At 47.0% G+C, this 72089-nt stretch overlaps 1 protein-coding gene and 2 long non-coding RNA genes across 3 annotated transcripts; all 3 read left to right on the forward strand.

The window, feature by feature from the left end:
* Positions 1-22960: 22960 nt before the first annotated feature.
* On the forward strand, positions 22961-24438 carry LOC119394443 (uncharacterized). The gene is made up of 3 exons (XR_005184134.2): positions 22961-23035; positions 23512-23642; positions 23771-24438. It is a non-coding gene; the product is annotated as an uncharacterized LOC119394443 (long non-coding RNA).
* A 15842-nt stretch (positions 24439-40280) lies between these two features.
* LOC119393022 (uncharacterized) lies at positions 40281-41630 on the forward strand. The gene is made up of 5 exons (XR_007416228.1): positions 40281-40359; positions 40707-40763; positions 40836-40895; positions 41165-41229; positions 41385-41630. It is a non-coding gene; the product is annotated as an uncharacterized LOC119393022 (long non-coding RNA).
* Positions 41631-41790: 160 nt separating this feature from the next.
* On the forward strand, positions 41791-45262 carry LOC119395100 (uncharacterized). The gene is made up of 7 exons (XM_037662393.2): positions 41791-41887; positions 42002-42064; positions 42179-42241; positions 42356-42418; positions 42533-42595; positions 42699-42773; positions 44280-45262. The coding sequence occupies exons 1-7, from the start codon at positions 41791-41793 to the stop codon at positions 45260-45262; spliced, it is 1407 nt and encodes a 468-aa protein (XP_037518321.1).
* Positions 45263-72089: the final 26827 nt, after the last annotated feature.

Raw genomic sequence — 72089 nt, forward strand, 5'->3', positions numbered from 1 at the left:
CGAGAGCTCCGGAACGACAGCCACAGATAAGTGTATTTGCATGATTTGAGCGTGCCTCTGTCTGTAGCTTTCTATAAGGCGTTAGCGTAAAGCCTGATTGGGTTTATTAGTTTGTATATATTCCTTTCATTACTTTGTATAATTTTTGTGTATTACTTTCTACTGTGGTTTTTTTTCTGCCACCACGTGGCTGAGGTCCGCGCGTAGACTGAGCACGTGCACGCACAAGTGTCTTGAAGTGTAGCGTGTTCATTGATTTCGTGGTTCCTTTTGACTTAGGGTAGTGTATTTAGTACGCCGTGATTATTTGTGACAGTTTTCTAATACGTGGGTATCAGTGAACAGATCTAGCGATGGTCAAAAAGACCGTAAAATGTTCAGGGTGCGGGGTGGGTTGGAAGATGGAAGTTTGTGCGGACGAGAAGGCAGAAGAAGCTGACGCCAAGTGCAGACAATGCGAATTCGAGGAGAAAATGGAGAACATGATGGCTGTCCAGAGTGGGCTCATGACGAGAATCTCGGAGCTAGAGAATGCGTTGGCGACAGAGCGAGAAAAGACGAAGGCCATGGGAGAAAGGCTCCGGTCAGCCGAGGAGGGCCTATCGAAGGTCGTCAAAGGGAACAAAGAAGACGCAGGTGACGGTGGAAGGATTAGGGCGACGACCCCCCGTGCGGGAGAAGCGAAGGGAACAGCAGGCATGGCAAATGCAGGTGCAGTGGTCACAGGGCCCACCTTCCGAGAAGTAGTTTTGAGGGAGGGAGGGAACAAAGCCGCAGCCGTGACTCACGCTAGTCACCCCGACAGCAGCCAGATGCAGGATACAGAAGGAATGTCTGAGCGGGTCATTATTGCCGGTGACTCAAATTTAGCCCGATGCGCAGAGGCAATCAAAGAAAGGGTGAAAGGAGATAAGAGAGTCTCGATAGGGACATTCCCAGGACACAGGCTGGGGACAGTCATGAGGCAAGCGAGTGAAGAACTCGCAGCTAAAGCTAACAGACGTAACCTCGTGGTAATTGCAGCAGGGCTAAATGACGTGTTGAATGAAGAATCGTCAGGACTAGCGACGACCTTGGTGAAAGGGGTCGATAAAATGCGCACCGTGTCCCCCCAGGCGCAAATTGTAGTATGCACAATACCAGAAGTACCAGTGCGCAATATCAACTTGCAAAGAGCGGTTGTCGACGCAAACAAAGAGGTATGGCGAATTAGTCGAGAGAAGGGTTTCGAGGTAGTGGATATAAAGAGGGAGGTGCACAGGTGGGGCGGTTTCCAAAGAGACAGAATTCACTTCGATAAGAGGCTTGGTCATGAGGTGGGCTGGCGGCTGGCAGGACGCGCAGTAGCTTTTTTGGGGGGCACGCGGGCCCTTCAGAGTCCGGGGTAGCTAGTAACAGGGAAAACAACCAGGACTCTTTGACAGGTAGTACTGGGAAAAGCCAGAAAAAATGTAAAATAAAAAGGGATAAGGCGCGTGTTGCAATTAGTTACATAAACATGCAGGGTGGCAGAAAAAAGGCAAAATGGTTAGAGATTGAGGAGCAGTTAAACAAAGAACAGATAGGCGTTTATGCGGTTACAGAAACACACCTTAGAGACATGGAAGAGCCACCACATATTGAAAATTATGTTTGGGAAGGGTGCAACAGGATCATATCAGAAAGGAAAGGTGGGGGTGTAGGAATGCTAATTCACCGCGGCGCCAAATGGGTTAGAGTGAAACAGACGTGTTCAGAGCACCTCTGGGTTTTGGGCACAGTAGGTGGAAAGAAAACGTGGCTAGGGGTTGCCTACTTGTGACGGGAAATAACTGCAGAGAAAAGAATCAGGAGATAGTGGATTGCATGAGTGAGGATATTAAGGAATTTGGTAATGGGGCCGAAATCATCCTTCTAGGGGACATGAATGCCCACATACACGACCTTGACGGATATTCAGACACCAATGGGAAGTTATTACTAGATCTCTGCGAGCAACATAGTCTGGAGATAGTTAACACGGGGCCTAAATGTGACGGCCAGATCACGTGGGAAGTCGGAAACAAACAGTCAAGTATTGATTATTGTCTCATGTCTGAAGGAATTTATCACAAACTGAGAGAAATGAGAATAGACGAGGAAGGGATTAAAAGCTTGGGTAGTGATCATAAACGAATAACATTACAAATGGGATATAAAACTGGAAATGAGAGCATAGAATCAAAGTCTGGCACCTCGTATTTAAATGACAAACAAATAATAAATATAGCCATAAGAGTCGAGGAAGAAGTAGGCAAAATACCAGGCAAGGACTGGGAGTACAGTGAGCTATTAGATCTAATGACGAAAGAGATAGGGAGAGAGAAGAAAACTATTTGCTGGAAAGGAAAGAGGAAGCCAAAAAGTTGGTGGAACAAGGAAATCCGGGAAGCGATCGAGAAGCGGCGTGAAGCATCACGGAATCATAGAAGGGCAAAAAAGGACAAGCGACCGCAGGACGAAGTCAACGAAATATGGGAAATATATCTAGAGAAAAAGTCCATTGCACAGAAATTGGTCGAGGCAAAAATTAAAGGCGAAAGTGAACGCTGGGTGACAGAGATTCACGAAAAAAAGGAGGCCGCACCTAGGATATTTTGGAGCCACATAAAGGCGCTAGGTAGGAAGTCTGTCACAACGCAACAACATATTCTCGATGAAGGAGGAAATCAATTGGAAGGGTACGAAGCGCTAGGTTACATTCGAAAGGTAACAGCCGATTCGTTTAAAAAGAGCGTCCAGGGGATTTCCCCGGTGAGTAACAGTGTGGCGGAGAGAGCAACCGAGGAAGAGCTAGTGCTGGAGAATTTCAATTGGAAAAAGGCTGAAGGAAAAATTCCAAAGCGCACTGCCGCGGGTTTAGATGGGATTCCTGTTAGCCTCATTAACGAACTAGGAAATAGCACTAAAGAAGCACTGCTGAAAGCTGTAGAAAAATGCTTAAAGGACAGGCAAATACCGGATAGTTGGCGAAAAGGTAGAATGAACTTAATCTATAAAGGCAAGGGAGAAAAAGATAACATTCGCTCGTATAGACCACTAACCATTACATCGGTACTATACAGGTTGGCGATGCAAGCAGTAAAAATGAAAATAGAAAAGTGGGCAGAACACAACGATATTTTGGGACAACTCCAGAATGGATTTCGAGTCGACAGGCGGTTAGACGATAACCTGTTTGTTCTCACTCAGTGTATAGAAATATCTAAAATAGAAAATAGGCCCTTGTACATGGCTTTTCTAGACATCACTGGGGCGTACGACAACGTTAATCAGGAAATTTTGTGGGGTATATTGAAAGGAATGGGCATAGGCGACGACTGTATACAGCTTTTGAGGGAGATATACCGAGAAAATACAGTTTGCATAGAATGGGAAGGAATGAGTAGCAAAGAGAACGTTGAGATTAGCAAGGGGCTGAGACAGGGATGTCCTTTATCCCCGCTGTTATTCATGCTGTACATGGTGAATATGGAAAAAGCGCTAGAAGGTAGCAACTTTGGTTTTAATCTGTCATACAAACAGGGCGGCGTGATGATTGAGCAGAAGCTTCCAGGATTATTTTGTGCTGACGATATTGTCTTATTTGCTGACAGTCGAGAGGATATACAGCAGCTGGCGAATATATGCGGAAGGGAAGGGGAAGCTCTAGGACTAGGATTTAGTGTAAAAAATGTGGATTGATGGTATTCAATGACCCTTGTGATCAGGCGGTGTCAATACAGGGCCAAGAAATACCGAGGGTGAGCGAATACAAGTACCTCGGAGTATGGATAAATGAGGGTGACAGGTACATGGAGGTACAGGAAAAAGCCTCAGCAGCAAAAGGAAAGAGGAATGCTGCAATAATGAAGCACAGAGCATTGTGGGGATACAATAGGTACGAGGTGCTTCGAGGTCTGTGGAAAGGTGTAATGGTTCCGGGGCTTACTTTTGGGAACTCAGTGGTCTGCATGAGGGCAGAGGTGCAATCGGGAATGGATATAAATCAAAGGACTGTGGGACGCCTCGCGTTGGGTGCTCACGGGAAGACGACAAATGAGGCTGTAAAGGGCGATATGGGATGGGCAGGTTTTGAGGCGAGGGAGGCTCAGAGCAAAATAAGGTACGAAGAAAGGCTAAGGAATATGAAGGAGAGTAGATGGGCAGAGAAGGTGTTCCGTTACTTGTATAGGAAGAGCGTGGACACACAGTGGAGAAAAAGAACTAGGAGGCTCACTAGTAAATATACGGCTGGTAGTGTAAGCAGTATGTCAACAAAGAGCGTTAAGCGAAAAGTCAGAGAGGCGGAGAGGATTTACTGGATGGCAGCTATGGAGAAAAAACCGGCTTTGAGTAACTACCGAAAGGGCAAAAATGAAATAAGGAGGGAGGCATTTTACGACAATTCAATGGGAAGCGCTTTACTGTTTGAAGCGAGATCGGGTTGCCTTAGAACGGGTAGTTATAAAGCGAGATTCAGTAAAGAAGAAGAACAATGCACGTGCTGTGGGGAAGATCAGGAAACGGCGGAGCATGTTCTGATTGAATGTGGATATATCCGCCCAGGTGTACGTTTGGGCACGAGCCTACATGACGCCTTGGGTTTTAGAGACAATGGAAAGCTGAACACACCCGCGATTGAAATAAGTAAGAGACGGTTAGAGTATTGGTGGCAGAAAACTAGAGAGAAAGGACAAAAATAAGTAATGGGAAAAAATAAGGACATTCTGCCGTAAAGGGCACAGAACGGAGCTGAAAACTTAACGTTTTTTTTTTCTTCTGGAGTAAAACAGTTTTAATTGAAGTAAAGACACTAGGCCAACGCTAAAAAAAAGGAAAAAAAAAGAGTAAAGGTTTTTTTTTTTTTTCGAGCCTGGTGGCACATTTGTCACCGCCCCGTTATAAAGGGGACGCTCATAGCATCCATCCATCCATCCATGTTTACCTTCACAGAAGGAGATGCGCTTTTCGTAGGAACCCAAAGCCGACACGTGCGGTCCGCACAGACGGATAACTTCTCCAGCGGCAATGCACAAGGAAAGCATCTGGCATCAATAAAGGAGCTGCTACGGGGTGAAAGACGAAAAAAAAAAAAAGACTCGAAGGAACGCGAGGGTGAAGTGCAAAGCTGTACAAATAGGGCAGGTGCGAGTGTGGGGGAGGGAGCGCTGAGGTGTTCTGGTAAAAGGGTAGGTTTGAAGAAAGGAAGAAGAGGGAAGCAATGCCAGGAAAGTTGCAGTGTAACTTTGGCAGTGTGCGCGTTATAAGGTACACCTTCAATGCACCGCAAGGCATTTTTTTGTAACACGGGCCTGATTCCGCTGAAACCAATGGAATGCGCTCCGCGGACGCATTTTAACTAGTAAACCGGAGTAAAACACACAGACAGAAACCTAATCTGTGGGTCGGCAGTAGCCATTCCAAGGGAAATTCCAAAATTTCACAAAACAATTACAGTTGAACGAAACAGCGCTAGCTTACGTGACATAGCCCGAACGGCACCGCAAACCGTTGCATCGCCGCCGATTTTGAATTTAACAAACAAAATAACACGTCACGTAAGATAATGATGTCAATAGGCTGTTCGCAACCACAAGACAAGTGGAAGGAAAAACATTAAGAAAGAAATTAGTGACGCAGTACCTGGCAAGACCACTCAATACAAAGCGCAATTTGTTTTACTTAAGTGTAACAGCATGCAAAATTCTAAATATCTGTTATGTCAAGAATATTTACAATTAAAATTTGGCCCCGACGAGGGCGCCCCTACACAAAAGTGCAATAGAGCGAATGGCGGCTCCCATGCGACCCTAACGCAAAGGTTAGTAGATCCCTCCCGGTGTTCGAAGCCGGAACACGCCGCGGTTGATTTTTTCGCCCTCTGCGGCGGTTTCTGGAACTTGCGACTTTCCGGGTCGTGGTCGGGTGTGATGCACGTTCGATGGATTCTAAAAGCGCGCTGTAGGGAACGCTGCGTAACTACGCGGTATATTCATCGCTTGACGTGCGCCACAGTTAGCTAGAAAGAAATATATGTGATGACGCCAATGACGCCGCAGTAAAGGTTACCAAAAAGTGCCCACTACTGGCGTTACCATCGAATCATTTCGGAACTATGCCAAGTACGCGGCACAGCGGACGGACGACTCAGGCGGCTTTCAGCGATGCTTGCGCGTACGTTTCTACGGCGATCTGTTACCGAGCGTCCCTTGTTAGTTGTGTGCAGCGCGTCGCCTGCTAAGCTCACCCAGTTAAGGTGGCGGTCCCACTCCATTGGCAAGCACTCGACATTTTAGTCGTTGTTTACTGGCTCACTGTGCTTTCTCTGCTCAATGGATGAATGTGAGTTGTATTGCATTAGAAAGCTTACGTTCTCCGCTTTCTAATGATAGCTAGTATTGTCGCCTAGTCTGGAGCGTTAGTTCATGCAAATGATAACAGTGTGAGCAAAAAACAGCGTTTTTGCTGTACAAGCCTCCGTTGTACTGCCAGTGCAGCAAAACTATTCAACATAATGCAATGAAATTCGCTGAGCCTTTTAACGAAGCCCTATGCAAGGTTTCTATGAAGAGATATTGCCAGTAAACCAATTATAAATTGATTCACGCTCCAATAAAAAGGCGCAAAATATTGAAAGTTATTGAGTAAATAACTTTTTTTCTGTTCTGTGCAGAACAACAATATTAAATGGGTTTTCAGGCTACAATGTACTTTATGTCTACGCGAAGTTGTTTTGTGTTCTGATGAACAGTTCTTGAATTATTACTACTTCAATTCAGCAATTTATGCCTCTACTTGGTCAGGCATTACTGACGAAGGGACAAAACTATCCAAGCTGAAACTCCGAAATCTTCAATATTCAAGCAGGAAGCCTTTCTCTAGGTTTCTATTAAGAGAAAATTGTCGTAAGTTTATTAGAAAATTTGTAGGACAGCAGTGAATTCAGCTCATTTTTCTGCTTGCCAAGTTCGCGCAAATTTACATTTTGTTTTCTTTTGTAGGCTAAATCACAACAAGTATTGCACATTAGAAGGACCATGTAGTGTCTTGTAATCACCAGTGCTCACTAACTTTACGAAGCGGTGCTAGAAACAAAAGATTTTCAAGAAATAATAAATCTACCAAACATTTTTTTGGTGGTGGCGCCATCTGTGAAAAAAACATCAAGTTGTTTCGAGTCAGTTCGGACGTTCGTCAAAAGTGGCACCTCTAAACATTATTAAGCCGCCAAAACACGGATGGGTTATTTCTCCAGACTTCAGAGGCTTAAATCTAGTCGCCACGTCTTCAACGCACAATGTAACCCCATGAGGCTGCTGAAAAAGAAAGAAAGAAAGAGAGGGAAAGAGAAAGAAAGAAAGCGTGTTGCACTGTACATCATGAATGCATAGCCAGCAGGTTAGGCTATTGTGCCGAGGACTCCAGGAATTTCTTGGTTGCTCGCCTTTGTACTCAGGTGACTGTAGAAGCGTTATTGAAGTACACAAAGAACTTGACCTTGCCTCCTCATATTTTTGAGGCTCGTATGACAATACCTGGAAGCCTGCTTTCCCCTCGCGGGGAGGTGACGATTGTTTGGCAGTGTGTGTTTGACTATCTCACGTGGCGCGGGTTGAACGATAGGATACCAATGGACTTTTTTTCTGGAGACTAGCCTGCGCATGCGAAGTGGTGGTGGCTTGACGCGCGGCATGTTTTTGGGGGGTCACAGGGCCAAGCAGGTTCTATAAACGTTGCACGGGGCGGCGACAGGTGTGAACTGAGAGGCAGGTGCGAACTGAGGGGCACCTGGCGTCGTTTGCAAATTATGCCCAAAAATATCAGACCCACGAGATTTTTTTACCGGTGCGTAGGGGATAACTTCGGAGGCCGCGAAGCCCCAGTTTCGATTTCGGTGATCTCCACTGGAGGCGCTGTTCGGACCTGAAAAATAGAGTTACTGTATATGCTACCTTTAGGTAGCATATACAGTAACTCTACTGAAAAAGGCCCATTGACACTTTGCAAATAGTGAGCGACCCCTGGCAAACACCCTTTAGACTAGCTGAGGCCTCACTTGACGTCATCACACTACGATGAGAATGGAGGACGCGTTCTCAGAAATGCCCATTGCTATGCGCTCGTTGTGTACTCAACAGCGCGCTGCGAATCCATTCGTTCATGCTGTCTCCCGTTTTCTGAAAGTGCTGACAAAGCAACTCCGTCGTAGAGGGTGTTGCATCTGGCGCCCACTTTGCAAGCATCTCTAAAACTTCTCCTTCCCTGACTGTTTTTCTTGCTCAAAGCGTGTTCGCCCCTTCACATTCATACGAAGGTGCAGTATCAGCACGAAGGCTTCTCAAAACGTACTTCAGGAATGTCACGCCTCATTGTAAGTTTTCTCATCCACTGAGAGAAACGGGGAAAACGAAAGAAAGGAAAGACAGGGATTAGTGGTAAATGGGAAAAAAAAATATTCGTCTGCTAGTCTGTGGTTGAGGCTTTCGTGTGGAAAACAAGCTTGCTGGCATATGCGCAGTAACTATTTTGCAAGCCGTCAGTTAGCGAGCCATATTTCCCCGACTGCAGCGAAAAGTGCCGATGGCTGCGTGTACTCTAGCGTTCCCAGCCGCGCGCAGCCAAACGAACGGGACGCGTCCCAACGCCTACTGAAGTTTGGAAACACAGGAATAAAGCTTGGACTGCGTGAAATAGACAACACGCGCGCAATTTATGCTATATGAACTAACAACCACTAGCGAAACTAAATTTAGCAGATAATCCTTTTGCTCACGTAGATCATGTGACGTCTTATTTTCTAGGCACCCTTCACAGGCCAGAGCGCGCGACGTAGCTCATTTACCGTCTCAGTATCGCCGGCATCGGCCGCCATAGACACCTAGCAAATGAGGCTTTCGCAGAAAACGTAGACGCGCTCAAGCGTGCCCCTCCGATGGACCTTTTCAACGAGAGCTCACTGGGTGCAGCCATAATCCCCTGAGTTAGGCATATGTGTGAGCTGCCTATCCCTCCGCCCTCCAAATAACAAATGCGGTGCCGGGACCGATTTTGCAGCTTCCACTCGCTAAGCCAGGGGTCTCAACCAGCTAGCGTGCTGCAATCACGAAATTTAGTCCCACAAGTGCCGAGACACCGAAGATGGTAAAAACATAGAGGGGGGGGGGGGGGGAGGTAGCACACGTAACGTTGTCATTGAAAGAACGCCTTTCCAATATCCTATATATGGGTCATTTATGAAAGGGGTTTGACGTCAGGTTTCGAAAAAAACACATCGATACTGATTTCCACAATGACTAAAATCTGGACGCCGATTCTGAAATACAGAATTTTCGTTCTACGGTGAAGTTTCAATTCAAAGTGACCACATAGGGTGCCTCAAGGAAAAAAAAATGATGCTTGAGACCAGTCTAGTCTCGGTACTATTTAGCAAAGTAACAAAAAATTATTCTATGCGAAGCCGCGGGCGCCTTTTTTGAAACTCTTGCGCTTAGTTGCGTGCTCTGGGGCTTCTGTCGTATCTCAAAAATGTCTGGCGGCAAAACGTGAAGAAAAAAAATCTGTTCGTGAGTTTTCGTTATGGTCATCCCATATGCTGGCGCTATGAGTGTTCGCATCGGTGAGCGCATCGGTGAGCATCGGTGAGCGCACATGGTGAGCGTACCATGTGCGCGAACTGATCAGGTTCTGACAGGTGCGCCGTCGCATTCGCGAAAGCCCGGCAAGTGCGCAGGGGGTGTGCGAAATATCTATCCAAATTAAACTCTCAAGGTCCCTTATGCATTTGACTAACAGGATTCGAACGCCAAAGCCGCCTTTCTTTTCTTCTCAGTCGACTTTCTCCCCCACCCCCACCGAAAGCTTTCCGCACCTCACGCGGTTTGTCAGTTCCTCGGGGATCTGCCCACCTTTGACCAAGCAGCGATGTCATGTAATCACGTCACGATGACAAAAATTTTGGTGATCTGTGACGTCACAAGGTGACGTGAACCAATGATTTTTTTTTTTCGTAGCACTCGTGTAGACAGCGACGGGCACTTTTCGCGCTTGATGAGGGCTCTAAACTTTCCCAACCATGTGTACTGTGCTAAGACGGGGAAAAAGGATGCGGCGACATCCACCACCTCTAGCAGAAGCAAGGCAGCCAGCAAAAAAAAAAAAAAAAAAAAGAAGTCCTCGTCAGGATCAACCTTCTTGACGCTTCGGTGGAGATTTCGCACTGAATGCGTTCTTCGTTCAACTGCCGTCTCTCTTTGTGTTCGGTTTTATTTATTTCTTACTTTACATTGTTGCTACGTAGACAACTGATAATAATGCACATTGGGAAATTTTGGTCGGCACTGAAAGTACAAGCAATGCATAGATCGAGGTCTGTACTATAGCTGCACACTTGGTTGCTTCGCATAAGTTTGCCCAACTTTGCCAATAGCAGCCAACCTGCGGGAAGAAATGACAATTTTAGTACAAAAACAATTGCTTCCGTGAGCCTTATTGGAGAGCCTCTTCTAAAAGCTGAGATAGGTTGGGTTTCACCGAGAAAGAGCCCTTACACATTTTATTATTCAATACTCCCAAAAGGACGCAATTCGCATCTGTGTTAAGACTTGTGCTCTTCGCTGCGGTGCTAGGAGGACTCGTTTTATAGCTGAAAAAAATACCTCTCATACGTTTGGCTAAAGCTGTGCAGTGCGTTCGTGTATGTTTGTCAGTGCGCCCTCCAAGTATGTATGTCTCGTTGCTTGACCTCCTCTTTCGCTCTCTGCCTGCTCGCCACGCTTGCACCACAACATGGCCGATGTCACCCTAATCCCCATTCACATTCTTGAAGATTTCAAATAGCTATGTAACAGAGGAAAAGGAAGCGGTACCCCATACACCTGTTTAGGGATGCATGAGGCTCATGGTGTTTTAGCAGCAAGACGGCGAGTTGGGCTAGTTGGTGAACATTCATGTTGAAGCACAAGGCTTATAAGCGCACATAAAACGGGGACTGAAGATATAAGAACTTGACAGGATATCTTCAGTCCCCGTTTTATGTGCGCTTATAAGCCTTGTGCTTCAACATGAATGGTGTTTTAGCTGGCAAAAAGGCAAAGCCCTTCCTTCGTTCATGCATATAATATCACCATTTTTGGCTCATTGCAGGGCACGAAAAGGGGGCTTTGTGTAATGATAGCCAGGAACTAGTGGAAAGGAGCTTTCTGGGTATAGCTTCTGAATGTAGCGACATAAGTATCAAGCGGACCATGCGCGACACCCACACTACATTCACAGTCGAACCAAAGCTGGTGACAGTGGAGAAATCTATAATTACTATGCACGTGCACAAGGTCGGCGTTGTTCCACGCGACCCAAGACTGCCGGTTTTCAGGGCCACTGAAGAACTTCCTCGAGAACTACTCTTTTTCTTTCTCCTCTTTTTTAGCGAGGGAGAGAAAGAGTCGGACAGAAACCAAACCATTATTTCCAACAACCCTTGCGGCAGCGCGGCTCAGCGCCTAACCGTTCTATTGTAAATAGTTATACGTTACCAGGGGAGAGAGAGGCACCTCTTTTCTGGACAGTTGCACGGGAGTACAAAGGCTCTCGGGTCCGTGCCTTTTTTTTTGTTGCTGTTGTTGTTGTTGGGGAGCGGGGGGGGGGGAGGGCGTCACGCACATTTGAAACATCTTCCAAGGTGCGCTTAGTGAACACAAACAGCACAAACGAAAAAAGTACAGGACATAAGGCAACGAGCGCAAACTACCAACTGGTTTATTGTCTGAAAAAACGTAACCCCAAGAAAGGGGTGTGTCAAACGAGCATGCGCAGATACTCATAAAAACGCAAACGGGGCAGGGCGATAATGCGGGGGGGGGGGGGGTAAGAAGAAAGGAAAAGGTGAAAAAGGAGGGTAAGGAGGGAACGCTAAGATTCCTCGGACCGTTTTATCTTCGGAGCGGGCTACTACAGCTGTTCTTTCGAAGAAGGCTTTACATGAACATTTCTTGCAATGTGCCGCTAAGTTACTAGCGGCTGCTAGCTGCTGGCAAGCGTACCGATGCTCTCTTAGCCTTAGGTTAAGGCATCGTCCCGTCTGTCCGACGTACGACCTACCACACGATAACGGTATCTTATACACCACCCCTTTCGTGCACTCTACGAACCTGTCTCTGTGCTTAACATCGCAAATTGGCTTTTGGGTCATTTGACCTGCATTGACCTTTTTGCACAAGCCTTTCAGCTTTTGCGGAGCTGAAAAGATTACGTTAATATCGTGTCGCGCAGCGATTTTCCTCATTCTATGTGAAAGGCTGTGTACGTATGGCAACACGACAGGCCTCTTGCTTTTATCTATAGGTATTTTAGCTATGCTAGGGTCGCGTTTTAGTTCTCCTATCTGCTTTTCACAAATTTGTGTGATCATTCCTTTAGGATAGCCACTGCTCTGAAGTCGCTTAATTTGGGTTGCTACGCTTTCTTCTACCCTGTGGTGGCATGATTTCGCAAGGGCTTGCTTCAGGCACGTGGTTGCGATTCCTCTTTTAATTATTTTTGAATGCCCCGAATCGAAAGGAAGAAACCCTTTCTCCCCGCGCACATTGTACGACCAACAGGTATGTTGATCCCCCATCTCGATTTCTAAGTCAAGGAACTGTAATTTACCTTCCACTGGGAGTTCAAATGTGAATTCCAACCCTTTATGTGCCCTTTCAAATGACTTGACAACACTCTGCGGAGTAAATGTGTCTTTCATGTTTCTTTTGGTGCAAATTAAATAGTCGTCGACGTATCGGAAACATGCGATAATGCCAATTTCGCGTAGACTATCCGACATCTCACGGTTACCCACTGCCAAAAACAAATCTGATAAAACCGGTGCAACGCAAGAACCGATTGGGACACCCTCTTTTTGGACGTGTAAAAGCCCTTCATGTTCTATCACAGTTGAGTGCAGAAAATAGTCCAAAAGGTCGAGGAAACCCGCGACACTGCACTTGCATAAGTCCTGGAACTTGGAAATCCCGAACAGGTCAATGGCGTCCTCATCTGCCCTGACAGTCTCTTTCCTCGAGATATTGTAGAAAAGGTCTTTGACGTCTATTGAGAAACAGTTCACCGGTGGGCTGTCTCGTATGTATTCAATCACTTTGAGGGCGTTGGGGTCGCTAAAGGGGTCGTTGACTGGGAGAGAAGAAAGACAACCTTGGAGGAAGCCCGCTAGACAGCGTTGCCATGTACCTTTGTCTTCAACTATCGTCCTGAACGGGTTGCCCGGTTTGTGCGTTTTCACTGAGAAAAACGGCTTCAGGGTCATTTCCTTGCTTTCTTTAATTCTTTTCCCCAGATTTGTAAGGCCCAGTCTTTCGCATGTTTTCACTGCTTCTTTTTTCTTGCAATCCAGCTTTTTACTGTCAGTCTTATTTCTTTTAAACACCTTCAGCATAGATTGCAAGGACAAGTTTGAATACTCGTCCGAACTGATGAGCACAAACGCGTTAGTCTTGTCTGACAGCAGGAGCTTCAAGTCTTTTTCTTTGATTGTTCTCGCCACTCTCGCCAGAGATTGCTCATTCGGCTTCTTAATTACATCAGGGGTAGCGCCTTTGATGCCTTCCTTTATGAGCACTGTTTTTTCTTCTTCCGGTATCCTGTCTGCGATTTTGCGTATCCATGACATCAGCTCGAGTGGCTGAACCTTAGGCTGAATTGCAAACTTAGGTCCTTTCTGCAGCACTTGACATGCGGATGGTGGCAGTTGTTCAGTCGACAGGTTTATAACATTAGTACCTTCTTTTTTACAAGCTTTCTCTTTCCTAGGTAGCGTCTTAAATGATGCTTTCCACAAGGAATTCGCCCTATTTTCGGCAAGGTGAAAGAAATACCTGGTCATATCCCTTGAGGCTTGTCCGTCGAGCTCGCTCTCGCATATTGCAGTGATGTGGTTTCTGAAGAATCGAATTTGTCGCCAGGTTTCCGTCCTGATGATTTTGCTTAGACGTCTCGATGCCTTGTCTGCCGGTGCCAACCTTCCAAACAAGCTTGTCAATATTGGGTTAGTCAAACGGTTTGCGAGAGCGTAGGTGAGCGTCCGAGTTCTCAGTCTTGCTTCCACGATGTTGTCCACGAAGTATTGCACACGTACGAGAGGTGGGGAATTAGGAATGAAAAGGCCCGATGTACTCGAAATGACATTGAGAAGAGCTATAAGGTGGGCTAGTTGGTGTTGATTCATCTTCCAAGGTGCGCTGAGTGAACACAAACAGCACAAACGAAAAAAGTACAGGACATAAGGCAACGAGCGCAAACTACCAACTGGTTTATTGTCTGAAAAAAACGTAACCCCAACAAAGGGGTGTGTCAAACGAGCATGCGCAGATACTCATAAAAACGCAAACTAAGTTACTAGCAGCCGCTAGTAACTTAGCGGCACATTGCAAGAAATGTTCATGTAAAGCCTTCTTCGAAAGAACAGCTGTAGTAGCCCGCTCCGAAGATAAAACGGTCCGAGAAATCTTAGAGACATTGAAAATTATGGAAGAAGGCGAGGAAGCTTGTGTTAGTGCCCCTTCTATCGTCCTTACAGCGGCTGAGGTAGATTTCGCGAAAATTACAAGCTAATTTTGATTAGATCTTGCTTCTTCTGATCGCGTTCCCTCCTTACCCTCCTTTTTCACCTTTTCCTTTCTTCTTACCCCCCCCCCCCCGCATTATCGCCCTGCCCCGTTTGCGTTTTTATGAGTATCTGCGCATGCTCGTTTGACACACCCCTTTCTTGGGGTCACGTTTTTTCAGACAATAAACCAGTTGGTAGTTTGCGCTCGTTGCCTTATGTCCTGTACTTTTTTCGTTTGTGCTGTTTGTGTTCACTAAGCGCACCTTGGAAGATGAATCAACACCAACTAGCCCACCTTATAGCTCTTCTCAATGACATTTGAAACGTTTCAAGGGAGATTATGGAAGCAGCGGCGCCCCCGAAAAGAATGGATTAGTTGCAGCAGGAACAGGCTCTTCGCCGCCGCATGCCAGGACGGCGGAGAGTGCATTTTCCTCCCTTTTTTTCCAAACGTGACTTAGTGGCGTCTTCTGGAGGCTCAAGCAGAAACTACTCGCAAGATGGCGACGGTGGTACCGTCACCTTAAGTGCCGGGACGTTCGCTGCAACGTACGCGTACGTTTGTCAGTGCGCAGCGTGATTTCTCCGCGCTCGGAAAGCATCGGACCAAGCAAAAGTGTGACGTGCAGTACGTTTTCAGGCCAATGCGGCGACGGCCAGCTGCTTTCATTTCTGCAAGCGACACGCACTTAATTGAAGCGCTCCCGCACAATGGCGCGGCAGCGAACGGCGTGTTTGGGTTGTCACCTGTTCTTAAAAGCGTGCAGTACACTTACACGAGCGTCAACAGCGTTAAGCCACGCGCACTGAGGAGCCGGCAGTTCATGATCGTTGATAGGTTTGTTGGGTTCTTCGCGGAGAAGTGCCACGGCGCGTTCGTCGGTAGCCGTCGTCACGCCCCCGTGAATTTCCGATGCTTATCCATGTGGGCATCACCGCACTCGCGCCGAAGTCGTAGTAATCACTGGTCGACCGTTCATGCGCTTACCGTAAAGGCGCAAAATTGGAAGTTCTTTTCAGTATAATATATACGACCCAATATTCGAAAGCATCGAATATGCGAGTCCCTTCGAATATTCGAAACTTCTCGAATACACGGTTTTCGAATCGAATACGAATATTGCAAATGTAATATTCGTCTGATATTCGAAATTTTCGAATATTCGCACACCTCTAACAGGAAGTTTTCGGCTCTTCTTCATTTTTAAACTTTTGTGACAGTTCACAATGCAGCAGGACTGCATGGGGGCGATCGGAGATCTCTGTTCTGCGCCATTCGTTCGCGTTCGTTCCGATGAGCGTACGCGATTGGCTGAAGCCGGAGAACTCACGCCACTCTAAGGGGCGTGGCCATTTCTTTTTTTTTCCTTGATGTTTTCTTTTTTGGTGACGTCATGCCGCGTCATAACGAGCATGTCGTCTGCTACAAACGAACGGAGAGCGAGACCGTTCGCGCGCGTTCTCTCGAGCGAACAACGCCGTCGCACGGCATGTATTTGGAGTGATGCGGTGGTTGCGGCTGCCTCAACAGCTGATTTTGAGAAAATGGCGCCTGCAATAGTGCTTCCTTGCTGTTGGCGTTTCTCGAAGCAGATACAGAATGGTAGGAGGTGCGAAATGCGTTTGAAGAGATGAACGAGTGTGAATTCCAGCGTCGCTTTCGTTTCTCGAAACGTGCTGTACGTTGGTTGTGCGACGAACTCGACCCCGTCATCGGGTGCCAACGAACCAGTGGGATTTAAACAGAGCGGGAGGTGTTGTGCGCGCTGAGATTTTTTTGCGATCGGATGCTTCCAGCGAGCTGTCGGCAGCGAGGAATTCATCGGCCTGTCGCAGTCGTCCGTCAGGAACACGCCATTACTATCGTTCGCGGGCAAAAACGATGGGTGGGCTTTTCCGGAGACCACAGACTCGAAGAGCGAACAAAGGCGGCGTTCGCGCGGCTCGGGTGGATTCCCGTTGTGGTCGGGTGCGTGGATGGTACGCTCATCGCCATCCAGAAGTCCCATGGCCTGAGCTCCGCGGACACGACGCATTACATGTCGCGGAAGGGAGTCTACACATTCAACACCACGATCGTCAGTATTATTCATGCATTGTATGCGTAGCGAATTGTTTCATTTATATCGCTTAAACTTTTCGCTTTACGGAGGCTGTTGCAACTGAGTATCGTGGGAGCGGCATTTTCGATCTATCCAGAACGGGAATTGGTTCGTTTCAGGGCGCTTCGCTTAGCGATGAAATCATGCGACGCGGAGTATACTTTGGTTCAGCTGCCTGCACAGTGCATAATATTACCGTTGCTCGTTCGCCATGTGTACCCGAAGCTTGATTCTCGATTTGTATTTGTTGAGATTAACGCTGCCAGAATGTGCCGTAGTATGTCCTTATTGTTCGTTGTCGTGATGGACGTTACATAGATCAATATATGGATGGATGAATAAACTTTATTTCGGTCCCTCGGAACGTGCCCTAGCATGTACAGTGCCGTCCACTCTTAGGGTGAACACGGCTCAGCGTGGCCGCGCTTTGCGGAGCGCCAGTGCATCCAGCCAACGCCGGTGCTGGCACGCCCGTGATCGCTTCCCTGTAGTACAGCAAGAGGAGCACGTTCCCAAGCGTCTGCGCCGTTTCGTTTCGATGCGCAGAGCGCGGCCATGCTGATCCGTGTTCACCCTAAGAGTGGACGACACTGTACATACATTAAATACGCATTGTTTCATAACCCTTTTTTTCAGTCGCAAGTTTTTCGTGTTGTAGTTATTTTGTGATACATTGCCTTAAACATATAGCAGTAATTTGGTTAAAAGGCTTTGGTGGCTGGAAGATGGGTTGTTCCAAGCAGTAAACACGCAGACTACCCTAGAACTTATGGTACAAGTCCTACCTTGTCGATCATTTGTTCATAGCTATGTTTCAACAGTCAGTAACAGTGCAGACAGATGTAGTTACATTAACATAATACCCAACATTGTACCTAATGTCTTTTATGGGTACAATTTTGACTGAATTGAATTCTGCAGACATGTGATGCCGACCTCTGGATGTCAGTCCATGTTTCCTGGGGTCATGTCATGACTCGTGGGTAGGGCGGCGGAGCCCTCTCCGTCTCACCAGAGGAGGACGGTTGATCGACCAGCTTTGCGGGGCCGCGCAGGTCGTCAAGGACGGTGCTGTTTGTGCGAGCGTTACGTGCGTGCCGATGCTGAACGGGCACATTTCTTTGACATGAATAGGGAGGTGACTGCGCGAGCTCTGTAATTAAATTTCCCGTAAAACGCACATTCGTTGCGGCAGTCGTGTCTACTCGGAGCTATCAGCAAACATCCAGCACGCTTTCGCGTGCGTTTTCTATTGATCACTTTTCGATTGCTTGGATGCCAAGTTTGTCGTGCGGCTTTAAATTTATTATGAGCTTAGTGTGAAGAGCATAAATTTACATCTGCCCTGTTGAGTCACTGGCTGCATCGCAATGCGCAGTGTTCAGTTTCGTGGGAGTTTCACTTTTGCCGAGGTTTGCATCGGATGACAACAACGTCGGATCGCAAGTTCAATGCCACCTTGGATTTTTTAGAGCTCCCTTTGACAACATAGACCATGCATGTTTCTTGCAGAGGCGTGTTTCATTTCGAATAATATCGACGCCTGATCACGCACCGTGTTCGCTTATTCGAATGTCGCTTTCCCTGAAAATTTTCAATTTCGCTTACGTATCTGTACACGCACACGTACAAACGCACGCACGAACAAACATAAAGTATGGTTGGACCCCCCCCCCCCCCCCAGAAAAAAATTTCTGGCTATGCCCCTGATACTATACAATGCCCACTGGGATCGCGCATGTTTATGATTATGCCGAGATTTGTGCGCGATCACAAGCGCATCTGAATTCGCGAAGCCATCGAAAATTTAATTGTTGCCTTGGTTCTTTTTTCAGCTCGTTTCCAAAGCGGCAGCTGTATAATGCCCGCGGCTCACGCGCATGCAAGGCTTTATATTACGTGCCGAACGCACGACATTATTACGAGGCACGCCGTGGTGGGGGACTTCGGATTAATTTCGGCCACCTGGGGTTCTTTAACGTGTACGTAAATCTAAGTACGCCGGTGTTACTGCATTTCACTCCCATCGAAATGCAGCTGCCGTATGCGTGAATCGAACCCATGACCACGATCTTAGCAGCGCAACACTTCAGCCTGCTAAGCAATCATGGCGTGTCGCATGCAAGGCCAATATAAACGCTCAGTGCAAACATGCAGCTTAATTCTGTTTACAGAGAGCCGCGTCGGGAAATGTACCGCAATCAGCTGAATTAAACACTTATTACTCATGGTACGTTATTTAAACTGTGGTGTAATAAGCCCACATGCTCCGCTGCTGTCACATTACAAATGGTTGACTTGGAAGGCCAGCGCGCAATCTCGAAACGTCTAGCGACTGTCTATTTGTTGTAGCTTCGGTTCGCAAACGCACTTCTTTTTCAAATGAACGGGATCATCGCGTTTCTCCCCGTTAATAGTTCGCAATACTGTGTACGACAAAAATTGCTTCAAGGTGACAAGACCTGACGCCTCTGCTCCTCGCACTGCTTGCATTGGAAACGGTGGAACTTGACGGGCAGTTTTCAGCTGTTCGTCATTTTTAAACTTTTGTGACAGTACACAATGCAGCAGGACTGCATGCCTTCTTTCGAGTACGACGAAGGAACGGCACCCATAGCATGAAAAATGCGAGATAAAAGCCCCGGGGAGCACGTTCTCCGCGCGCGCAATGGGAAAACCTAAAGTCCCTAGATTTTTCCTTTTTACTTAAGTACCGACAACTGCCTCCTTTCACGGCCCTCTCTAACTTGGAAGATTTACAAAGCCATGTGCGTCTAAGTACATTAGCCACGCATCTTTCAGCGGACAATATGCTACCGCGACGGGCCTTTCTCCTCCCGTCAACCCCCTGTCATTAGTGAATGGGGGACGCGTTTCACCAGGTGCTGGAAAAGAGTTAGGAAGAACATGGCTACCGAAAACGAGCGTTAGCCAATGAGATTCGTCGCCGTCGCTTCAATGGTTGTCGGTACTTAAGAAAGAACAGGGAAAAATCTAGGGACTTTAGGAAAACCAAGCAAGAGCGACCCGTCCGAGCTACCGGAGCTTTCCCTTCTCCGCTGCGGCGGCGGACGGCGCTGCGCGAACTCTAGCGTTGGAGGCCTATAAAAGAGGGTGTCGCTCGTAGAGATGGGCAAAGCGGCTCACTTGAGTGAGCGGCTCCGAACGGCTCAGCTCACTTAAGTGAACCGGCTCATTTGAACGGCTCACCGGTTCACGGTTCACCTAAATCGACGGAGGAAGGGAAAACAGTAGGAGGGAGAGGAGGCAAGAAGGAGGCTGCCTTCCCCCTACCCCTCCTGGAAATTCGCGGCGTGCGCTGGTCGCTGCTGGATGTCTCCGCTCCCTCGCCTATGCAACCCTCTGCAAAATGTTCTGGAGACGCAATTGAGTGTCACGTGCTTCCTCGTGACTCGGGAAGCCTAGAGTTATATAGAATTTCCGACGGAATCCCAATGATAATGCTTGCTGGGCATATGAACCACGCTCGTACAAGCAATGCTAGCGTTCTCGTCTTCACACAGTAAATTTGTCAGAAGGGTTATTGTTCGGGCTTGCTTCTCCAATGTATCAAAAATAGTCATGGTGCAACAGAGTAGGCGCCAGCTTTCAGGCACACGTTACTCGCCTGTATCGCGACAGATTACTAATCTCAGTGGCTAAAATAATCCGCAGAAAAAGAAGAAGGGTTTCCCGGGCATACATTGTAGCGCATGCTGCTGTACCCCTGGGTTTGCTATGACCAATTTGATTTTCTCCCACCCGGAACCGCACCTGCGCCATTGTGGAAGCAGCCCTCATGGCATGTGGAGAATGTGCATGCATTAGAAGTCATCGTTAACCTAGTCTAGAGTCACTGTATATGCGCTCTTTAGGTCGCAGAGTAGCGCATTTGCTTTCCAAGTTGGAAGACGCTAGCATGGATGGTGGGCGATTAGGGGGCCTTTCTCTAAGTACCGTTTCGCATTCGTTGCGTCTCTTCCTTCCTTTTTTCTCTAGTCCTGCAAAATCCCTTGTCCTCTTCGCGCTGCGGCATCTTAACGAAAAATTTTGACAGCTGTTCAGCCGCAAGTTCGAAAACACACCTGGCAGGAATGTCTAAAAATAAGATCAGTTGTAAGTCGGCGCTGTTGTGGTCCCTTGTTAATTCGTCCCTGTTGCAGCAGTAAACACCCCTTTTGTTACTCCGAAACCCCTTCACTTTTCGAGTAATTGCATTACTGCTAAAGAGTAAAAGAGATTACTGAGGTGTAAGAAAATACTACGGGGAACCGTTGTATTGTCCCAGATTTTCTTTATTAAAGGAAAAAGAGAAACACCTCTTTCCAGTACTTGCGTGCTTCGATCACTGTCTTGTGTCGGTACTTGTCTTAAATCAACCCCTTAATTTTGTCGTGTGTCACTGTGAGTGGACGCCGTCCTCGAAGGCGTCCTTTTACCCATTGAAAGCAACAAAGACGTCGAAAAATATCTGTGTGGCCCATTTAAACAGATCAAAACTCAATGTAGTGCGATTATGCCATGATAATTTGTCATCATGCGCCAGGACGAAATAAAATGAATTCCTGTTTCAGGCCAGCATATTATTCGTTTTATTGACGTGCTAATAATGCACGCTCAGAAATGCACTGGAGCGGATTTTATGGGTGACATTTTCGTGACTACCATAAAATCCCGAGCAAGCGCCCCTGCCTGAGCAAGCGCCCCCCTCCCTTCTTCGTGAGATTACAAATATGCGACCTCTTCTACCCTGCCACCATTTTCCCTGTTTCATTGATTGTTTTTATTCGCCCGACAAGGGCGAATGAAAACAGTGAATGCATGCGTATTTAATAAAGCAATGCATTAGCAGCACCGGTGTGCATTCTTCATTTTTATCGGCTCTTCCGCCGCCACCTTGAACTTTAATCCATGACTATCCATGACCGAGCAAGGGCCCCCCACTCCCCTCCGAATCTTGCCGGATTATCCTTCACCGTAGGGGGGTACTTGCTCGGGATTTTACGGTACACTAAAACCAGGACGTAAACTACGTTCATCTGTTGGTCTTCGACGAGTTGCACCAGCTCACGATGAACTGCCACGTGCACCGCACACAGCTGAAGCCAGGGCTTTACACACAGCGAGCAAGTAGCGCGAGTCTGCCCGCAGCGGCCAACACTCGTCGGCCAGTAAGTGAAAGTGAAACCAATTACGAAACTTCCGTGCACGCCTCTGGATAACAACATGGAGCGGCCGGTTGGCACCCGCGGAGGAAGCCGAAGGCGAGGATGCTGCGACTACGTTGATTGTCCCTTCTCCAATGTTGTTGGCTGCGACCATGAGGAAGTTATTTCCTTCCTCCATGGCTGCGACTGTTGTAAGCAAGGACGAAAGGGCAGTTGCTTTCTGTCATCCCCAATAGATGGCGTGAAAGCCAGCGTAGCGTTAAAGTACCTTACGCAGCGTACCTCTCTCAAGGAACGCGAACTCGAACGAAGCGGCTCGACCGGTTCAATGAACAACACCTAGTGGCGTTGGTTCAGCACGGCTCACTGAGCGAGAGAGAACCGGCTACCGACAATGCACTACTGTACCGCCACCTTAACCCGGCTCATGCGCTCACTGGCTCACCGCTCATCCCCGGCTCTCTGAGCATCTGAGCAGTTCGGTACAGCACGGCTCACTGAACGAGCGAGAACCGGCTTTCCCCCCTTTCCCAAAGAACCGCCGCTCACTTTTATTGAGCCGCGGATCACTCGCTCTTTAAAAAGAGCCGCTCAAAAGAGCTGGCTCGCTCCTGAGCGACCCATCTCTACTCTGCAGTGCTGCAATATCACTAGAGTTTTGTTTTTCCCCACACACGTCTCTGATCTCTTCACTGTCTCTGCTTACGTACGGAACGACCTAACCTGCTGCCATTCCCGTCGCCGACTCGCGCTGGCGACGCTAGAGTGGCAGCTTGTAACACATACATACCGTTTTTGTACCGCGGTTACATTGTGTTACTTCATCAGGAGCCGTTGGTCGCGGTGTCCCCGGCTTTGGTGGTGCTATTGTCCAAACTTATTTCTTGCTTTAACCAGAAGTTGAGGTTGACATACCAATTTCTTTATTTGGGTACAAATAATTGAAAAGTACCATCGAATTAGTACAAGTAAGCGATGTACTTGTTTTATTCACGAAAATAAGCCAGTATAAATCTTAAAAAATGGCAGCCGTTCTACACGCAACCCCCCCCCCCCCCCCCCCGAAAAAAATTCCGGGGTACGGCCCTGAGCGGAATGAATCCGCCGTTGAAGCGCCCGCAGGATCCATTGCAGGATAAACACTCGTTTGAAGCCCGGATATTGACGGACCGGTGAGTGAAGACGTGTTGCGTCTGTTTGCTATCAGTAACTTTGTTTGTGTGTCGCACGCTAAACTTCTGAACATGTCGCATACTGCCACCGATAAAATCGTTCTGTTCAACGACGTGGCTTCGCTTGGGAGCTAGTTGCTGTCAATAGCACGTGTATTCGAGAAAATTTTTGTCCTTGATAAAGCATTGCCTCCGTATGAACCAGACCACTGCAGTAAAAGTGGTCGAATACACAACCAAGGTTTTGCATGTAAGCTTTTAGTTAACTTATCTCAGCACAAAGTACATTATACGACAGTCACATCGGAGAAACAAGGGGACAAGTGTTTTACCTGCACGGTGTCGGTTCACGCAATTCTTGCATTTAATGTAGCACCAGTTTCAAATGTATATGAGTGTACGTTTCGTTGAGTATGATAAGGAAACTGGCGTTTAAACCAAAGCTATTCCTTTTTTTCTCTCTCTATCCGCCGCAGCCTCCTGGACTACTCTGTCAACGCCCGAGGTCCATATTCTATGTGAACACGTCTCAACACAATGGACAAGGAACTTGCTATATGACACGGCTTCTAAAAAAGCTACTTTGAGCACTACAAGCATTTATAAGGTACGCTTTGAGTGCGTGGTGTGTGTGTCATACACTGCAGTTTACTGATTTGCTATGCTAAAGTTTTGGAAAACATTCCCCTTTAACATCATGCCTCTCAATAAATGATGTAAGTTCTATTGTTTCAGGAGTGCCCTGCAACGACTGGATATCGGCTCTTGAAAGCACTCTGCAAACACAGTGAAACATCTAAACGTCCGCTACAACAGGTCATCTCGATCTTCATGCCCGTGATGATGTACTTGTGGATGGTTTACCAGCCATCTCGTATCACATGAGGGATTCCGATCGGCAACAAATGTTAGCTGCCTACTGTGTTATTCAGAATTTCCTTATATGCTACCAGTCTAACGAGCAAATAATCATCCCGAAAAAAGCAGCAAAACATTTAGGAGAAGCCCCAAAGAAGCAGTAGTTTAGAAAATGTTCTCATTCTTGAATATAGTTTTAATTGTTATCAAAATGTCACTCAAGTACAACTGGGAGGCAAAAAAAAAAAAACACAATTTCTTTTTGTGCAGTGAAAATATGTGCGATTGTATGAAAACACATAGTTTACTGTTTAACATACTTTCCAGTAGAGTTTTTGGTGCCCCCAATGTATATTTGATTTCAATGCCCATCTATACAAAGTTGACTAAGCCCAAAAAATTTTACAATCAAGTGGAAAATTCTACAAGCAACTTGGAAAAGGAGCCCAAATCCGCTTATAAGCAAAACTGGGAACTCTGATGTTATTCAATTACAGCACAAATAACGCTGAAATTGAACATGAGCTCTCTGCATTTGGTGCATTATCACTTGTAGTGTGCACGTACCTCACAGGAGTACGGCCACTAGCGTGGGTTCGGACTTAGCGAGCCACACGGCCGCGTCTGCCATCGCCTCGCGTGAACTAGCGCGCCGCTGCACACGTACGTTCAAGCGCAAACAAGGCGCCGAGCGTAGCGCGGCAAGTACACAGTACTGCTCTCGAAATCCGCAACACTTTATTGCCTGCGGCAACTCCACAAAACGCAGTACAACGCCCGCTCCCAAAGGCGGCGGAAGAAGCAAAACAGGCTTAACCACGCCACGGGCGAAAGTACAACACAAAGGGTGCCGCTAGCACGTCTCCGCGGGCAAAAGGGCTCACGGCGACACGCCGCGGAGGGAAAACGGGTCCCTCGCGACTATGCTGCGTACTCTTACGATCTGCGACCACAGGGCCCGATCGCTCGAGCAAGGGCAAACTCCGCTCGCGTTGGCTTCGACAGGTACGGTTTCGGCGTATATAGTAAGACCACGCGCGAATGCACCGCACCGCTCTTCAGCCTAGCGTTCGGGAAAGGACAACGTAAGGTAAGCGCTCGCCGCTGGCGCAAGGCACCGTTAGCGAACTCCGTCCGAGCGAGCCCAAACAAAGGAGCCGACGGACGGGAAAGAAAATGCGTGCTTACCCTACGAGGTCCAGAGAGAGTCTCACCCGCCGCGCAAAACGTCTCGCGAGACCCGCACGCGGCGCCACCGTCGAGATCCGGCGCCGGGGTGAGGGGGTTTAACGTCACCCCCGCTCGCCCAGCGCCGTAGGACGGCGGAGGAGGGGAGCGACATGATCGGACATGAGGATGGCAGAAATAGGCGAAAAGCCCGCGCAATGGCGACGGGCAAGCCTCAATCCCCACACACTGAACATTACGGCAGTGAAAGGAGGTGTGAGACACAGACTTTTCGTATGTGTCTTCGTGATGCGTGCGCAAAATTATCATTATGGAACAAAATTTAGTTATGCCTTGTAAGGCGATTTATAAGGCAAGATGTAAGCTGGTGTTTTTTTATTGCGATAGCAATTATATGGACAGTCTCGACTGATTTTTGCCGTCGCCGTCGTCATGCTGCGTATATGTATAAGTATGTATATATACATCAATATCCCAAAGGAAAATAAATCAGAAAAATGCTTCCGAAGCGCGGAATCGAACCAGCGACCTCTGAATTCGCAGCGCGGTGCGCTAAGCACTACTCCACAAAACGTACATCCCTCTGGTAGCTAACGGCGAGCGTTATATACACACCCTTTACCGTTTGCAGTCCTCCGAGACGGAGGCGCTTATAAGCGTTTCTCATTACCAGCGAGATGGCGCTAGGAGCGCGCGGGCGCTAAAGTTTAGCGGGCGCACTTAAAGGCGTCGGCCAGCTCTCTCGCTTCTTCTTATATTTGCGCAGGGAGAACCTTGCCCTTCCGCTGTCTGCTCGCGCAGGCGCTCGAACAAGCTACCGCAGTGTTCATGATTCTCAGCAGATCGAGCAACGTGGAGGCTCTCACCGCGCGTCGCGTGCGTGTAGCTAAAAGCGTTTCAGATGCCGTGCACGTAGTGTACGTGTACTTTTCACGTTTGCGTATGAGAAGTCCCTACGTACGTGAAATTAAAGCTGTCTAGTAGCTGCCGGGTAGTGATGGACGCACGGTAGTCGCAGCGCGTCCATCACGGGCCGCTTTTCTTGCTATCGCATTCATTGCTTCGCCCTTGCGGCGAAACTGTGGCTTTTTTGTTTTATTTTTTTTTGTCATAATGAACTCTGTTTAAACCACAGATAAGCCATGTCTTTAGTAGGCTGTGCTGTGCTTTAGCAGGCTTGTTGTCAATTGAAATTAATGGGATCTTTAAAATTATTTTACGCTGAAAAACAACAGATAGTAAATAGGGTGAAAACTACTTGCAAGAGATGCAGTGTCAAGTACGTTGATGCCATAGCGATAAGCCATATTGTATTTGTTTATATTTTCTGTAGGGTTTCATGATGCAAAGTGGGTGTGAGAACAGCCATCAGTTTCAAACTATGACAGACATTATTTGCTATGTTATTGAGTAAAATCAATGTAGCTTTCGAGTGAGAGTAGTGAGGATGTGATATGTAATCATAGGTTGACAAACTCACTCATGAGTCGACTCACCCACTCACTCGGACTCTGATTGAGCCGTGAGTCCGAGTGAGCAATATTTTGGTGAGCTTGAGTCCGAGTGATTCCGGTTGAGAAAAATTTTAGCGAGTCTGAGTCCGAGTGAGCCCTAAAGGCAAAATATATTTCATGAGAGAGCCTGAGCGAGTTCCACACTTTTTGCCAATCTATGTGTGTAATGGTGATACATAATAAGTTAAAGAGGAGTGGTGTATAGGGCGACAATAAAACGGGCTATGTAATGTATCTAGTGGCTTCACATCGGGTCGCCCTACCGTGGCAAGGACTGAGACAAGCCACTGATACTAGTACAAGTTCATGCTAGCCTTGCCCTAAACAGTGAGGGCTGGGCTGTGAACTTTGTCTCCAGAAAGAAGTTGAAGAAAATTAATGCGGCTTAAAAAGTATAACAGCTTGTTAAAAAGAAAGCATGAGGCTGCGTGATTATGAAATTGAAGGAATGAGGTTTGAGGTGCCTTCTAAAAACTTCAGGAAAATGATACTTCTGCTCCTATCTATATATGAGTTCATTCAATAAAAACGTTTCGAACAGACGGGTTGTTTCCACATCTCAGTGATGTGATAGTTGTGCCAAATGGTGCTAGACAATGGAACGTGCTTTTACAGCGAAAGCTGTTATGAGATCATTTCACCGGCCGTTTTTGGCGCCGGAGTTGTCCGCCGCCGCCGCCGCCGGTGTCCGTAACCAGTATCGCTCGAAATAAGAAAAAAAAACGAAATAAGAAAAAAATTCCAGGATGGAACGAGGTTCGTACCTGGGCCCTTTGCGTGGGAGCCCAGTATTCAACCTCTGAGCCATGCCTTTTTTTTTCTGTATTACCGGTTTCATAACACGGCAAAGGAATAACAGCAGAAAATACAACAATAGACAGAACTGAAGCAATGTCAAAGCAGTGCACACCTATGATTAGTTACATGCCTAAAATTCCTTTAGGTAAGCCAGGGGCTCAACCCTGGAAAGCCAGTCAGGGACAAAGTCTTGTTGTTGAGTACATCAACATATTGACAAATGCTTTCGCGAAAAAGCACGCGTGCAGGTCTCCTGTCAGGGTCGCAGTGGAAACCGGCCATCCTAGCCCGCCATAGACAATGGAGGCCAAGAAGCATTATTAGATCGAAAGGCAGTCCATCCTCATTTTCTATTGGTAAAAATCTTATTCCAAGTGAATGCAAGGGAAGTTCTTTTTTGAGCGTTCTCTGTAAAACGTCCCAGAAATAAACCCCTTCCCAACAATGCAAAAATACATGATCTATTGTTTCTGGCTTTCTGCAGATAAAACAATCGGAACCCCACGGCATATAAACTCCTCGCCCTTCTAAGAAGGTCCGAACCGGCAGGGTGGCCGAATGTAACCTAAAGAAAAAGGTTTTTGCGCTCGCCTGAATTTGCATTTTCTTAACACGTTTGAGAACATCGTTACCCTTGCCCCCACTATTTATTACCCTATACATAGGTACCGGAAAAATCATGTCGCATATGTCTTTATGCAGTTTCTTTCGACCGACTGAAAACAAGTATTCACTTGAAAACCTAACTGACAAAAAGCGGACACTGTCCACAACTTCCTTAAAGAAACCTCGCGTGACTCCGGGCATGCTTGCGGTGCTAACAACAAAGTTAGGCAACACACGACAAAGGCGCAACTGGCATACTGTTCTCAAGAAGGGGTCTCGAACATCCCGAAAGAAAATAAAGCGATTAACAAGTTGCCGCACAAATAGATGCGACAGGCTGAGTCCACCCTCTTTTACTCTTCTGAACAGATTCGTCCTACTACATCTTTCCCAAGAGGAGCCCCATACAAACACAGCGAATATCCTATGAAGCTTTTGCACATTCACTCGTGTACAATACAACACCTGCATCACATACCATAATTTGCTCATGAAAAATATGTTGCACACAGTGGCTCTAGCAAACATTGAGAGACAGGTGCCGTTCCATTGCGCTGTTCTTTCACGCGTTTGTTTTATTTGTTCAGTCCAGTATTCATTGGTGTCTTTGTAGTGTTCGAAAGGCACACCTAGGTACTTTACTGGATGTTTAAACCGAACGCTAGCATAAATATCTGGGGTTGATGACCATTCTCCGTGCCATAGTCCGAGACACTTTCCCCAATTCACCCGACTTCCTGTAATTTCTCCAAACTTTTTAACAACGGCAACTGTCTCTTGTACACTTTCTCTGGTAGTACAACACACTGCTACATCGTCAGCATATGCCAAAACTTTACTTCTGTATCAAGTAGTCTAAAACCGCGAATGGCTTGTTATGTATTATGGCCAAGCATAAGCTCTCAATGTACAGTGCAAACAAGAGTGGGCTTGCTGGGCAGCCCTGGCGTACAGAACGTTCCAGCTTAATCGGAGACCCCGGGATCTTGTTAATAATTAACCGCGTAGTACAGTTCTTATACGCCAGGACTACTCCTTCGGTAATCACTGATCCAACATTAACACGTTCGAGTATAGCGAATAACACATCGTGCGGTACACAGTCAAAAGCCTTCTCTAAATCAAGCTGGAGGATTGCAACAGCAGAACGAAAAGCATCACAACACTCAAGGACACAGCGCATCGTGTGTGTGTTCGTTAATATTGAGCGCCCCTTGATGCCACATGTTTGGTGCTCACCAACTAATTCTGTAATGACTGACTGTAATCTGCCTGCCAATACTTTCATTAGTATTTTATAGTCAGTGTTGGTTAGCGAAATGGGCCTATATGAAGTAACTAATTTTAATTTTGCTTTTTCGTCGGTCTTTGGTATTAGGATAGTGTGCGTCTCGGCGAATGACGGAGGCAAAGCTTTGGTTGTATAAGCTTCCTTGAAGACAGCTTGTAAGACTGACGACAGTTCTGTTTTGAACGCTTTATACCACATCGCACCTAGACCATCTGGCCCAGGTGACTTTCCAGGAGCGAGATTGTCTATTGCCTTTTCAATTTCGGAAACTGTTATAGGCGCCTCTAAGGCCTCCTTTGTTTCATGAGATAACTGCGGCATCCGGCTTAGGAAAATGTTCTTGAACTCTTCTACGTTAACTAATGCAGCGGCAAAGAGACCCTTGTAGTACCGGAAGAACGCATCTGCAATAGTACTGTTAGTATTTAGTTGGATGTCATTTTCCTCTATTACTTCTAACTGGTTACGACGCGCATGTGATTTCTCGATTCCAAGCGCGCGCTTTGTGGGTGTCTCCCCCATCGCCCACGCCTCTGCTCTTGCACGAAGAAGGGCTCCTCTGTAGCGTTCCTGTTCAAATAGCTCAATTTTCCGTTTTATCGCTCGTATATCTTCTTTAAATGCACCGGGCTCTTTACTTTCTAGTGCTATCAAGTTCTGAAGCGTCGCTTTAAGTTCACTTTCTTTCATTTTTTCTTCATGTTTTAAAGCACTAGATCTCGAAATGGCTTTCATTTTAACGTATTGCTTAAACAGTTCCCATTGCTCGCCAATATTACAGCCACTGATCAATTTGATATTCCTAATGCCCTCACTGACGTAGTTATTGAAAGTGTCATCACTAAGTAATTTAGCGTTAAATTTCCATAATTCCCAATTAAATTTGCTGTGCTTTTGTTTCAGTCCAACGTTACACTGTACAAGACAATGATCCGAGAAAGAAACAGGTACCACTGCGTAACTATTGCTTTTAGCTATCGTCTCCCCTGCCATGTATATCCTATCGAGACGTGCATGACTGGTTCCCTGAAAATGCGTAAAACGAACTTCACGTCCTGCTTCGAGGCACTCAGCTACGTCATCTAAGTTGGATTCATTCAGCAATTCATAGAGTATTTCAACGCTTCTCTCTCGAACAGGACGGTTATTAATTCTATCCTTCGCGCTCAATACACAATTGAAATCACCCAATAGAACAAGCTGTTTTGGTGCACGTAGATGTTGCTTAATCATCGCAAAGAAATTTTCTCGATCTGCCTCAACGTTCGGCGCATAGACACAAATGACGCGCCATTCAATTTCGCTGGTCATGAAATCACAAATGACTATTCTGCCTGAGTCACAAGAAAAGTAGTTTTGCACGATCAACCCCGGAACCTTTTTAACAAAAAGCACACAGCCAGCGGAAGCTCCCTTTGCGTGACTAACAACGGCATAATATTTCGACGTAAAACGCAGCATCATGCTCCGGGTCTCCTCCTCCCCTTCCACTTTTGTCTCCTGGACGGCTAACACGTCAATATCTTGGTCAATTAACAAGCGGTATACTTGAGCCTGCTTTTTCTTGGATGCTAAACCTCGAACATTTAAAGTAGCGAAGCTCAATGACACGTTGTCAGCCATCATTACAGACTAAATAAAAGGTGGCAGGCCCGGAGCATGGTGCTTACCGTGTACGTCTAGCACAGTGCTAGACGCCTCCGGAGCCATCCGGTGGTGCAGCGTCGTTTTCTTGCAGCTCCACTTGGTTTTCAGTCGTTCGGCCCGCAGGTAGACTGGGCCTGATCCTGAGGCCAGAGCGCCTTGCCTGTGTCGCCTTCGCTGGTGGTCCCTCTACCTTGCTGTCGGCTGTGCCCACTGACTTCTCCAACGGTCGCTTGACCGCCGAGCTAGTGTTAGACGCGCGTGTCATTCCCTGCCCTAGGCGACTCGCGTCTTGCCACCGCTTTCGCTGTCATGTCCACTGGCTGGCTCTGGGAGTCTTCTGCGGTGTCCTCCTGGTTAGTATCTACCGTAGTAGTTTCTTTCTCCGCAGTGTCGGACGCTTTATGGTCCCCTCCAGGATGAAACGCCTTGCGTTCCTCCAACGAACTGGCCGCGTCTCCTGCACCCTTAGCCGCGTCCTCGGCCTCGGCGGCGTCCATGGTCTGTTCGCCGAGCTCGTCGTTCGTTGCAGCGCTCGTAACAGTGGCGTATGACCGCACGCACTGGGCGTCTCGATGCCCAAATCGCCGACAAATTGAGCACCGTGGCACCCTGCAGTCCCGTCTTACATGACCGGTTCCTTTGCACCGTAGGCATTGCATAGGCCTGCCCGGCGCCACGACTAGGGCCAGTTCACCCGCAACACGTATCTGGTGCAGAAGATCCTCAACCGTAATTCCAGTCTTTAACTTTAGTAGCACAGTTCTGGTCGTCGATCCTTTGTCACTGACGCCGTCAACACGCCAACGTTCCCGATTCACTTCGACAACATTGCCGAAAATAGCGAACGCCGTTCGCACATCCTCATCGGCAACTCCATGAAGCAGCCAATGTAGCCGCAGTTTTATCTGCCGGTCCTGGGGATCTACGATGAGGCAGCGATGTCCCTTCACCTGAAGTTCTTTGAAGGACAGCATTCTCTTCGTTGCTTCCTCTCCGGTCAGGGTAACCGCCCAGACGTGATTGATCTGGTAGGCTCCAAGCGCAACGACGTCCGGCAACAGTCCTGTGGGGCCTAGGGCGTCTCTGAAGTCTTCAACCCTATAGGGTCTCGCTCGAACGTCGCCATGCAAAAATACAGTATGCAAAGCCACGCGTCCTGTAGGCAGATGAGGCAGAATTACTTGATACTCTTCGGTTGTCCAGTTACCGCGGCGAGCAAGGGCCGCTGTTGCCGCTCCGCCGGAGCCCTGCATCCTGCGTCCGTTCACTACCGTGGCCGAAAGCAGAGATTCTGAGCCATGCCGGTGCTTGAAACTGCTTTGCAAAAAGGTCCTATAGAGGCTTCATGTCGGGAAGGAACCACATTAGCATATGCAATATAGCGTGGTAGAAGAGTAAAATAAGCACCAAGCGTCGCACAACGCGAATTCTGTAACCAGGCGTCACACAATGCGAATTGCGCAACGAGTAGGTTGTTGAATGCTTCCAACCCATTACAAAGGTCTCTGCCATAATTCTTCATCGTCATCAGGCACAGCATCAACAAAGTGCGCATAATGCCTTACATGCATTTAGCAGGTACCAACGCTCTCCGTAGAATGACGAAAACCGGCACAGTGGCCTGCTGCCCTACTTCTCAAAAATTACAATGATTTATAGCGTAGTGGGTTCCTCGCAAGTGCACTTGTATTGGTTGCCAAGGAAGCCCATAAGCGCACGATCCACTTCATCGGGGTCTCAGTAAAATTACAATGATTTATAGCATAGTGGGTTCCTCGCTAGTGCACTTGTATTGGTTGCCAAGGAAGCCCATAAGCACATGATCCATTTCCTCGGGGTCACAGCAAAGTTCTTCGCCCCCCCCCCCGTCTCTCTCCCACGTCAACGTATGTTATACAGCATGACGGGAGAGGGAAATAGCGACCGGGCGTCACCCAATGCAAATTACATAACTGGTGGGCCGTTTAAAGATTCCAACCCATTACAAAGGGCTGAGCCATAATTCTTTATCGTCATCAGACGTCGCGTCAACAACGTGCACATAATGCCTTACATACGTGCAGCTGGTGCCTCGCTTCTCTGCAGAATGACGAATAATGGCTTAGTAGGCGCTTCCCAACTTCACAAAATGGTGATTTATGGCGTAGTGGGTACCTTTCTAGTGCACTTGTATTGTAGCCCCAAGAGGGCTTAACGGGCTCTAGAAATGCCGCTCTTCCAGCTTTCGCTGTGACTGTGCTGCGGGTTCAGCGCAGGCCTGGCGTTTTTTTGGTTCTCTGCCTTGCTATTTCATGTCTTCTGTCTCTCTATTGGCCAAATACTGTCGATGGCGGTTGATCTCACCCAACCATATCCCAGTGTTGCGCCTTGGTGATATGCAAAATGGCCTCAAGAACGTTTACTCAGGCCATGCAGGCCTTTTTGAAAATTAGAATGGTTTCAAAGGTGGCAGTTCTGAGGGTTTCCATTCCAAGGAACACGATCCATTGTGTTCTCTTTGAGTGCCGCATTTCCTCCACATTATGTGCAGACACAGTTACTTGTAATCACGGTTTGTAGAAAGCTCCACATCAATAAAAAGCACAGTCATTGTCACTAAAAGTCACATTTTGTCCTTTCGGCAATGCGGAATGTGGACAAAGCTTACTTGCTGAAGCGCTTGCACGGGTGCGTCCGGTCTCGCTTCTGTTAGTAGCCGAAGCGTGTCAATTTCCAATTATACCTTCTTTGTAAACAATCTCTTTGATTTGTCAACACGAGAATTTCTTTTGCCATTGCAACAAAATCAACCAAGGCGCAACTAAACTCAAAATAAATGCACAGAACCGCGCCTCCATGTGCGTCTCACACACGCAAGGCAAGTGCACTCGGTAAATATCACGCGCGTTCAAGAAAACTGCACCATGTGCCTTTAAGTTACCGGAATATTTAGAAACCTGCTCAGCTCAGAGAAACCACCAGTTTCAATTTTTCAGGAGTTTACTTGAGGCCGCGAAGCTCAGGTTATACATGGTCTCAGAAAAAAGGGGCTTGGCTGCTTGTCAGTTGGTCTCGAAAACCTGGTCCTTTTGGCTCAATCAAAACATGCAAAAATGTGTGGGGCACTGGATATTGTTAAGGAAGGCCTTAACATTCCAAGAAAGGAAAAAACCCAAATGTCGATTTTTTTAAAATTTTACCCTACCCTGTGTCCTTAAACGACGTGAAATTTTAGTAATTAGCTTCTGATATTGTATTTCATTTCCACAGTTGCACATATTTTCATTCACTCGCTTGAACTGCTCTACATAAACATGTCACCTATTTGCCCCAGATGGTAAGCCAGTACATTTTGTGGGAAATGTGCTGAGAACAAAGCGATGGAAGCGAAAATGTTTGAGGCCCATGTACTGAGATTTAGGTGCACGTTAAAGAACCCCAGGTGGTCAAAATTTCTGGAGCCCTCCACTACGGCGTTCCTCATAATCACATCGTGGTTTTGGGACGTTAAACCCCAGATATTATTATGCTGAGAACGAAGAGAAGTACAGTTGAAACTTAATGTGTCAAAGTCATGACCGTGCTCGAGTTATTTCGTTAAATTGGGAAGTTCCTAAAATTAAAAAAGGGATTTTTCGATCCATAGAAATCTAAAATTGTAATGTTGAGACACATGAAAGCTACTATGGCATGTGAAAGTCCACAAGGGCAGCTCAGACATGAAACCCCACATGTCACCCGAACATGAAGGCTTCCACGTCCGGGCAATACAGGCGAGGTAGTCTTTCACGTGAACCTATGATAAGCTGCTGATCTGCAGAGATGGGAAGAATGAATGCAGTGTGGGCAGGCAGAGAAATACAGTTGCAAGGAAGCGATCAGTGCAATCTGTCGCATAATCCATTAAAAAGTGAAAGCAACTACTGCATTCCTGTGGGAGCAATTATATGGACAACAAATCATCACCGCCCCTGGGAAAACTGTCAAATCGGGTTTAGTGCCATGATAGCTTCATTAACTTGAGCTGATAACACACTGAAACCTATTGGTACCTACTGGAGTACACAAATTGGATAGCCAGATCGAGGAATTCATAAAACTGGGTTTCGTGAGATAGATAATAATAATAATATCTGGGGTTTAACGTCCCAAAACCACCATATGATTATGAGAGACGCCGTAGTGGAGGGCTCCGGAAATTTCGACCACCTGGGGTTCTTTAACGTGCACCTAAATCTAAGTACACGGGCCTCAGACATTTTCGCCTCCATCGAAAATGTAGCCGCCGCGGCCGGGATTCGATCCCGCGACCTTCGGGTCAGCAGTCGAGCGCCATAACCACTAGACCACCGTGGCGGGGCTTCGTGAGATAGAATATTAACTTTATAACATAAAAGGCAACTATGCATTTTCAATTCAATGTTTTAGTAGAATTTATTGCATGAGAGTGTCACGCCAAAACTAACAAGACATTTGAAAGACGCATGTGTGTGTATACATACACTTGACCCCCCCCCCCCTTTCCCCAAGGAAATATTTCTGGCTACCCTACTGCACACATGCCATTTGTTTAAACCTCCTTGGTGTTGCGCTCCTTTTTCGCGTCAGAAAGGTGAATCCCTCAAGGGCCTAGAAAATGTACTGATAAGCGTGGGTGCACTCTAAAAAATTAGTTACAATGTGTTCTTAAAGGTAGTTCCAGTTCCTACTGTACTCAGACGTCACGACAAGGTATGAGCTTCTCGCCACGTGCTCACGCAAAATATCGCGACGTCTGCATGGCCGCACCCAGGGCCGTAACCAGGGGGGGGGGGGTTGAGGGGGTTCTGACACCCCCCGAAATTTTTGAATGCTTTAACTTTTCGGGTGGCACTAAAACACTTTCACGCCTTCACAGCGACCATTAGTTGCCAACGTTAGCCGTTATACACGCAAACACCCCCCGAAAAAAATTCCTGGGTACGGCCCTGGCCGCACCCCTCCATGGCTGCGTCGGTGACGCCAAAGCGGCATCTTGAATGTCTTGGTCCCTGACGTCATCACAACTACCCATACGAGAAAATCGACTCTAGTATCAAAATACCTTATCAGCATTTACTGAGCTTCACACTTGCTCACAGCGCCGTCTCTCTATATGTGTCAGTGGGGTTCACTTGTGGCGCCACGGCGGCGGTGGGCTCGACAGGGGGTTCCCGCCGTTTTTTGGACGCGCCAGACGCCGAATTTTTTTTTCTTTTTAATTGAGCAGCCATAGCAGTGAACGACAGACTCAGCTCCTTTTTTTTTCTTGTTCTTTTTTTTTAACTTGAGCAGCCATAGCAGTCAATTCCTTGTCCTTCCAACCTCATAAACAAAAACGTGTAGATTGTAGACGCACACATATATTTCTCAAATACCGCTCCTTCTTTCCCGGTCGTTGTGCTTTTGCCTCTTCTCATTCCAATAAAGGCCACCCCAACACCACGAAAAGCTTTTCAAAAATTATTGTGGGGTTGTCAGGCCTCATTAACGAGGAACCTGTCGTTCGGGGGACGCACTGTCAATGGAACTGGTAGCAGCTTAAGGGAGCACTGACACAAAAATTTGAAGGCGAGATATCTTGCGGGATAGATTTGTGTGGACACACACGCATCATCTGCGAAATATCAATGAATAATATAACCTAGAACATATTTAAAATCAATTTGAAAGTGCGTATTGCGCCAATGCACGCGAAACGCGTCTAAACAACCAACCGCCACCTGCGTCGCGAGTTTGTGTTTACTGCTACAATCCTTGCGAGCGCTCTCTCCTCGCCGATCTTTTCAACAGAAAGAGGGGGCAGACTTGCACGGTAGTACAAAGGCTGATGTCCTTGCCTCGGCAGGGCATTTTTGGGGGGTCGCGCATATTTACAGCGTTTCAGCACTCAGGCATGCAGCCTTAGTTGACAACAGAACGCGGTGCTCATGTGCTCACGTAGCCAGCTACCTTTATTTATTTATTTATTTATTTATTTAAAAGTACCTTACAGGCCCCATGGAGAGCATTGAGTAAGGGGAGCATCGCAGAACAAAGGAAAACAAAAGAAACCGATACAAACCACTCTGGGTCTCGCCTCACTCGGCCCCGCCACGGTGGTCTAGTGGTTATGGCGCTCGACTGCTGACCCGAAGGTCGCGTGATCGAATCCCGGCCGCGGCGGCTGCATTTTCGATGGAGGCGAAAATGTCTGAGGCCCGTGTACTTAGATTTAGGTGCACGTTAAAGAACCCCAGGTGGTCGAAATTTCCGGAGCCCTCCACTACGGCGTCTCTCATAATCATATCGTGGTTTTGGGACGTTGAACCCCAGATATTATTATTATCGCCTCACTCGGCGCTCTCCGAAACCGAAACTGCGACTGGGCGCTATAAAACCGTCTATTAACCGTCGCGCGCTCGAGCAAACGAGCTTTCCAGCCGTGCAACAGAAAAAACAAGATGCAACATTTTTGTGTCAGTGTTCCTTTAAGCATAACTATATTAGCGTCTTGAATTGGGAGTTGATAGATACTCATTTTGAACGAAGAAACAGCCGCTAGAATAAAACTTCCTGTTGGGCGCGGGTTGGTGTTGAATCACACACGAAATTTCTTTTAGCGCAACAGTGAAAAGGAAAGAAATCTTGAGAAGAGAATAAGAACACAGGGCGAGCGCTAAACATAAACTGATTTTATTTCGGAGAAAACCACGAAAAGTAGACCCCTTAAGCGCATCGACGGCACGCATGCGCACGCCCAGGTAGTCTACGAATACGACAAACACCATCCACTGATGTTGGTCTACGTAGGACTGTCCAGGCCTAGTAGCCTGGACGGCCTATACCTCACCAACGCGAAGGGTGGCTTCAGGTTCCGACCTGTCGCGGGCTCTGTCGACAGACAATTTGTCGATAAAATAACCGAGGCATCCACGAATTCCAACAGCCCTACTATACCACATACTTCACTACACATGGGCCCCTCGTCACCACGATCACGACCGGATCCTATAACAAGTGATGACCAGCTGCTGGTGCTCACTGATCACGGTGATGATGCCCTTGCTCAAGACCTGTCAAGAACTTCTTGCACACATGCACACGGGTTCGTGAAACGTGCGTGCGTTCTCGGGACACGTATAATCACTACATATCAGCTTATCGCTTCTGGTGTTGGTAATACCAGAAATACGTTGCCATTGGCAGCGTTACCCAACCGTAAACAACTGGTTATATAACACATATGCAGCTTTTCAATATATATATATATATATATATATATATATATATATATATATATATATATATATGTGTGTGTGTGTGTGTGTGTGTGTGTGTGCGTATAAAATTTATACAAATTGTTAGCGTCATTTTATAACGTGTCGTAGTAGAAAAAGTTACGCCGCAGTCACCTACCCTCCGCATGCTTCGCATAACATCAACTCCCACGGTACGTGGGATCTGCCGAATTTTTTTAAGTTTAAAAGCTTGTTATACCGGCTTATAGGCTCTAAGTATAGTAAATTTTAAAACGTAACGTCTTTTACAGGTTTCAGTGCATTCTACCGAAAGTCAAATTCTGCTACTATTCAGTTGCTTCCCCTTCCTTTGAACCAAAAAGAATGACATTTGCACGTGCCTTGTTTCAATTAAAAAAAATATTGTGCAGGTTAGTTAGGTCATGACAAATATGCTCATTATTCTTTATAATATGTGACATAAACTATTCGAATTCGATTTGAAATTATTAGGCCAAATCAATATTTGCTTCGAATTTGCTTCGAACCTAAAATTTACTCTTCGCACAAGCCTATAAACCCCTTGAAACAAGCATAGTGGCGGAGGCTGCTCTACGTTTCAGCTAAGGACATTTTGGCTAATGTCAAAAAATTTTTGCATCATAACAGTGTTGTCTACACTTATGCTCCTTCATGCGCAGGTGGACACATCTTATTGTTGCTAGTTCTTTGGAACTGTGAATAGTCAGTATGTCTTGATTTAACCTCCATATACTGTGCAAGACTGTAGCGGATCACTTTGCTGAATGCGCTATGATGCTCAACAAGCTGTTTGACGTGCCACATTTTTCCTTGCTCGAAATGAATGCTATCAAAAACAAATAGCGCATGCATTTAGAGCCTCAGACATTCTACACTGTTTGTGCAAAACAACACATTACTGCCTTTTCTTTCTTGGAATGCATTATTGAGTGCCTTGGAATTTTGTTGCGTGACTGACACATTTGTGAACAGTCCATTGTAATTCATGCCTGAAGGGGTTAACGAATTTGCACCTCAACTGTTCTGACTCTTCCATTTTAGGAGTACTCACTTTTTTTTTATCTGCAGAGTGAACGCTTGGATTGAGTACGCCAACAAACCAGACTTAAAGGATGTCTCACCAAAAGAAGTGCGCAGGAAGAAACTGTGTGAAGATCACTTCACACCCATAACGTTCCTACAGCCAGGAGCTAGATCCCTTGGAATTCGTAAGAGGCTCAAGTCTACTGCAGTACCAATTGTGCCAGTCTGTGATCCAGCATAAGAAATTTTGTTTTAGCAAGTAAGCACACTACTCTATTTGCTGAATATAACACACTGTACTTCTGCGCTTTTGCATATTCCCCCGCACATGACAATTGTCCCCTAAAAAGCTACTGAAAAAATTTTTTTTTCCAGAGTTTTACGAAGGACCCCAACCATCTCAAGGTATTTTTTAAATTATTATATCTGCAACTGGCACTTCCAGTGCCAGGGATATATCTGCTTGTGGAACCGGGTCCCTGAAACCAAGTGAAGTACCAAGTTACTTTCCAAATCCATGTGTGCTAACAAAGCATGGCAGTTTCTAGGGCTGTTGGTTCAGTGTCTCAATCATGCCTACTGTTTTAACTGTTTCTTTTTTTGAAGTTTGCAGCATACCCACAGCTGTTGCATCAAACTCACAAGATGACTACTGTTTCGGGACACCACTATGTTAACTGGTAGAAGTACATGCTATTGCAAAGGAGTGAAGGCCAACAGCTAAATACACCAGTTAGCCTAGCTGGTTGGCTTTCACTTCTTTGCTATAGCGTGAACATTGCTTTTGTGTAATTTACAAAACTTAACCTCATTTTTTCAGCAGCAGCCCCTGCCATCCCTTCACAGCAAGTAACAGCAGTAACAGCAGCCATCCAAGACAAGCAGGAGCCTACTGTACAAGCCCCTACAGACTATGGCAAGTTTTCATGCCCAGTAATTCAGCTGTCTTTGTACGTGTGCACTGACCAGAATAACGTACAACACTGATTCCTAGTATACTCCATTCTGGTAAAAAAAAGTTAACATCAGCAACAGTACCAACAACATTGCTCTGTTTTGCAGGATACAGCACAGGAAATGTTCAACAGTCACATGCTGTGTATGGTGACCATATCTATTGCATACTGCCGAGCACTTCAGGTGAGCCTGTTCAGTGCCTGTACATATTTACTTATGGTGTACATCTTGATGAATCTCGAGATGCACAAATTTGGACCTGAATGAGCTGGCCGGGATGCCGGAACTCTGAACAGTAAACAGGCCCAGCGATTGTAGTCACAGCAAAAGCTCACATCAACAATGAAGTAGTCCATATTAAAGCACATTTTCTGTACACTGAGGTTACGGAACACCAACCAACTCCCACATTGCTCCTGACATCTAAGAATTAGCCTCAAGCTCATTCCATCAGGAGTTTACTATAACGCATCGACATTTTTACGTGAATGTATTCGTGCAGTGTTAACGTGCCAGCTTTCATTTTCCAGCGCAACCACAACTGCCAGACTACCTGTCCGAGCCGTCCACATTAACTTCCGTGCATGGTAAGTTTTATGAATCATTTTGTAGCTGTTCAAGTGGTTGCACTATGTGACCTGCCTCCTCTCTTTTCGTAGGGCTCCCAGAAGTGCCAGACTACCCGTCCCAGCCGTCCACGTCAAGGGTTTCTACGCCTAGTAAGTTCCATGCCTTGCTCGCTTCACTATAGATAAGATTCTATCAATCATTTTGTAGCTGCTCAAGTGGTTGCACTATGTGACCTGCCTCCTCTCTTTTCGTAGGGCTCCCAGAAGTGCCACACTACCCGTCCCAGCCGTCCACGTCAAGGGTTTCTACGCCTGGTAAGTTCCATGCCTTGCTCGCTTCACTATAGATAAGATTCTATCAATAATTTTGCAGCTGCTAGAGTAGTGCACAATGTGACCTGCCTCCTCTCTTTTTGTAGGGCTCCCAGAAGTGCCAGACTACCCGTCCCAGCCGTCCACATCAAGAGTTGCCACGCAATGACTTGTTCGCTTCACTATAGATAAGATTCTATCAATCATTTTGTAGCGGCTAGAGTAATGCACATGTGTGACCTGCCTCCTCTTTTTTTCTCTGGGCTCCCAGAAGTGCCAGACTACCCGTCCCAGCCGTCCACGTCAAGGGTTTCTACGCCTGGTAAGTTCCATGCCTTGCTCGCTTCACTATAGATAAGATTCTATCAATAATTTTGCAGCTGCTAGAGTAGTGCACAATGTGACCTGCCTCCTCTCTTTTTGTAGGGCTCCCAGAAGTGCCAGACTACCCGTCCCAGCCGTCCACATCAAGAGTTGCCACGCATGGTAAGTTACATGCCTTGTTCGCTTCACTATAGATAAGATTCTATCAATCATTTTGTAGCGGCTAGAGTAATGCACATGTGTGACCTGCCTCCTCTCTTTTTCTCTGGGCTCCCAGAAGTGCCAGACTACCCGTCCCAGCCGTCCACATCAAGAATTTTACGCGTGGTAAGTTCCATATGTCTTGCTTGCTTGACTGCAGATAGTATTCCATGTGGCGATTTTGCTCTTGCTTGAGTGGTTGCACAACATGACCGGGCTCCTCTCTTCCCGCATGCTTCCAGAACTGCCAGACTTCTCTCCCGAGCGATCTGTCTCAAGCCCACAGGCTGCTTCTCCCATGGACGGTGAGTTTAATGTCCTGCATGCTTGACTACATATAGTATTCCATGTGGCGATTTTGTTCTTGCTTGAGTGCTTACACTACATGACCGGCCTCCTCTCTTCCCGCATGCTTCCAGAACTGCCAGACTTCTCTCCCGAGCCATCTGTGCAAAGCCCAAAGGCTGCTTCTCCCATGGACGGTGAGTTTCATGTCCTGCTTGCTTGACTACAGATAGTATTCCATGTGGCGATTTTGTTCTTGCTTGAGTGGTTGCACAACATGACCTGCCTCCTCTCTTCCCGCATGCTTCCAGAACTGCCAGATTTCTCTCCCGAGCCATCTGTGTCAAGCCCAAAGGCTGCTTCCCCCATAGACGGTGAGTTTCATGTCCTGCTTGCTTGACTGCAGATAGTATTCCATGTGGCGATTTTGTTCTTGCTTGAGTGGTTACACAACATGACCTGCCTCCTCTCTTCCCGCATGCTTCCAGAACTGCCAGATTTCTCTCCCGAGCCATCTGTGTCAAGCCCAAAGGCTGCTTCCCCCATAGACGGTGAGTTTCATGTCCTGCTTGCTTGACTGCAGATAGTATTCCATGTGGCGATTTTGTTCTTGCTTGAGTGGTTACACAACATGACCGGCCTCCTCTCTTCCCGCATGCTTCCAGAACTGCCAGACTTCTCTCCAGAGCCATCTGTGTCGAGCCCAAAGGCTGCTTCTCCCATGGACGGTGAGTTTCATGCCCTGCTTGCTTAACTACAAATAGTATTGCATGTGACGATCTTTCTCTTGCTTGAGTGGTTGCAAATGATCTGTCTGCCCCCTCCTTGTAGTCCTATCCAAGCCATCTACATCATTTGGAACAGCAGCTACAGGACAGCAATTTGTGGGCACCATACCTATACAGAGTAAGTTAAAAAGTTTCCACTTTTTAACTGAACAGACAGAAATAGAACAGTGGAATTATTAAATATTGAGATTTTCTGCACTTGGATTTCATTGCTTTCTCCGTGTATCCTCCAGGCACACCAAGAAAGGCCAGGACCAGGGTCCGGAAGGTGCCAACGCCACGCACGCAGAAGAGGTTGCAGCACTACCGTGACGAAAACATGCGCCTTCGTCAGATCATCGCAAGGCTGAAAAGGCCTGTAAAGCGAACCCTGTCATGTACACTGATCATTTCTGAAGCTGGAAAATACCTTAGCAAAGATTTCTTGGAGATACTGAAAGTTCAAATGCACTTGCAGCCGCTTAGAAAGCACGGAAGGCGTTGGCCCATGCCGTTCCGAAAGTTTGCTCTGAATCTTTATTTTTCAAGTCCAAAGGCCTACAAAAAAAAACGCCAGGCCTGCGCGGAAAGCGCAGCCCAGTCACAGCGAAAGCTGGAAGAGCGGCATTTCTAGAGCCCGTTATAAACTCTCCTGTGGCTACTAATACAGGTACATTAGCAACGTACCCACTACGCCACAAAGCGTAATTTTTGGGAAGTTGGGAAGCACCCAGCACGACATTATTCGTTGTTCTGCGGAGAAGCGAGGTACCATATGTAAGCGATTATGTGCGGTTTGTTGATGCGGCGGTTGATGACGATGAATAATCATGGTTGTGCCCTTTGTAATGGGTTGGAAGCTTTAAATGACCCACTAGTTACGTAATGTATATTGTGTGACGCCCGGTCGTTATTTAACTGTCCCACCACGCTTTATAACATACGTTAACCGGAGAAACGTAGAGCGAGAGAGAGAGAATTGACTTTATTGAGACCCTGAGGAAATGGATCATGGGAGCCTTGTGGGCTTCCTTGGCAACCAACAGAAGTGCACTTGCGAGGAACCCACTACGCTATAAATCATTGTAATTTTTTAGAAGTAGGGCAGCAGGCACTGTGCCATTTTTCGTCATTCTACGGAGAGCGTTGGTACCTGCTAAACGCATGTAAGGCATTATGCGCACTTTGTTGATGCTGTGCGTGATGACGATGAAGAATTATGGCAGAGCTCTTTGTAAGGGGTTGGAAGCATTCAACAACCTACTCGTTGCGCAATTCGCATTGTGTGACGCCTGGTTACAGAATTCGCGTTGTGCGACGCTTGGTGCTTATTCTACTCTTTTACCACGCTATATTGCACATGCCAATGTGGTTCCTTCCCGACATGAAGCCTCTATAGGACCTTTTTGCAAAGCAGTTTCAAGCACCGGCATAGCTCAGAGGTTGAATACTGGGCTCCCACGCAGAGGGCCCAGGTTCGAACCTCGTTCCATCCTGGAATTTTTTTCTTATTTAGTTTTTTTTCTTATTTCGAGCGATACTGGTTACGGACACCGGCGGCGACGGCGGCGGCGGCGGCGGCGGACAACTACGGCACCAAAAACGGCCGGTGAAATGATCTCATAACAGCTTTCGCTGTAATATCTTTCCAAGTTCCTCAGCCTTCCAACTGTTAGAACCTTGAGGACATGGCTCTCTGCTATTGCCATAAGACCTGGTTTGTTGCCTGCTGTACTTGATCTCATCAAAGAACAAACCAAAAATTGGCCTTTAACAGAAAGAGCTTGTTGCTTGGTATTTGATGAAATTTCTTTAAAAAGAAATTTGCAATATGACCCTAAAGAAGATGTTATACATGGGTATGTTGACGATGGGAGAGAAAGGACTGGCAGTGTAGCGAATACTGCAATGCTCGTGCTGCTAAGAGGAATAGCCAAAAAATGGGTTCAGCCTGTAGCTTTCTTAACAGGGGATGGCACAGTTCGTTCAGGACCCTTTTTACTCTTACTTAAGCAGCTTATCAGCAGACTAAAATTATGCAACCTCTTTGTAAAAGCACTAGTATGTGACCAAGGTGGGAGCAATTGTGTGGTTGCAAAAACACTCGGTGTAAGTCCTGATAGGCCATTCTTTGTCATTGAAGAGACTAAAGTATATTTCATTTTTGATGTGCCTCACCTGCTAAAATGCACAAGGAATAACCTGCGGAAGCATGACCTTCAAATCGTTGCAGACATTGTATCTTGGAAGCACATAAGAACATTGTATGAGTCTACCCACCACTTGAAGCTGAAGTATGTTCCGAAGTTGACTGATAAACATATATACGAGAGCCCATTTGGCAATATGAAAGTGAAGTTTGCTTCGCAGGCTTTTAGCAACAGTGTTTACCTAGCAATTGAAGCTTTTGTAGCCTTCACTGTTCTTCCACCAGAGGCCACAAAAACAGCTGAATTTGTCGAAAGAATGGACCAGCTATTTGACACATCAAATAGCTCATGTGTCCATATCAGAGAAAGGAAGATGAGGCACGCTATCAGTGAACAAACTGAGCATATAAATTTCCTAAATTCCTGCATTTCCTGGATTAAAGGGACCGTCAACTGCCCAGAGCATGAAACGAGATGACTGCACTGATGGAAAGATTGTCCGTCGCATTGACTCAAACCAACCCTGTTTATCTCGTGAGAGGTGGATTTATATTTTATTTCTTCATTGAAAGTCGCGAAAAATGACCTTTGGCGCCTCTGGCAGCAAAATCATAAACAGTCCAATGGAGCCGGTCACGTGACCGTTGATTGGTGTACGTGTTCGATGACTTTTCTGTTGTACTGAAATAGTGTTCATTTCTTTATATTAAAAGATATTCCATAAAAGTGTGCATATAGCCCTGCGTTAGTTGTATGCAACAAAGTGGCGCTGCCTTCGCTTGGCGTATGATCCCATGCCGGGACAAGCCATCCATGACACAGGCGCAGGGAACCTTGGGCGCAGGCGCACACAACGCTGTACAAATACCGAGAAGGTGTATAGAGCCACATCATCTCATTGTAACAGCTTGCTATTTTCAAAAATGGTAGTAAAGCTCAAAATAAAGGTGGTTAAGCATAGCTACACTAACTCCGGCGAAAGCAGAACAACGACAGCTTTCGCAAGGGCTAGCGGCATTGCTATAAATTCTCAGCATTGCTGGAGCAAGCCTTCATGCGTGTTTGGGGCCTTTCAGATCGAAAAATACTGCTTATAAAATAACTACCTGATTTTATGATAAACCACTGCAGCTACAAACGCTACGAATGGTAAGCTTCCTGTCGCGCCGTAAAAAACTGGGTCGAGAAAAATCAGTTGTCGGTTCCTTTAAGTCATGGCAGTTCAATGCACCTCGCCAACCACGAACCATACAAGGCTGGCAAGTGACAATCAAGGCAGTAATTTTGCTCTGGTCAGAGCTACAGGAATCATTTAATTTTCAATTCCTGTTGACGCGCTGTTTAGGGACTATACACGCGTTATCCGCACATCCGCTCCGCACGTGGCGGGACACCTGCCGCCCGCAAACGGAGGAGGAAAAACCGGTACCCCGTGTGCGACGATTGGCGTCGTTCCGGTTTTTCCTCCTCCGTTTGCGGCCGGCAGGTGTCCCGCCACGTGCGGAGCGGGTGTGCGGATAGCGCGTGTATAGTCCCTTAAACCAGGATGTCTTGGAGAACATGTTTGGAATTGTTCGCCAGCAGCATGGGTGCAACGAGACACCTAACCCTTACCAGTTTGCTGCTGGCCTGAAGCGTATTATCGTGGGCAAACTTTTCAAACTTTCGGACCAGAGTAACTGTGAGGAGGACAAAGCAGCTCTTCTAAGTGAGCTGAGGAAGCTGTCACTATCTCGATCAGACTGTTCGTTATTCAGATCTGAGCAAAAGAGTGCAGACAAGAGCATTGAGGACATTTCGGACCCTTTGTCTGGAAATGAACCAGTTGATGTGCTTGAGGCGAACATAGTTTGTTATGTGTCTGGTTATTTAGTACACATGTTCCTTAAGAAAAAGGCATGCGACAAATGTACAGTTCTGCTTAAAAACAGTAGCCAGGAATTGTCTTCAGAGAGTCAGATATACATGATGTTTCGAGCAGTGGAGATAGAGGGCAAGCCACTTGGACATCTAACTGTGCCAACTGAGGCAGCACTCTCTTTTGTTGGTAAACTGGAGGGCTTATTCTCTGCACAAATTGGTGCTGTTGCACACCTTGTAGGAGTTTCTCACAAACTTCTTGACCTGGGACTGCAGATTCGTGAAGGGCCATTTTGCAGTGAAGACTGTCATAAGTTGTTCCTGCAAATATACGTTCGAATCAGGATACTCTGGTTTCTGAGATTCAAGAACAGAGAGTTAAGCAAAACTAAAACGTTGAAATCAGCTGCAAAAAGAAAACTTCAGAAACTAGTGTGACAGCTGTAAGTGGGAAACTTAAATGTCCTGTCTAATTCTAGTATGCATGAAGTATGTGGCTTTATCATTTTTCAGCTTGCCTTTCGGTCAAGTTTTTTTTTAGCATGTGCTGATCTTCTGTTGTTTCGCTCATTGTTGGTGTTGGAAGGTGCACTAACTTCTCACTGTGTTGTCTCTTGGTTTTGTGAGCTTATAATACATTCTTTATTCAGTATAATGTAGGCCAGATGCAGAATCTACATTTTCATTCTTTCTGTACGGGCCCCCTGCCATTTCTGTAGGTTACGGTTGGCGGCCAGAGTTTTGCGTGGTGATCTGGGACGACAGAGATCGCCAGATCACTAGGGGATGGCTGCGTGCGCTGTGGCACCATGAAAAAGGCAGACATAGCTTCAGGGCTGAAAACCATTTTCCTCTGCATGCCTGGTAAGGCTATACTTTCTAAAGGAGCACTGGTCCATAGCCGTTGCATTGTGCTTTGACTTACACTTGCTGTGGTTGGGGCTACTTAGCATATTTCAGTGAAATGGGCTCCTGAATTGCATCAATGCATAATAAGGACATGCATGACATTTCGACAAGTGCCAATAAGCAACGCTTCACTCTGCCCAATAGGGAAATCTGTAATGGCACTGACAGTTAACAAAGGGTTCCCTTTGCTGGTATGCGAAGTTAACCTACTTGGTATGGGCGCTTTCTTTTATACTGCTTGCTTTGAGCTGCACCGCGTACTTTGTGTTGTGACGATACTGTTGTCAGTGCATGCACTGACACCAGTAATTGCAGCTACGCAGAGTACACCGTTGCTTATTTGCACTCAACCACGTGTCATGTGTGTCCCTTTCATTCATTGCTGTGATTCAGAAGTTTATTTCACTGACACATTGTTTAGCCCTAACCATGGCCAGCATAGCAATTAGAGGTCTTAAAGCGCAATGTAATGGCTAAGAACTAGTGCTCCTTTTGAGAGAAAGGCAATGAGGCATGTAATGGAAAATGTTTCTTGGTGTTTATGCCATGCACTGTGTGAAAACATTCACACATTCACCATGGCGAAATGCACCTCTGCATCCGGCCTGAACTCAAGCCACTCGCCTACTTTATGTCCCCTGCAGTACAATAGGCGTCTTCCAATTACCTTCAATTTGCCCTATCCTATGTGAGCCAATTCCATTTTATGCCTGCAATTAATAGCTCACAATTTCCAGCTACATTTCCCATGTTGTGGTATCCATTCCATGGCTTCAGCTGATCCTTGTTTGCTTCCTCTGTTTGTTTGCTAATTCGCCGACAGTCCTCTGATCTTTTGGTATCGGGCCACCTGATATTTTCTGCTCCTTCACTGTTGCATGGTTCGTTATTTTGTTTCCAAGTTTCAGTCGCATACGTTGGTGTTGCCAAATTACAATGATTTCACTTAAGGGGCAGCAATAAACTGCCAGTCACGAGCTGAAAATGCCTACCAAGAGTTTTCTTGTATTCGGTACATTTCAGAACTATGATTGAGTACACGGATGTGATCCATTGTAGAGTACTCTTCCCCGAAGACAGCTTGCTCAACATTGATTAGTCCAGTGTGTCTCTTAAACTATTCGTAAATATTTTGCATACTACCACGTAAGGCTGCAGTTCTTCACATCATTTTTACATCTCCCTTCATGTGTATTGAACAATAATGGCATTTTCCCAATCTAATGGTTCACTTGAAGACTTGAGGCATTGTTTGTAGAGGATCGCAAGCTTTAGTATGAAACCTCAACTGTTATGCTGTCTTCTCCATTTGCTTTTCTATGCTACATGCCTGGTGCTGCCTAAGCTCGTAGGGCAGTTACACACGGAGCTTCAGCGTTCGCTTTGACTTTAATTTTACTCGAGGTTAGATGGCATGTCTATAGAACTGCAACCTTTCCTACAACTCAAGCTGCTAATAACATTGCCATGCTTATCCTTCGCTTATCCCGCTTTGGTGCTTCTATTTTTATCTCTTTTGAGGTACAGTTACTTCCATCTGTTGTTTTTTTATTAACTCTTTAGTGGTTTGAGAAAGCTTGCTTATTTCTTGCCTTAGCGCTTTGCCTCAGACTTCCAATGCTGCTTCAGTTGCTTCAGCAATTGGTTCAGCTTAGGTTTTTGCACCTGTCCGTGTTGTCCTCTTGTCTTAGTCTAGCTTATCCTTCAACATCACGAACCAACTTGCCAGCAACAAGTTTTGATTGAATGACTGTTTCATTCATTTTTTCTATGTTGACATTTATTCTGAAGAATCGCATTTGTTCTTAATGACAATCCTGCATCCCTATTTTTATCCTGACTGCATAGAGGTTGACCTGTTTTCAATTGTTCTTGTTTTCTTCAGGTTGAGTACAATCTCTGACCTCACTAGCCTGTGATTACTACACCTTCCTTTGTGCACTAGTTCCATGATCTGTGTTACGTTGGGGTTCCCACATATTAAAAGTCTATCTCATTTTTCGTTTCTCCATTGAGGCTTTTCCATGTCCTCTTCCTGTTACCATGCTTTCTGAAGGTGCTCATTATATAGAGTAAATTTCTTTTTTTTTTGCAAATTCAGTTAACATTTCACCATTCCTGCAGTCGATACCATAGTTGCAGAATGCTTCTTTTAGTTCGTTTCTTCTTATTCCTGCATATAAGTCACCCATGAATTTGGACCTGTCGTAAATTTTGTTAAAGGTCCAAGTGTTTGTTGCACAACGGCATGACTGCGTCCATTTGTTCAGAGTGGCTCGTGCGAAGTCCCACAAGCAGCAGGCTCATTTCTTTTCCAATTTCTATTCATAGAACTCTTCTACTTCCTTGTCATGGCTTAGCATTGGAGTGTACCATTGTGCTACTTTCAGTTTTTATCTGCTATTTAGTTTTTTTCATGACACATACTGCTCTTTGTGGTCGCCTGCATGATCTTTGTGGGTTAGAACTCTGCTTCTGGAGAAGTGTCCAACAGTCAGCACTATTTGTTTCCCCCAATTCTTCTAACCTCAGCAAGGCCTATGATGTCCCATTCAACACCTTCTTCAAAGTTCCCCTAATCCAGCTTTACTTGAGAGTTCAACTGTAGTCTAGCTTCACCAAGCACCTTCTGAATCAGAAGAATGCATTATAAGCTCTCAAAACAAGAGACAACACATGGTGAGAAGGTAGTGTGCCCTGGAATGCCGACAATGTGTGAACAGGGATTTTCATAGTGCTGTTGTACACTACTTGTATAGTGCTTTGTCTTCTTATATTCTTGTATTGTACGGAAATCTGCATGTGTGTTATTACTGTGCTGTTCACATGGCAATCAGCTGGAATTGCATCATGCAGTCATCGTTTGTTAGTGGAAGTTGCACCAGGCCAAACGAATGGGAACTTGCTTGGGTTTTACTCATAGCGTGTAAGCAATATCACACAATGCCTTGCTATTTTCGTTAGTTCCAACTGTTTTTTTGTCTATGCTCATAGTGCGTATCTTTGCGCATCTCAGCAACGTGTGCCTTTGAACAAATGTGCTACGCGTATTTGGTTGTATCTTTACAGGAAAACTGTACAACTGCATACAAGTACGAGACCACTTTCATAGCAATGCATTCGTGACCAGGCACTTGCCGTACTGCCAAGCGGGCCTCTTAGGCATGCATGCTGAGATTCTTCTCAGCCCTCTTGGCTGCGGACAGCTGCCAGCTAGTGTGCACAGTTTTGATTAATTGCTCAAGGAGCGTTTTCAGTCAGCTTGCTAAGCAGGATAATTGCAGCAGGCGTTACACCGGCCACTTTTGATCGCAAGAAGTCTCTTAAGACGGATCGAATTTATCCATGGCGATTGACTCCTTTTCACAACATGCGCAAGGCAAAGGCAATCAACACATTCTATGCGTGTACGTGTCCATAAGCAAGTCGAATCGGACGCAGATAGGGTGGTTAGTCATTGATACTCAAGTCCACCTACAGTCAACGAAAGCTTGCGTTGTAGCCGACTGATGCACTTTTTTTGCTCTGCAAGCTGACCCACCAGTAAGGCGAAGGCAAATTCTGGTTCAGTAAGCTGTTAGCGCGCATATTTCATGCTTAGACCTCATCGCTTGTATGCACTTCTGCAGGTTTCCAAGTTGAGACGAATGTATTTGTTTGTGTCGAATGCTTGTTTACTAGGTCAATAAATTGATTCCACCTTTCCACCTAACAAGTTGTTGTGTGTGCCTTCGCCAGTTGAGGCCCTGTTGGGTCTCCTGGCGCAATTCCCTTTCAGGAACGCGATATACGGCACGATAGCGACGCTCACATTGTGGCTTGGCATCCGGTTTCTTGCATGTCGTATTTTGTGCCGGCCGGCGAGCGTAGGAGGAACCCGTAGAACCGTAGCGGTCAAAGCAACCCCAGTGCGCCGCACAAAACCAGGCACGACGCCATTTTAACAAATCGTGAGCTTCCGCTTCCTGTTTGAATAGCGCCGTCTGTCCTCGCTCTATTGCAGTTCAGTACGCCGCCGCTACCCTTATTTGCGTACTACAGTCAAAGGTACAGTTTCCGTTCTCTAAAGTGTATAGATGTTCTCTGACCCGACCGCATCGTTCGTGGGATCTTGCCAATCTCGCTCTTTCGCGGGCGTCAGTTTAGTGCCGGCAGCAGCGAGTGCACGAAGGCGGTCCTCGATGTGGCGAAATAACGCGCTCGTCGCTGAAACCGCATTTTGAACAGGAGTTGTGGCTCCGTATACCAGCTTCCTTTTTCCTGCGGTCATGTTTACATTGGGCAAACTGGCCGTTGCCTCAATGTAAGGCTGTCCGAACACAAGCGTTCATTGGACGGCAATGCCTACTCGCACGTTGCTCGACACTGTGCACAACACGGATGCACCCCCAACTTTCATGACACCATATGTATTTTCAGGCATAACAATCAAGCTACTAGAGAAATTGTTGAGGCTCATCGCATTAACAAAAAAGGCAATCTATGTGTAAGCATGCCATCAATAGCACTGCATGACGATGAAATTTGTTTCCTCAATCGTTTCATCACATAAGAAAAAAAAAGTGTACATGTGATTATAGTTTTGTAACCGTTCCTAATCTTTACAGCAACACATGTCTATGTGTCCTGTCGGCTATCAATGATGTAAGAGCACGTGGTACTTGGTGAAGGTTCAAATAGTGTATGTTCTTTCTAATAAAGTTAGTTGTGAGAAGGCGCTCTGTGGTGTGTAATCTTTCCTTTGTCCCTTGTTTTTGCGCCGCCCGTTTCGAACATGCATAACCAATTCCAACTTGCCCAGGCATCAATTCTTCTGATTCAATTTTCTCGTGTTGTCTTTCACTAACACCGCGTGCTATCACAATTTTTCGCTATCACAATGCGACGCTTTCAAGTCTACGAGTAGCACTCGATCTTCAGTGAAGTTCAATTTTCGCCTTTCTGTCGCACTCAGTAACAAGCCTATGTATGATCTACACAAACAGCCACACACAACACACGCAGGCAGACGGACAAAAACCGCTCGCAACTCCACGCGCCTGTCGGTGCTCTCGTAGAAACCAGCGTTTCGTGGACCGGCGCGTCTGACTCCGCATGTGCCGGCGCGTCTACGCGAGCCGCCGGTTGCTATGACAACGAAAAAAAACGTTAACAAAGAAAAGGAGCAAACGGCGCGGCCAGACGAGGCGTGTTCGTACCAAAACTTGCACGGGTATGCGTTCCTGCATTTTTCTTATTGTTTTGAGGAGCATACAGCTTTTATTTCTTGCTAATAAACCCACAATAAGCCAGTAAAAGTTCATAGCCTCGCTCCCATGCTCGTTCCTTATGACGACAAGGCCGCCTTCCGTAAGGCTACCTTAAAACCGAATGAGGCGAGTTTATGAAACGCACTGTGACCTTTTCTTATCCTTACACTTTCCCCTTCCTTGCGAAAGGCCGCTGTATAGCGTTAAGATAAGGTTGGTTTGTGAATACGGGCCTTAGTCTGGGGTTGTCCTGCGTCCATGGCCGGCGTGCGCACAGGTGTTATCTCTCCGCGCGCGCTCCTCCTCGCCCCTAGCAACAGCTGCGCCGCGCCTAGCAACCGGAGCAGGTGGTGAGCGGCGGAGGGTAAGGGAGAGGAGGAGCGCGCGGGCGTGTGATGGCGCTCGCATCCCGGAGCAGCGGAGGGTAAGGGAGAGGAGGAGTGTACCCGGTGAGGGCGCTCGCATCGCGAAGCTCACTCAGCTATGGTCCCTTGAATCTAGCTCGGCGGAGAGAGAGCTCGGGCGCTCCTCCTCGCCGCGCTCGGACCCATATATATCATGCAGGGAGCGCGCTTTGGTGTCTTGATAGCGATGGAAGTCGGTGAATTTGAATCTCTCGCGGCAACGATACCACTAGGACGAAGTGTAACACAGTGCAACTCGAGCCTTACGCCTCTACGTGTACACTATCGTCTCTCTTCATTAATTAATCGCACACTCATCGGGTGCACCCAAATGCACTCGCATTTCCTCACGATCCCCTTCGGGGAGGTGCGGCGTTTTTTCCCGTTTTGAGGAGCGTACAGCTTTTATTTCTTGCTAATAAACCAACAATTAGCCAGTAAAAGTTCATAGCCTCGTTCCCATGCTCGTTCCTTATGACGACAAGGCCGCCTTCCGTAAGGCTACCTTAAAACCGAATAAGGCGAATTTATGAAACGCACTGTGAACTTTTCTTATCCTTACACTTACTTTTCCCTTCCTTACGAAAGGCCGCCTTATAGCGTTAAGATTAGGTTGGTTTGTGAATACGGGCCTAAGTGACAAGCTCCACTAAATATAGCACAGTGACGCACTTCCTGGCAAGTACAGATGTTCTTTCGCGCAATAATAGATTTTGTGCCGATAGCATACAAGTGTACTGTTTTCAACATAAATATGTAGTAAAATAAAAGATTACTAGTGGAAAAAAATTCCTCTCTTGATTATTCGGTATTCGATTCGTATTCGAAGCTATGCATTCGTATTCGATTCGTATTCGAAAATTTTAATATTCGCACTCCCCTAGTTTTTGTTTTTATTCCCGGCCGACATCCCTTGCAAGTAACGCATTCTCATGCATTTATTACGATCAAATTTTTGCCCAAAATTGGATAATACGACCGCGAAAGTGGATCTTGACCGATATATCTAGAAATCCTGCGTTTATTCCTCGGTATGCCAGCTCGCATCGCGTTCCAACAACCCACGATCTGGGCGTAGCAGAGCCGCGTAGCAGAATCGCCGTTTGTATTTGTAGCAGATGTGCTCCTGGGGACAACGATTGCTCCTCCATTATCGGCAGGTTTAATAACAATGTCAGGATTATTGGATAGTTGTTCGAACGCTGCCTTTTCCTTCTTTTTCAAGATGTGTCGGTAAGGAACACGTGCCTTGTACGCCTCAAGGACTTCACGTTGCACAACACTGATGTACATATCGAGACATTGGTTTCGCTGCGAAGGTGGTGTCCATCTCTTGTGCGATGGCATAGGTACTGTAGTATTGGTGGAATTTTCACGGCCGTGAAAGTATTCTCTAAGGAGCATGTTTCGAGCAAAGTTGTCCAGATCTTTTAGAAGCTGGAATTCACTAAATCCACCTGATGCTGGGCAAAAAGTAAGACCCTTTGACAAGGCAGCTATTTGGGCACCAGAAAGAGTAATAGCTGATAGGTTTACAACATTGTTGCTTGGTTCAGTGGGGATGCGTCTGACTGGCGGTTTAGTAGGAGCATTATCCCGTAAAAAATCAACGTGCGTCGTACTCTCTCATTCGTTATATATATATATATATATATATATATATATATATATATATATATATATATATATATCAGTGTTGTAGGCGTTACTGAAAAAAAGTAACTAAATACGTGACTCGTTACACTATAAAAAATTAACGCGTTACCGTTACCGTTACCGGAAAAAAATAACGGACGTTACCTCTGCCGTTACTCCGCAATCATAAATTTTAAACGTTGTTTCTTTGCTGCAGGAACCCACAATAACAATAATTTAAATCTGAAATTTATGTTTCACATAAAACTTCTAACCCAAACAACGAATATACCCAAAACGCTGATTTAACGAGTATTACTTGCCCAAATGTACCGGACGTTAGCAATGGTATAGTGACTTAAAGTTGCCTTTAGAGTTACGTGTGATCGCTTCTGACTCTTACACATGGTGAAGCCATTTTTCTCAATGTGACATTATACAGAATGTGAGATTCAATCATCAACGCTATTCACAAAGAAAGCATCAATGAAATCTCACGAAATTTACAATAATTCTGATGGTGTGCTTCTGCTAGCAAAATAGATGCGCGAATTTCGTAGTAGTAAAGAAATGCCTAAATGGGCTAGTCACGTAAAAAATATCCGTGCATAAACATTTTTTATTCACTTTAACCTGTATAATTACCGCAAACAGCTTTTATGTGAGGGTGTTCAAGATCAGTCTCACTCACTCAGGAGTTCAATAACCAGAAACTTCGCTGCAGTTGCAGATAGAAAAAGCAAAATTTAATTTAAAACAAAGTTGATGAGCCTTATCACCTTTGTAGCTACTGTAAAATGTCGCATATTTAGACATTTTTCAAAAACAGCTTCCTTAGCTCTACAAGTTTCAAACAATATTAATTTACTCTTTGTTGCGCATACATTTCATACACAAAATATCCTCTTTGTAACGATAATATTTGTGTTTTACAACGTCGTGAACTTTCGAGAACGACAGGTAATGAAATTGGTCCCTCCGGATTGAATATGTTTGATATTTTTCCCTCGTAAATTATGCAGTTAATAAGGAAATTAAGTTCCTTTTTTGGCTACTGGCATGGGACATGCATAAAATATAAAATACTCAATCAAATCCAAAAAAACGCCAGGCCTGCGCTGAAACCGCAGCACAGTCACAGCGAAAGCTGGAAGAGCGGCGTTTCTACACTGTAAGCAAAAATAAGCCGAGATGGGAGTAAATGGCTTGTCCTCTAGCGCACGCCCTGATGGGGGTTTTAAAAACACCGTCCGGACGGAGTAAAAAATATACTCCCCAACAGGATGGGGTTTTTGGATGGACAGAGGGGAGTTTTTGTTTATTATTATTTTATTTATTTATTTACAGATACTGCAGGCCCTCCTCGGGCCCATGCAGGAGTGAAATACAAACAGGAATAAGTAGTTATACACTGGATAGCTTGGCATAATTCAAAGAATACATAAATAACAAGTACACACCAGGAAAGTCATCAATGTTCAGTGCATATATATTTTTGTGAGACAACATAACTACACTCAACTAAAAATTTTTTCAATATAAGTACGCCATTGAATTGCACTCAAAGCAATGTATATTCAATATACATCACTTATATCAGAGAAACTAATACTTTCAATGTGTTTCTTAAATGAATCCGTCGAGGCAGCATTCACTGCTTCCGCAGATAACGCATTCCAATGGAAAATTGCGCGAGGAAAGAGAGCGAACTTGTGGACATTTATGTGGCTAGGTGGCTGCCTAAAAGTTTTATTGTGATTCGTCCTGGCTGAAATTTTTGAAGGTTGCTGAAGATAACGTTCCCGTGATAATTTGAAGTCCCCATGATAAAGTTGGTAGATGAATTTTAATCTGGATACTATCCTGCGCTGCTCAAGTTTTTGTAGGCTTGCCCTATTACGTAGATTTGTTACACTATAATGTCGGGAGTAAGCGGAATATATAAAGCGCAAAGCTAAATTCTGGACTCTTTCGATTTTATTGATCAAATATTGTTGCCAAGGGCTCCAAATAATGTCGGCATACTCCAATTTTGGTCGCACTAGTGCTTTATATGCGTTCAGTTTTACCGTGGGAGGAGTATTACGCAGTTTTCTCTTCAGAAAGGTCAATTTCTTCAGTGCACCCGTACAAACATTTTCAACATGCATTTCCCAGCTGAGGTTACTAGTAAGTGTGACTCCTAGATATTTAACGCGATCAGCTCTCGTTATGGTAGCATTTCCTAATGAATATGTAAAGTTAAGGGGCCTCGATTTGTTGGTAAACATAATGGAATTTGTTTTTGAAGGATTTATTTTTAGTCCCCACCTTGCACACCATTCATTAATTGAGCGTAAGGCATCATTAAGTTTAATTTGGTCTTCTTGATTATTTATGCATGTGTATACTACGCAGTCGTCCGCAAATAGTTTAATTTGGGTCGGTGGCTCGACGCAAAGATGAATATCATTAATATAAACTAAAAAAAGAAGAGGCCCGAGGACTGAGCCCTGCGGGACACCTGAGTACACTGTCAACTCCTTCGAGAGACAGCCATTTATGGAAACACGCTGCCTTCTGTTTCTCAAGTAGCACGCGATCCATGCTACAACCTTCCGTTCAATGCCTATAGCTAATAATTTTGTTATTAAATTCTGATGGGGAACGACATCAAATGCCTTCGAGAAATCCAAAAAATAGCATCGGTCTGACCTTTCATATTGAGAGTGCTAATTAATTCATCAGTTATTTCAGCCAGTTGGGTAACGGTAGATAAACCAGATCTAAATCCATGCTGTTGGGCATAAAGTAGTTTGTTATTTTCTAAGTAAGTGATGATGGCCTTAAATATAATGTGCTCAAATAATTTACAGCAAGCACTAGTTAAGGAAACGGGCCTGTAATTGTTAATTTCCAAAACGGAGCCTGATGTATGTACCGGGATTATTTTTGCCAAGCGCCAATCATCAGGAATAACTGCAGCGTCTAACGACGCAGTGTAAATGCGATGTAAATATTTTGCCACCCAAACAGCATATCTACTCAAAAACGTATTTGATATTTCATCAGGACCAGGTGATTTCTTTACATCTAGTTTGTGCAAAAGGCAAAGAACACCATCCTCAGTTATTTCTACTTCTGGCATAAGACAATCGTAGTCGTATGACTGCAACTGAGCATGCGTGGCTCTCCGTGTGAAAACGGACTGAAAAAAGTCATTAAATTTGTTGGCAATGGCAGTCGCGTCAACAATACTTTCACCCGCGGCTCTAATCTCTGAAATGCTTCGTTTATCTATTGACAGATAGCGCCAGAATTTTTGGGGTTCTTTCGTCATGAATGACGGTAGAGTAACTGAAAAAAAGTTTTCTTTTGCCGATCGCGTTAGTTCTCGTAGCTTCGAAGTAAGGCTTGAAAGATTATTCGTGTTTTGACGCTTGCGCCGACGCTTAATTTTCCGTTTCAAATGAATCATTTCTCGCGTGAACCACGGATATTCCCTATTAATACGTTTCTTTTTTAACGGCACATATTTTTGCTCGCAAAAGAGAACTATTTCTGTAAAATTTGTCCACATTTCATTGACATCGTTAACCTGGCTAAAACAATCAAAGCGCGATTCCAAATAGTCTAAAACAGCGTTATCATCCGCATGAGTGTAATCTCTTACGAAAGTATCCGACGGCCTAGTAAAAGCACGTGTACCTGAAACAGGACATGACAGAGCAATCAACTTGTGATCGGATATCCCCTCTTCTACACTAGCGGAACAACCTTGAAGTGAGCTGCTAACGAGTGCCAAATCAAGAAGAGATGATGATGAACTGTCCACCCTGGTAGCCTCAGAAACTAGTTGTTGTAAGCAGAAGTTGAACGCGGTCGTGATCAGTATTTCTGAACTTCGGGATTCTTTGCCATCATAAGAAAAATCAGCCCAGTTTATACCCGGTAGATTGAAATCTCCTGTTATTATAATCCGGGATCGAGAATTCGTATTATCTGCAAGATAGTCCTGAATGGCTTCTAAATATTCGGGCGAAGAACTCGGGGGTCGATACACGCCCCCTAAAAGTATACTTTTACCATGATATTTAATCCTGCACCACACGCTTTCGTGGTTGTTAATGCCATCCAAAAGAGTAAATGCGACGTTGTTTTTAATGGCGGTTTACATGGCGGTTTAATGGCGGTTTTTAATGATGGTTTACATCCATAGGGGAGCTTTTCCAGGTAAATATGGGAGTAAATTTTTATAACCATCAAAAAGAAAAAGATGCTCTTCGTTCTTTAATTAAATTAGCATCGAAACACGCAAACTGGATCACACGTGCACAAACATGCACACAACGTTCGCAAAGTAATACAACACTCACACTGACAACTCACCACCAGCGCTTCACAACCAAACTTTGGTCACCGAGTATATATAGGCACCACATCTTGACCTCCAATGTGGCTCAGATGGGACACTTCTTTTCCCCGAAATTAAGCAACAAACATTCATGGCGTACGTGTAAATTTGTGATGAGCTTATAGATACCACTGAGCCACACCTATCTTTTACTATAAACCCGCCTAACATTCAACGCCTTCTTAATTAGCGAATTGTGATTATCAGCTAGTACTCTGTCGCATGGGATGTATCCGCCTTAGCAGTACTGTGCGTGAGTCTGTAAAATGCACGTAATCGTACACGAACCACGAGCGGCCGTGCACGAACGCTTCAGCGGCACACATTCACGAGCAACACCGGCGAAGAAATGCGTCGCCCCGCCGGTATACCGCGTTGTGGCCGACGGCGTCGCTAGGCCTCTCCAAGGAGTACGGCACGGCTATACGATGAACGACAGCTCGCGATCACAAAATACTTGCTGCTGTACAGTTTTCGTCGCCGTTTTTTTTACACACACACTGCCGCTATCCGAGTCCGCTGTCCGCGTTAAGCTACGGAGCGATGCACTTACAACGAACGAGACGGCTCGTAGTCGCGGTTCCTGTTGCTCGCAGTACATCGGCGGTCGCACGTTGGTTCAATCTGTCTCGTATCGGCGCTCGCCTTCTCGCTAGACGTTTGACAGCGGTGGTTGCATGGCGCAAAAGAGACAATTTAAGCTTATTCATTCCATCAGCTTTTATTTTCTGTGAAACATATTCTTTGCTTCACCGGTGGCCGGTGCGAGCTCGTAGAACTCACCACGGCGACCGGTGTGGCGGTGCGAGTTCGCTACGTCGCCGGCACCAGCCTTCTTACTGCTTAGAAGTTGCAGCCGGTGAAACATCGTTTCGGTGACACTCCGAGAAGCAAGCGTTGCCGGTGGTCGGAGCGAGCGCGTCGCCGGCGCAGCTCTCACACCGGCCGCCGGCCGGCTTGATGCCGACGACGTAGCGAAGCCTACTTCTTACTGCTTCGAAGTTTTAGCCGGTGAAACTCCAGAAACAACCCGCTGACGATCGCAACAGCTTACTTTTGTTACCGATGAAATTATTCTTCCCACTTCTTCGTAACTCGGCACGTTGAAGCGAGGTATCCGCGGCGTGTCGGAGGCTTGCACTCGTGTGCATGGGCATTGCCGCTTGACGGGAGAATAAACACGGGACAGCCAGCTCGATGTGTTCGCGGTCGGACGCTGGCGCGAGTTGATCTTGTCTCTGACCAGAACGGTTCAGTGCAGAAAATAGTCCTACACGACTACACACAAACCAACCGGCCGTTGCAAATCCTCGCTGCAAATCGTCGCTGCAAACAGATGCCCGTACACACACGCACGCACATCACGACCAAAAATGGTTTCTAAAACTCCCATAGGGAGTTTCTAACCACGTGACACGCACGTCATGACCAAAAATACTTTTTAAACCTCCCTTAGGGAGTTTCTAACCACGTGATCTAAAACTCCGTGGGGAGTTTAACAAGGTCATGTCGTTCATAAACTCCCTCATTAAGCAAGGGGTGTTTTACGACGACATGTGCCGACTTCACCCCGCTATCACGGAGTAAATGATTGGGGCATGGGGGTTTTAGGGGCTCATATGCTGGAAAAGCTCCCATCTCGGCTAATTTTCGTTTACAGTGTAGAGCCCGAAGCTCTCTTGGGGGCTACAATACATGTACACTAGAAAGGTACCCACTGCGCCATAAATCACAATTTTTTGTGAAGTTTGGAAGCACCTACTAAGCCATTATTCGTCATTCTGCGGAGAAGCGAGGCACCAGCTACACGTCTGTAAGGCATTATGTGCACTTTGTTGACGCGACGACTGATGACGATGAAGAATTATGGCTCAGCCCTTTGTAATGGGTTTGAATCTTTAAACGGCCCACCAGTTATGTATTTGCATTGGGTGACGCCCGGTCGCTATTTCCCTCTCGCATCATGCTGTATAACATACATTGACGTGGGAGAGATACAGGGGGGGGGGCGAAGAACTTTACTGAGACCCCGAGGAAATGGATCATGCGCTTATGGGCTTCCTTGGAAACCAATACAAGTGCGCTTGCGAGGACCCCACTACGCTATAAATCATTGTAATTTTACTGAGACCCCAAGGAAGTGGATCATGCGCTTATGGGCTTCCTTGGCAACCAATACAAGTGCACTTGCGAGGAACCCACTACGCTATAAATCATTGTAATTTTTGAGAAGTAGGGCAGCAGGCACTGTGCCATTTTTCGTCATTCTACGGAGAGCGTTGGTACCTGCTAAACGCATGTAAGGCATTATGCGCACTTTGTTGATGTTGTGCCTGATGACGATGAAGAATTATGGCACAGCCCTTTGTAATGGATTGGAAGCATTCAACAACCTACTCGTTGCGCAATTCGCATTGTGTGACGCCTGGTTACAGAATTCGCGTTGTGCGACGCTTGGTGCTTATTTTACTCTTCTACCACGCTATATTGCATATGCTAATGAGGTTCCTTCCCTGACATGAAGCCTGTATAGGACCTTTTTGCAAATCAGTTTCAAGCACCGGCATGGTTCAGGCTTGGTTCAGAGTTATTTCTCTGTTCGTTTTTTAACAGTTAGGTTTTCAAATGAATATTTGTAGTGTGTATCACGCAAAAATCTTTACAGAGATTTAATAGCGATGCTGTTTCCGCTACCACTTTATCGTGCAAAATACTTGGGACTGCCAGGACATGATGTCTTAGATCGAGTATGTAAAATGCCGCTGACACCATCGAGAAAAACGTTCTTTTTTAAATTACATTCAGAGACTTTGCCTGTGAAGACTTGGCTTCGTTCAAGAGACATTTTTGTGTCGTCCGTTGATTGTCCTCTGTGTGATGTGCCAGAAACAATTGAACATTGTTTTATAGGCTGCAGAGACGCAATTTTATTTTGGGATGTGCTCCAACGAACTCTTCAAAAAGACTTTGTGCTAAATTCCGATTCCGTGCGATATCTCTTGCCAGCGAGTTGTAATGACGTACCATTCGACATGTTTCTCCTCATTGGAATGCATAGCCTGTGGAAGACGCGCATGTTGCAGAGAAACGCAGAGCCGATAGTTTCCTCAACAGCCCATTTCATTAGGTTGGTCACTCAGCTAAGAGATGTCTACGAGCAAATGGAATATCAACCAGAATGGTATACGGCAGTGGTGAGGTGCTTATCCTTACCGCTGTTCTAGCACACAATTGAAAAATCAGTTATGTGATGTATCCGCTATAGAGGTGATTGCGAATTCTGTAGTGCCTTCTGTTCGTCATTGTGTTGTGATAAGAGCATAATCAACATATTAGTTCTTTGTCTGTATTCAATTGCTTTCAAGTGATATCCTATGTTGAATAAATACCATGAAAGAAAAAAAAAAACAGGCATGGTTCAGAGGTTGAATACTGGGCTCCCACGCAGAGGGCACAGGTTCGAACCTCGTTCCATCCTGGAATTTTTTTCTTATTTCGTTTTTTTTTCTTATTTCGAGCGATACTGGTTACGGACACCGGCGGCGGTGGCGGCGGCGGACAACTACGGCGCCAAAAACGGCCGGTGAAATGATCTCATAACAGCTTTCGCTGTAATATCTATTTTCGGATCCGTGTCGATCTCCCGTGGAGATCGACACGGATCCTTCCTTGCTTCGACACTTCCTTGCTTCGACAAGGCATTCAAGCTGGTAAAACGTCTGACGCAACCAGCGTCAACACCCGCTGATGCAACGAGGCGGGAGTCTTACGCAATCCCCGGTAACTCCGGCGATGCGTCTGACGCAACCAGCGTCAACACCAGCTGATGCAACGAGGCGGGAGCCTTACGCAATCCCCGGCAACTCCGGCGCTGCGTCTGACGCAACCGAAGGAAATCTCTCCCGCAACGTGCGGCAAGCCCTCTCATCCGCGGATCCGGTTCGAGCCAGCGACCAACGGCGGTTCCTGATTGGAGGCTTCGCGCTCCTGGCTGATGCAAGCGATCGCCCAGGGCTATAAAAGAACCAAGCTGCGCGGAGAGAGAGAGACAGCGAGACAGCGAACGAAGAAGTCCCGGGTCGTCGTCGCACCGCTGTGCGAGCCCAATAAGCTGTCGGCCCCAGCGCCGAATATGTAAAGCCTCTGTATATATGTATATAAATTTGCCTTAACTCACCGTCGCCTTGATCGCTCCGTCTATCAGCTCTGCGCAGAAGCAGTCGCACGCTGAGACACCTGTTACCCAACAGTGGATGGCAGCTGCGGGATCGGCCGGCGTCAGCTACCTCGATGCATTGAGTGCCTGATGTTTTCCCTTCAGTTCACCAGACTTCTCTGGCACAGGTTATCGTAGTTTAGAGAAGGTTGTGTGAAGCATTGGAGTGAGCTTTGATTGTTTCGAGCCAAGTCGGAGCGCTTTGAAACCAAAGTTAACGCGGAGGGTGTAAACACGGCAGGTTGAGAATTGCTTGCGTGTCTTTCTAGTAGACCTATAGGGGATACGGCAAGTAGATTCTAACGAGGGCAAATAGCAAGAGGCTAGTGTGAACGATGGAGAACCTTAAAGTGAAGGAACTCATCGAAATTTGTGAAGAACTCGGCCTTACTCTGGGCCGTGCGAAACGAAAGCAAGCGATCCTTGAGATCATGCAGAAGGAGGGAGTAACGGCTAAGGAAGTCGATGAGGCCTGGGCGGATATCAAAGAACGCCGCGAGGAGGCCGAAAGACGAGAACTTCGTGAGCGTGAAGAGGCGGAAAGACGAGAACCTCGTGAGCGTGAAGAGGCGGAAAGGCGAGAACGCCGCGAGCGCGAGGAAGCCGAAAGGCAAGAACGCCGCGAGCGCGAGGAACGCGAAGAGCGCCTCGAGATGAAAAGAATAGAATTGGCGCTCCGTCAGTGTTCGCAAGCGCCTAGCGCAGCTTCGGCGACGGTTACCACACTGGTCGTGGGAGGCGCGACTCTCGGATCAGCCTTGGGAAGCCAACTGGCAACCCTGGACCAGGCCCGGCGAGCTGCAATAGCCAGTGGAGCACTGGACGAAGGGCCCCACCCACTTTAGGTGCTAATAGGAATAGTTAATAAACGTTTATTCTCTCTCTCTCTCTCGGCGACGGTTCAGGCTGGTGGACATAGAATTCGGGACCAACTGCCACCGTTCGTAGTTGGCGAGGACATGGCGAAGTATCTCGTAAAGTTCGAACACGTCTGCGATAGAAATGGCATCGAGCGGTCTCTTTGGGCACAGAACCTGCTAGCTCTACTTCCCGGAGAAGTATCCGACGTGATAACGTGCTTGTCGAGGGAGGCGTTTGATAGCTATGACGAGGTTAAGGAGGCTCTGTTGAGGAGATATAAATTGTCACCCGAGGCTTTCCGGCAAAGGTTCCGGTATGCAAAAAAAAAAATCACAGCATATCCACGGGGTGAATGATGATGAGTGGGGCGAAGCTACGGAGGGAATCATCTGTAAACCGTGAAACTCTTCCGTGAAATGCGCCCAGTACATAATATAAAGAGTGTGAAACATCGTGTATATATTAAACATCAAACTTTTATTGTACTGTTGGTTTACGTGGTCCCTTCATTATCACTTGTGATCCGTGAAATGCAAGGAAGAAGTCCGCTCCCGAGCGAAAGAGCGCCAAGAGCGACCGCATTCCCCGCTCGCCCTGTGCGAATTAAAGGCAAGGCTAGAGGGAAGACAGGACGCGCGTTCCACGACGCGAGGTCGGTAGCATGCCCAACGAAAGCCAACGGAACGCGATCGTGCAAGTGCTCCGGCTTCGCATCGCCTCATGGTTCCATTTAGCGTCCCAAAACCAAACATATTGCTCAAGGTGTGCCTTGCGTTTTTCGTAGAAATAATTTCTTTATCATGTACATTAAGACGAAAAGTTGAAAGCTCACTAGAGTGTATCGCCCGCAAAGTATGTCTTTTAGTGTGATTTAACTCTCGTACGGCAGGGTCCTCGCGCCGTTGCCGGTCCACCTCGCCCGTTGACGATCGGGCGAGGTGGCTACATGCAACTACTACTACTACACTTTAAGAAAAACATCTGGCGTTCTTTCGTTCTGCTTTTACAAAACATCTGGCGTCTTTCGTTGGTTTATTTCATCAATCAACGGCGTTTTGAACAAAATTTTTATTGTTTAATCACGCACAGGAGAAATCTCACCAGGCACTACCTTGGAGGTAAACAATGGCTGCTAATGGCAATGAGAGACAGAAGAAGTCGGCTTTTAGCTAACACTTACACTTCTACTTCTACTAACGTTTCCTACTGGAACATGCCAATGGCTGCTAATGGGGAATGAGAGACAGAAGAATTCGGCTTTTAGTTAACGCGCACGCTGCGAATTTTTTATTGTTCAACAACGCACAGGAGAAATCTCCCACCGGCACCACCTTGGAGGTCAAAGCGTAAGACTTGTTACTCACTACTACGACCACGACGACTACGAGGGACGAACGGGTGCCGCCTTAAGGAGCTTCGCCCCTAAAAGGGGGAATGAGTCACACGTTGACTTCGCGTTTCGTCTTAAAGCCGATTTAATTGAATGGCTCAAGGGCGAAGATGTCTATGACGATCGCAATAAGGTGGTAGAGTGCATAGCATTGGAGCAATTCTACCGCTGTATCGAGGATGATGTCAAGCTTTGGCTGCAGGATAAGCTTGGAGAAGTACAGCTAAGCAAGGCAGCAGAGTTAGCTGAAGAGTACTACACTCGTAGAAACTTGCACAGTAGGGCCGTGCGTGTTGAAAAAGCTGAGAGAAAAGAGGGCTTTTCAAAAAACCTGATGACCGGAAACCTGCTCCGCACCGTAATTTCAGAAAAGACCCGTCCTTTACGAAGGAGACTGTGAGAGAAGGGCAGACGGAAGCGCACAAGTCGAGTGAGCTTCCCAAACAGCACACTGATACTACACGGGCGTTTGAGTCACGGAAGCCGCTAATCTGTTACAATTGCAAAAAAGAAGGGCACATCGCGGTAAATTGTAAAGAAAAGGTTGCTTTCGCAACGATCCGTGAATCAGAAAAGAACATGCGGTTGTTAGAACCGTATATTCAGGAGATTAGTGTCAATGGGAAAACGTGTAGAGCACTTCGAGACTCAGCGGCAACTATGGACGTTGTCCATCCTGCATTAGTGTCTCCGAACGACTTGACAGGAGAATGCGCATGGATCAGGCAAGTCGCCGAGGAGCAGAGCACTTGCTTACCGATAGCTACGGTCAGGGGCGGATCCAGCCACTCATTTTAGGGGGGGGCGGTCGCTTGAAGAAAACTGGAGAGGGGGGGGGGTCACTTTTGTTTTTAGTGTTACGATTATTAAAAGAACCCCATCATAGCATAAATACTGTTACTTTGTACTTAAAATGGTTCCACTCATTTGTCCTAATCAGTTTTCTAATATTAATAAATTGGAAGAATTACTACAAATTACGGGCTACCACACTTCAGATATATGCCCATTTTGCTGCGCTAAGCCTTTGTTAGAAATCGGGTTGCATGGCCGGTGCGAACAAGGGTCCGTATCTTGCCGGGCAGTCATGAGGATAAGTTGATGGAAGGAGGAAAACTATACAAGTAATTTACATTATCCAGATCACAGGGAACAGGCACGGTGCTCCAGCACCGGATTAAATTTGCAGATTGAGGTCCACCCCATTTTCCCCCTCTCCACGCTGTCACCCCACCAGGATTCCACCAATCCTGGAACCTTTGTAGGGTCATAATGATGAGCACACACCTGCACTTCAAAATTCAATGTTCCGTTGACCGCGCAAGACTTCAGAGGTTGCGGACCGCCATCTCTCACGATCCTTCCGGGGATTAGGAGGCTCGTTGACCTTGCGTTGTCAGCACTTGTACTCGGATTATTCGTTTGGACAAAAGTCATCCGTATGGCGCCGAACAGACGGCAGAGACAACACGGCAGGTGCACGGTGCGCTCGTTGTGATCGGACGCGTCATGGCCCTGCTCTCGCGGGTGTAGCGCTGTTTGTTCCTGCGTGGTGTGAGTAGCGGTCTTCTTTTTCAGTAAGGAGGTACCTCGCGATCTCATGCGGTAACCCGGCGACCTTCCGCGACGGATTTTCGCCTGCTTCTCGCAGGTTTTCGGTGAGGTTTTTCCTCTTTTCTGACGCTTTTTTTCTTTTTCAGGATAGGCTAGCTTTAACCTCAGTTTTTCTAAGGGTAGGCTAGCTAGTCCTGTGCGCTGCCGCCTCGTGGTCTCTACCGCGATGGCGGCCCCTCAGCAGCTTCGGCCGCTGACGTTCTACGGTCGTGTTCCTAAGGGCACGACCAACGTTGACATCTGCAAGGAGCTCGTGAAGCGGTTCTCGCCAAACGAGCTCAAGTGTGTTCAAGACTTTGGCGCCGGCAGATTTGAAGTCACCTTTGCGACCAAGGCGGCAGTTGAGCGATTTCTCGACCAGTCTGTCGTCAAGGTTCGCAATGAGGAAGTTAAGTTTGAGTACCGTGGCGTTCGGGTGAAGACTGTGCGCGTGTTGAGCTACCCAGCCGATGCCAGTGACAGCGCGCTCCTTAACGGGTTAGCGGCGTACGGCAAGGTGCTTGGTGTAGACTACGAGCACGTTCCGGATTTTAAGACTGTCCTGACGGGCAACCGACGCGTACGTCTCGAGATGGCGCGACCTGTTCCCAACCTCCTTCCGGTGGGGAGCAGGATCGTCCAGTGCGAGTACGACGGCGTCGTTCGCCTGTGCCGTAAGTGCTTTTTTCCGGGGCACCACGCAGCTGACTGCAAGGTCCCACAGTGCGAGCGTTGCGCTGAGTTCGGGCACGCCCGTTGCGAAGCACTATGCAAACGCTGCGGTGAGGACCATGCTCTGTCGGCCTGCAAGGTGCGCACATATTCGTCTGTTGCTGCGCGTGCTCCTGCTCGTGTTTCTTCCACACAGGTGACGAGCGGTGCAGCTGAAGGCCAGGAGGCACCTTCGAAGGGTCCCGAGGGCTCCCCCCTGCCAGAGACGGAGCCAGTTAGTGCAGAGGCTCCCGGAGGGGGCGAGCAGGGTACGAGGCCGGAGTTAGCCGAGGCTTCCGCCCCTTCCGCCGCATTGCCGCCGCTGGCCGCTTCTACGGACGTGCCTGCGGCCCCTGCCGACGTGCCTGCAGCTCCTGCTGACGCGCCTGCAGCCGAGGAGGACCAGGGGGAGGCCATGGATGCGGAGCCGTGGGGGCTGGTTCGAGGAAAGAAGCGCCGGGCGCGGTCCAGGGACTCTTCTGGCGAGCGGCCGGCGGCGGCTGCGTGCGGCGGACCCGGTGGCTTGGAGGAGGGCCTGCCTGGCGTGAAGCGCACCGCAGCGACGGATTCGGACTCGGAGTCAACGCAGTCCACCGTCCAGGGCAGTACCGTGGGTGAGACGAGCCTCTTCTCTTCTTCTTGCCCCTACTGCGGTCTAGGCACTTGCGATGGTGATTGTTCACCCTTGTCTGACCGAGTGTACTCGTCCACACACGAGGACTCCTTCTCTGACGAGGAGGGTTCTCATTAGTTCTCCACGGTAGTTTTCTGTGGGGCTAGTATTTTCATGTACTAGCCTTCCCTTTTTCCCCTATTTCTCTTGTTTCCTAGCTCCCCCAGTCCCTTCCTGTTCTTAGCCTTGTTGTCCCCCTTTTTCCTTCATCATGGCTACTCCTTCTTTAACTATAGCTACTTTCAATTGTCGTGGTATTTCTCGAGCAGCTAAACAAGCTGAGGTTATTCATTTAGCTCGGTCTCGAAAAATATACATCCTTGTTTTGCAGGAAACATTCGTGTCTAGACTGGGTCAGATTTACAACTTTGACAGACAGTTTGGCACCAAATCCTACTGGAGTTATGGCGCGGCACATTGTCGGGGGGTCGCCATCATCTTGATGCCACGATTCACCGGCTCTGTGCTGCGCCACGCCAGGGATTCGGAAGGCCGTGTCCTGTCAGTAGATCTTGACTCTGGTATTCGGATTGTAAATATTTATGCTCCCACTCAGAGGAAGGAACAAAAGGGTTTCTTTTCCTCGTTGGATCCATATTTGGTTGGCCCTTCTCGAGTTATTTTAGTCGGTGATTTTAACTGTGTTCTTGACCAAAGGGATCGCGTATCCCTTAAGGGCAATCCAAAGTATAGAGACAGGAGAGGCGACTTAGAGCTGCGGGAGCTTGTTGATGAGCTCGGACTGGTCGATGCCTGGCGCACCCTTCGCCCTATACAGTCAGGAATGACATGGACAGGGAGGGGCAGCCGATCAAGGATCGACCGCTTTTATGTCTCGCCATCACTCGTTCCTAGCATGCATTTCTCTTGGTTGTGTTCTTCCGCTTTGAGTGACCATTGCCTCCTTGCTTTGAGATTCGCCGATTCCAACCTCGTAGCACAGGGCAAGAGACCGTGGCGTCTGAACCCACGGCTCTTAAAAGATGAAGAAGCCGCTAAAGATGTTGCTGGGCTTCTTTGCCGTTCGCTGCTAGGTGGACAGGACTTAGGCGGCAGCGAATGGGATGCGGTGAAGGCCAGTGTCGCGGAGTGCTTTCGGGAGTGGGGCAAGCGGCGGGCACGCGAGGAGCGCGCTGAGATCAAAATCGTCTCAGACGCTATCCTCCTGCTCTCAAAGCCGCTGTCCGGTGGCCCCGGAGTAACCGCGGCTCTGACTTCGCTTCGCAAAGAACTTAGAGTCCTGCTTCAGCGACGCTGGGACCGCTTGCGGGCCACAGCGCGTGCGGAGCAGTGGGAAATGGAGGCATGGTGTAGCAGGAATGTCCTTCGTAGGCACCTAGCTCGAAAGAGAGCGGTTATGACCTCTCTCACAGATCCAACTACTGGCAATCTTGTTGAAACGCAGGACGGAGTTTTGGAGCTGGCGAGGCAGTTCTACAAGAACCTTTATGCCAAACCACCTTCCTCCCCGTACTCGTTTCCCTTCGTCAAGTCCTATGAACAGGTCGATATCTGCGACTCCCCACTTGTTGAGGAGGAGCTTCTTGCAGCCCTCAAATCTATGAAGCGCAATCGCAGCCCAGGCTCGGATGGCTTGACCGTTGAATTTTACGTCAAGTTTTGGAAGGTTTTGGGGAAGCCTTTTACCACTCTTGTAAACAGGCTTCTCCGTGAGGGAACACTGTCAGCAACTCAAAGGGAAGGGCTTATCACTCTCCTGTGCAAGGACGAGTCGAGACGCACTGACCTGAGAGCCTGGCGGCCCATCACCCTTCTGAACTGCGATTACAAGCTCATAGCCAAGTGCCTGTCCGTACGACTCACTCCAGTGCTAAGCACGGTTTTGGGTCCGTACCAGGCATGTTGTGTTCCAGGGCGGTCCTGCCAGCTTCATGGCTTTGCTATCAGGGACCTGATCGAATGGGCGAATGCACGGAATCTCAGCGGCATTCTCTGCTCATTCGATCAAGAAAAGGCGTTTGACGTTATCAGTCACAGGTACCTTTTCAAGGTTTTAAGAGAGGCCGGCTTCAGCGGCCAGTTTATCAGTATGGTTAGGGTTCTATATTCTCGTCCCAGCTCGGCTGTTGTAATACAGTATCGCATCTCGGAGCCTTTCGACGTAGGTCGTGGAGTTAGGCAGGGGGACCCGCTCTCGCCTGCCCTCTATGTGCTTGCGTTCGAGCCGCTTCTGCAGAGGCTTTCCAGTGACAACAGCATAGGTCGATTTCCCCTTCCACCAGGGTCCCCTCCTGTCGCACTGTTTGCCTACGCAGATGACCTCTCCATTGTTGTCCCTGACGAGGCCACAGTTTGCACCGTCTTGGACGTCATGGAGGGGTACTGCTCGGCGAGCGGAGCCAGGATAAACAGGTCCAAGAGTGTAGTCATGTATCTGAACTCCGCTCCTTCCAGTCCGCGTCCTGTTCACGGCCTACCCGTGCAACAACGCCTACGTATTCTGGGTTTCCATTTCGAACCGGATGGCCTGACTACTGAAAACTGGAGGCTGGCTAAGCAAAAGCTGACCGACAGGATTCAGGAAATCAGTGCCTTGGGATGCCCATTGACGGCCAGAGTAACGATCATTCGATCGCTGCTCTTTTCTTTTCTGACCTATGTAGCTTCCGTTATGCCGGTTGCAACCCGAACCAAGCTAGTCTTGGAGGGGCTCCTCTTTCGCTTCCTATGGAGTGGCTCATCTATGTATGTGGCGCGTCCTGTGATCAAGTTGCCCAGGAATAAGGGAGGACTCGGAATTCCCGACCTGGGCATCGTGGCCACTGCGCTGCATCTTAGATGGACACGCGTAGCTCTCGAATCGGATATGCTCCTAACTCGAAGCTTTGCGTCGTTTTTTCTGAGCACACGACTGCGGCTGTTCTCACCAGAGGCATTTTCTAACTCAGTGCCTCGGGCGGGAACTCCTTCACCCTTTTATGCGGGGGCCGCCTCCACTCTGGCTCGTCTACGTGACGCCAACCCAGGGATAGAGCTAGATTCTCTCGAGCTCCATGATCTAGTCGACTTACTCACGCCGGACCTCCCGGCCCACTGTGTGAGATATGACCTGTCCCGCCACAGTCCTAACTGGAAGCTGATCACTGCCAGTTTTCTGGACGCCAAGCGCGCTACATTCATGTACCGCATGGCAAGAGGGTGCCTGCCCATAACATTCAGGCCCTTCACAAAAATCCCTACCAGAGGAAAGTGTCCGTTTTGTGGCAGTAGGGAGGATTTGGTTCACATCTTCTCTCAGTGTGCACTCCCAGCAGCCCTCCTTCAAAGGATAGCTAGCTTGTATAGCCACCCCGGAGTTCCATTCGAAACCGTTCGGTTCTTGAATCCCCTGCCTGCGCAGGCGGTTAACCAGTACGTGCTTCTTCTCGTCGAGTGCTCTTACCAAGTTTG

This window comes from Rhipicephalus sanguineus, chromosome 5, assembly GCF_013339695.2.
Source record: "Rhipicephalus sanguineus isolate Rsan-2018 chromosome 5, BIME_Rsan_1.4, whole genome shotgun sequence".
Lineage (NCBI taxonomy): Eukaryota > Metazoa > Arthropoda > Arachnida > Ixodida > Ixodidae > Rhipicephalus > Rhipicephalus sanguineus.

What these genes read in the sequence shown, in the direction of transcription:
- LOC119395100 (XM_037662393.2), top strand. Translation starts at nt 41,791, where the DNA reads ATGACCGGGCTCCTCTCTTCCCGCATGCTTCCAGAACTGCCAGACTTC. An exon ending in GGCTGCTTCCCCCATAGACG is followed by an intron (nt 42,242 to 42,355) that starts GTGAGTTTCATG and finishes GCATGCTTCCAG; the next exon opens with AACTGCCAGATTTCTCTCCC. An exon ending in GGCTGCTTCTCCCATGGACG is followed by an intron (nt 42,596 to 42,698) that starts GTGAGTTTCATG and finishes CCCTCCTTGTAG; the next exon opens with TCCTATCCAAGCCATCTACA.